We start from the raw sequence: 72,089 nt of genomic DNA on the forward strand, positions 1-72,089 counted from the left end.
AGAATTGTGGAAATGTTCTTTTGGCAAATATGGCAGGGGAGAGGCACTGGTGCAGGGTGTCAGTGGTAGGCAGATGTGTGGGAAAGGGTGCATGTGGGGCATGCTTCTATGGAATATGAATGTGTTCATCTTGTGATAGAGTATTATATCAGTGGGTGGAGACCCACACAGTAACCAACAAAATATTAAATTCCCATCCTGGGGAGTTCTTCTAGGTTCTCAAATAGAGTGGCATGAATTTCTCAAGTACATAGGCAGTGCCTAATAAAAGAAAACAAGCCAGTAGGTCGAGCCGTCAATATTAATGCATGTAACTATGAAACTTATTCTTGTAAAACTGAAACATAATGGTTATCATAGTTCTGAGGGGAGGGGAGGGAAGAATAGGCGAAACATAGGACATTTTTAGGACATTGGAATTGTTCTGCATGATCTTGCAATGATGCTTTATACATTTTATGAAAACCTATAAAATTGTACGGTGCAAAGTATAAACCATAAAGTAAACTATTGACCATGGTTAGTAGCAATGCTTCAATATTTGTTCATCAATTGTAATGAAAGTACCATACTCATGTTAGATGTTGTTAATAGAGGAAAATGTGAGAGAGGGAGGGGTGGAGTAAATGGGAGTCCCTCATATTTTTGATATAACTTTTCTATAACCTAAAACTTCTTTGAAAGTAAAGTTCAAAAGAGAGAGGAGGGGAGTGAATGTAGGGCAAATGGTTGAACACCTGTTTCCCATGTATGAGGTCTCAGGTTCTATCTCCAGTACCTCCTAAAAACAAACAAACCAAAATCCCAGACAAACAGGAATAAAATCAACTCAGGGGAGACAGTATAGCTCAGTGGTTGGGTGCCAGCTTGCCATGTATGAGGTCCTGGGTTCATTCCCTGGCCCAGGTGCCTAAAAAAAATTAAAAAGCACTGGGGGAAACATATAGAAATTGCGGGGGGGAGGTTGGGAGGTTTTAGATTACAAAAAAATTACAACTGGAAACGGACTTTGGCCCAGTGGTTAGGGCGTCCGTCTACCACATGGGAGGCCCGCGGTTCAAGCCCCGGGCCTCCTTGACCCATGTGGAGCTGGCCATGCGCAGTGCTGATGCGCGCAAGGAGTGCCGCGCCACGCAGGGTGTCCCCCGCGTAGGGGAGCCCCACGCGCAAGGAGTGCACCCTTGAGGAGAGCCGCCCAGCGCGAAGGAGGGAGCAGCCTGCCCAGGAATGGCGCCGCCCACACTTCCCGTGCCGCTGACGACAACAGAAGCGGACAAAGAAACAAGAAACAAGATGCAGCAAAAAGACACAGAAAACAGACAACCGGGGGAGGGGAGGGGAATTAAAGAAATAAAAAAATAAATCTTTAAAAAAAAAAAAAATTACAACTATGGCAGGGGGTATCAATGATGCAGGGTATCAATGGTGGGAGGATATGTGGGGAAGGGTGAGCCTGGAGCATGCCTCTATGGAATATGAATGTGTTCATGTGGTCATGGGGTGTTATTTCAGTGGGTGGAGACCTACACAATGACGAACAAAATATTAAATGCCCTTGCAGGGGAATACTTCTACATTTGCTAATAGAGTGACAAGAATCTCTAGAGTACATTGGCAGTGCCTAATAAAAGAAGACAGACCAATATGCTAAGCCCTTAATATCAGTGCTTATACCTGTGAACATTATTCTGGTAAAATTGAAACTTAGCCTAATAATAGATATTGCCTAAGAGTTACCTCCTGAAAGCCTCCTTGTTACTCAAATGTGGCCTCTCTCAAAGCCAATCTCAGCAAATAAACTCACTACCTTCCACCCTGGCATGGGATATGACTCCCGGGGATGAGCCTCCCTGGCACTGAGGGATTATAACCAAACACCAACCAGCGATGTGTTTGGAAAAAGACCTTGACCAAAAGGAGGGAAATTAAATATATGTTAACCTATTTCCCCAATGTAACAGAGTTAGACTTATTTATAATTTCCCTATCAATGACTCTTCTACCCTTTTTATTTGAACCTATAATTAGCACTATACTTGTTATATGTTGTGGGAAACTGGCTTACCTATTTGTTGCTTCCTGTTATTGTAGATGATGTTGCAATTACTTCCTGTTATTGTAAATATTCTTATTGTAGATGTTGCAGTTGCTTCCTGTTATTGTAAATGTTGCAGTTGCTTCCTGCTACTGTAAAAGATGTTGCCAGTTGCTTCCTGCTATTGTAGAAAATGTTACAAGTTGCTTCCTGCTATTGTAGAAGATGTTGCAAGTTGCTTCCTATAGCAAACAGCTGCTCTTTAGCTTTCAAATAAATACAATGTGGAAAGTAGGGTTGAGGCTCTCAGTTTCAGAAGCTGTGAAGTCCCCTGGTCCCATCTTTGTTTCTTCTCTTGTGTCTTTCTGTCCTTTTATTTCTTCAGTTTTGTGTCACCTTCCCTTCCTGTAGACCTATTGCTGAGCTGGTCTCAGCAAATGGCACCTGAACAAGGACTTGAAGGGAAGAAGAGCTTCAAGCTAAATTAAAAGTGTTGTCACAGTGCAGAGCCCCAAGTGGTTTAGAAGGCCTTCCAAGTCCTCAGTGAGTAAGGACACTCTCAGGTATTCAGGCAGGGTTGTGATGGGAAACGGAGACAGTTCAACAAAATATCGTCCTTGTGTCTGTCTCCTCAAACAACTCCTCAAGGCAGGAGGAGCCGAGGCCAGTGAGTCTCATATTTTAGAACTTTTATGGATTATATAAAAATATTGCTCATGGTTCCCAGCAGTAGGAAGTTTAGAATTAGAAGACTGGGAAAGAGTAGGAAGAGAGAAGAATTACATGTACAAGATGTCCTACTCCCTGTTACTATTTGGTCCTCTTGGACGATTATTAGACCTGTTTGGAACCTTTCCAAACAGAAGATGAGGAAGAGGAAACAGAAAATAGAGAAGGTGAGGAAGTTCCTCCCTCTGAATTTTTTGATACTAAATCGAAAGTTATTTTGCTTTCAACTCCTTCATTAACTGACTTTAGAAAGTCAATTCCCCCCTCACCCCACCCCCGAGCCCACCTGCCGACATCTCCTTCCCCTCCTATACCTGGAGATGCTCAGCCAAAGTTGTCAGCTTTACAACAGGGCATCTTGCAGACTAGACAGGAAGGAAATCATGTTAAGCCACTTGCGCAAGGAAAGGTTAACTCACAAATATAATGTCCAGTATGGGTAAAAGTGCTAAATAAGGCCCTTGTTAGTGAAATCATGCTTGTAAGAAAACTCTGACTAAGATAAGGAAAATATTCTGGCAGCAACTGTGCAAACCCCTGGCTACCTAAATGATAATGTAGCTGTGGGCTAGTGGGGGCTAACAGAATTAAACCTCTGGAAGAAGAGGAAAACATGGCAACATTGGTGTTCTGTTTTGTTTCCATGCTGATTCTGATTGGGCCTATTTAACAAAATTAATAAAATTAGTACAAAATTTTTATCAAGGTGTTAAAAGAAATTTTCAGTGGTGAATCAATAGCCTACTCCTGAACTTCAAGTCTCAGTGTAGTCTTAAAAAGCAGTAATCCAAAAAATGTGTATTGTCTGTCTAAACTGCAAGATAAGAGCTTACCTGCATTTATGCTGCTCAACTTATCCTAACTGGTTGCTCATTACTAAGAAGTGTTTCCAAGAACAAGCTTGCACGTTACAGGCAACATAGGTTCTAGAAGAGATCTTAAAAGCAGTAAAATCCAAGTTGTGAAATAATGAAGGTCTTGAATACAGCTATACCAAAAGAGTTAGAATTATGGGCCAAATTAGTAAGCTTTATGTTTCTGTTGATGTGTTGTAATTGTTTTTTGTTTATCTGTTTGTTCAATGTCAGTGCGTGTGTGGTAATTGTCTCAGTATGTGTTGTAATGGTTTTTGTGATTGTTCATTGTCAGTATATATTTTGATACCTCCAGGTGGTGATATAAATTAATAAATAAAAATTGCTAAAAGAGCTCTATTCAAATGGCAAAAAATTAAATAAGCATTTATATTAATACATAATTTTAAATGTTAATAAGATCTCTACAGTAACAGGAAGCAATTGCAACATCATCTACAATAACAGGAAGCAACAAATAGGTAAGCCAGTTTCCCACAACAGTTAGAGATATGTCCCAGACATATAAATCTTTAGTCTGTTCATATGCTGGTTGAGCCATGAATCTCAGCAGAGTTGCAACAAACACCTGCTCTCCAGTTAATCAGACTCACCCAGGATAACTAACAAAAAGATGATGATGACCAATGCTTATTCCAAGAAAACAGAGAGTATCTACATCTGCAACAAGATAGTTTCTTCCATCTGCCACATAAGATCTAAGATCCTTCTCATTCTGAAGCAGAATGGGCATCACAATCCCAAAGTCATCAAATTTGAGGAATGAACAAATAAAAGGGAGGAATGCATCCATGAACCAAAGTAGACTTATTTTCGTAGTAACAGAAGAACTTGTAACATTGATATAAAGATAGTTGTTACCAGAGATCTCTGGTAAGAATAAGTATAGCATGGGGCACTTTTTGGGCATTGGAATTATTGTACATGACATTGCAATGATGGATACAGACCATTATACATTTTGTCAAAACCTATAAAATTGTACAGTACAAAGTATAAACCATAATGTAAACTATACACCATGGTTAGTATCAATGCTTCAATATTTGTTCATCAATTGTAACAAATGAACAACACTAACATGTTAATAATAGGGAAAATATGAGTGGGGAGGCGTGGGGTGTGTGAGTCCCCTATATTTTTGATGTAAATTTTCTGTAGTCTAAAACTTCTTTAAAGTTAAAAAAAAATCCACGGAACTGCACTATACAAACAGTAAACCATAAGTTAAACCATGGACTACATAGTTAATAGTATAATTATAAAAATATGCTTTCATCAGTTGTAACGAATTTATCACCAATGCAAGGTGTTACTAATTGGGCAGTAAATAGGTATCCTGTATTTTAAGCATGATTGTTCTGTAAGCCCACAATTTCTCCACTACAAGTTTAAAAACAAAGATAAAAATCCTTTGTGTCTTGAGGGTTAGTCTAACTTTAGGAATTCTCTATTACACTACAAACATATGGGAGAGAACAGACATCATCAGCCTTCTTAGTGTTTACCAGTCCACGCCTTAGGACACTGCAGGAAAAGGCACAACATAAGAAGTTCCTGAGGTTAACTCTGCTGAATTCCTCCCCTAACATGGCAGAACACTGGGTCCTTGCCTCCCTGGAGCATGAGGATATCAGTCACTCCTCTGCTGGAACTTTCAATACCCTACAGGTACACTGAGGTCTGTTCCCAGTCTACTCCTCCAAGCTCATTGTCCTCTCCTTCTGCACACAAACCCTTGGCTTCATCCAAAACTGCCTCCCACATTCCACTTCCTGAGCCTTCCTTAGTTCATGACCTCCCATTCACCTGACTTGCTCACCTGGCCCCTTCAAATTAAGGGTCCAGCTCTGCTCAGCCAACTGGCTCATTTGATTTAGGCCTAGCCAGTTAAATTGTCTAAGCTTCAGTTTCTTCAGTGTCAAAATGGGGATATTAATACTGGACCCGATAACCTCACAAAATCGTTGAGAAGTCAGTAAGATCCTGATTGTGAAAATACTTAAAATTTCAAAGTGCTATGCAAATGTAAGGGATTACCATAATACTGATGTTAAAGGACAAGCAAACACAGGCACATAATGTAAAGCTGGATTTTTTAAAGTCTGTCACTGTTATATTTTAGAAGGAATTTGATTCATGGGATTGCTAACTCTGTATAAAAGTGTTGTCTTGTTTACATAACTTTCTTATTTTGTAGGTGTGTTAAATGTGGAAAGGGAAGGAATCTTTTTTTCCTCTTCCATTTTTTTCATGAAAGTCCAATAATTGTGTCTCTGGATTTTGGCAGATAAATCCACAGTGGGTTTTTTTTTTTTTTCCTTCCAGTCTGAGGCTTTGAAGTAAAAGACATTGGATTCTGAGGTTCTAGAGAGATGACATGAATAACTGATGGCTTTTCTCTGCCACTTTTTATTCACATCTTCAGTTGATATGCATGGAGAACAACAGGGGTTCAAAAAAGCAGTAGCAAAAGCCATTGCCTGCCTGGGCCCTCCGCCTCTAACTTTGGAATCCAACTCCTTACAAATTTCCTTCATAATCTAGGAGGATGTCTGACTCCAAAGCCCTTTATTAGAATCCTTTTAAGAGATAAGAAAACTGAGCTTAGATGCAAGGAAGTTGCATGACATGCCAATTCACCAGCAGTCAATAGAAGGTGAGACCAAGGTTTGATCTTCCCTCCAACGACCCATGATAAATGTTTAATACAAATAACACACCAGATAAAACAAAGACTGTTCTACAAATTGTATTCATAACTTACAAATGTAGGTCAAAAATTCAAAAATTTCAAAAAGATAACCTTTCAATCTCTATTCCCCAACCATCCAGTTCTCCCAAGAGGCAGGATCAGTTTCTTGTATATTCTCCCAGATATTTTATTTATATATAAGCAAATATATTTCTTCTGCGTTATTTTTTTTTTTATATAACACAATTGGTGCCCTTTCCTCAGCTGAAGCTAAGGTGCTTGGTTCTTCCGAGGAAGCCAAGGTGGCGTTGGGGTGAGGCCTTCACTTCATCTGGCAACTAGCACCACGCCCTGCACTCGCCCGCACGATGGCCTCCGTCTCTGAGCTTGCCTGCATCTACTCGGTCCTCATACGCCACGACGATGAAGTCACTGTCACGGAGGATAAGATCAATGCCCTCATTAAAGCAGCTGCTGTAAATGTTGAACCCTTCTGGCCTGGCTTGTTTGCAAAGGCCCTGGCCAACATCAGGATTGGGAGCCTCATCTGCAATGTAGGGGCTGGTGGACCTGCCCCAGCAGCAGGTGCTGCCCCAGCGGGAGGTCCTGCCCCCCACCCCCCACTGCTGCTGCCCCAGCTGAGAAGAAAGTGGAAGCAAAGAAAGAAGAATCTGAGGAATAGGATGATCACATGGGCTTTGGTCTTTTTGACTCTTGTAAAATGTTCAATAAAGAGCTGAACTCTTCTGCTGTTGGTCTTGCCAGTAGTTTGGGGATTTGGACTGCAAAAGTGGTATCACCTCTACAAAAAAATAAAAAATAAACACAATTGGTGTACTCCCTGGCTTCTTTCACTTAACGATATATTTGAATGGGTTTTTTTTTTCATGAGAGCATAAAAAGCTTTCCCTTTCTTTTTATGGTTGTGTAGTATTCAGTATATCGATGGAGATCTAGGTGATTTCCAGTCATTTGCTATTTACACAATGCTGTATATGTGTATGAGTGTATCCACCAGCATACCTTCTTAGGGATAGATTGCTGGGCCACAGTTGTGTTTTTGAAATTGTGTGCATATTGTCAAGTTGTCCTTCAAAGAGGTTTTACCAATTGACTCCCTGCCCACCCCAGGAATGCCTAGAGTGCCTCTCCTCACCAGCCCAGTTGTTTTCAAACTTTTTGGTATTTGCAGATCTCTGTGTATCTTTAGACCTGCTCTCTGGCCTGGCTAGGCTCACTTGCCATTTTGTATCTTTTATGGCCTCCCAGCTAGTTTAAAAACAGGTGTCCCTAGGGGCAAGAGCTCCTTGCCCACCAGGGCTCCAGAGGGAGGGAAACATACTGGCCCTCAGGCATTTTGTGTCTTGGCCTGAGGCTGGAGGGGGACCTGGTCTCTGCCCACTGCTCTCCCTTCCACAGAGGACAGGCTTCATGAAACTGGGGTGCCCTAGGAGCCAGAATCACACCCTGCTGAGTTCCTGAAGCCCCTCCTCCGAGGGTGATCAGAGAGGTTACGTGCCAGCAGAAGGGGGAACAGCATGAGCAAAGGCAGGAGGGGAGTCTGGGTTTTTAAAAAGCTGTCCAAGTGGTTTTGCTCATTAAACAGATTCTTGAGTCTCTCTGTGTGCTAGACAAGCCATACCGGGGCCATGGTGTTAAGCCAAGTTCTGGCTGTCCCATCTTTTGAGATGCTTGCAGCAGGGATGGGGATACAGCAGAAGCAGACGTGTAGGCTGGGGCCTAAAGGACTTGTGTCCTTCCAGATCCAAGACTGGCCAAGGACGGTGTTCTGCAGCCTCCCTCACTCTTCCAGGGCTCAGTGCCAGCTTGCTTGGGCCAGAGGAGGAAAGGTCAAGAGGGGCAAGCAACCAGCTAGGGCTCGAACTGCCCAAATGTGCCAGGGTTTGAAGCGGGACCAGAGCCCAGGCTGGGCAGCCAGCGGCCTCTGGGTACCTAGGAGCCGAAGAGATCACACCAACTGTGAGTGGCAGAGGTGGGCAGCCCCCATCCCATGCCCGGGCCCTGACTCTGACACTCGGATGGAGGCGCAGGTGCCAGGCTGGGGAGCTGGGAGGACCCCGTTTTGTGGTTGTGACAAAGCCAGACCCAGGCTCTTCCTCAGCATCTGGGTGGAAGGCTCTTCACCCTGCAGGGCTGGAGGGGCCTACAAGGTTGGAGGAAGGGGCTCTGGCCATAGCCCCCACTGGGGCCTTAAGGACAGGTGGGGGTCCCGCCCCAGGCTGGCTGGGACTCTGCAGTCAGAGCCACTGGACCAAATTGAGGCATCACAGGATCCAGGGAAGGAGCTTCTGGTGGCTGTCAGCATTCCTTGGATGGTGGTCACCCCTTCAGTCGGCCTCCATGTGCACAAGGCCGCTTCTATGTGTGGCAGATCACGCTCTGCCTCTCATGAGGACACTAGTGATGGGATTTAGGGCCCACCTGCTTAATCCAGGACTATCTCCCCATGTCAAGACGCAACATTGATAGCGTCTAGAGATGAGGACCTGACATCTTGGGGTGGCTATTACACTGCTTTTTCCAATAAATTGATCATTAAAAAAAAAATTTTTTTTTAAACAGATATCAGGTGTAGCTCAGTGGTTGAGTACCTACTTTCCATGTATTCTGGGTTCAATGCCCAGTAGCTCCTTAAAAAACAAAAAACCACACACACACAACAGAAACAAAAACAAAAAAATCAGATGCCACTTTTCCAGCAACTAATGAAAGAGATTTCAGGAAAAAACAAAAACAAATCCCTCCTCTAAGGTACATTGTAATTCTATTCGAATGGCTGTTTATTTTAGGAAACGATTCATTCCTTATTTAACCAAATCCCTTTTTGCCCAACATGGCTCTGTGTAGAACATGGTGCCCTTGCTATCTCACCTGTTCACATGGCTTGAGCCGCAGCTCACGAGTCTTGGCAGACCTTCTGATCTTCCCAGAACATGAAAGCATGGGAGGCCTCTAAGGAACCGCTCTTGCCTTCCACCCCCGGGAGACTGTCACGGGACAGTTTCTCATCACCCTCTGGTTCCAATGATATGTGGGGCTTTCTGCTCTGTCCTCTTCAGAACTGAGCTGCAGAACGTAAAACCACTTAGCTTCAATCTAGATGCAATTCTTCAGCTGCGGGAGTGGGGTGGGAGTGGGTGTATCACGTAACCCACACTGCAGGCCGCCAGCTCCTTTTGATTGGGTGTCATCCTTGTGTGGGGGACAAGGACCACAGGGAGCAGGCAATCTTTTGGCTTAGTTTTTTTGCTATTTAATAAACTGTCTAAATAAAAAACTGGCTCATTGTATCTTTTTTTTTTTTAAAGACTTTCTCTCCCCTTCCCCCCATTGTCTGCGCTCTGTGTCCATTTGCTGTGTGTTCTTCTGTGTCCGCTTGCATTCTCGTCAGGTGGCACCCAGAATCTGTCTCTTTTTGTTGCGTTACCTCACTGCGTCAGTTCGTCATGTGTGCGGTGCCACTCCTGGGCTGGATGCGCTTTTTTCGCATGGGGCGGCTCTCCTTGTGGGGCACACTCCCTGTGCTTGGGGCTCCCTTACACAAGGGACACCTCTGCGTGGCACGGCACTCCTTGCACGCGGCAGCACTGCACATGGGCCAGCTCGCCACATGGGCCAGAGGCCCTGGGTACCGAACCCTGGACCTCCCATACGGTAGGCTGATGCTCTATCAGTTGAGCCACGTCTGCTTCCCCTCATTTTATCTTTATCACACAAATCTTTCAGTCCTTGGCCTTGCTTTGTATTGTGAGTTTGACACTCTGAAGTAATTTTATATTTTATTTTCTCATTTATGGACATATTTACACCATACTTATGGACCAAGCATTGCTCCATTTTTTTAAAGATTTTTAATAAAAGATTTAATCTTTTAATAAAAGATTTTTTATTTATATATATATTTCTCCCTCTCCTCTCCTGTTTGCACTTGCTATCTGCTGTTTATTTTTTAGGAAGCACTGGAAACCAAACCTGGGATCTCCCATGTGGAAGGCACCAATCACTTGAGCCACCTCTGCTCCCTGCTTGTTGTGCCTCTCATTGTTTCACTGCTGTGCTCATCTTGCTGCATCATCTTGTGTCAGTTCGCCACGCCAGCCTGTTGCACCACAGGCTGTCTTGCTCTTCCTCTCTAGGGGACACTGGGACCTCCTATGTGGTAGGCAGGCACCCAGCTGCTTGAGACACAACCACTTTCCACTCCAAGCATTCTATAAGCTATTTTTGCATTTAATACTTTCAACAACCCTATGAAATAGGTGCTATTATCCCCATTTTAAAAATGAGGAAAAGTGGTCTTCATCTCTTTGTGACCACCCAGCCCACTCTTCTCCCTCATTCCCCTGGCCACTCTGGCTCCTCTGGGGTCACAATGGTGTGGAGACAGGCAAGGTCTTACTTGACTGGAACTGAAGGAAGCTGGGCATTGGTCTCCTTTGACCATGATAGAGATCTAGGCCACCTTTCTCAGTCACATTCATCAATTCTTCAGAGACCTGTCTTCTCTCTTGAAAGCCACCTTTGCCAGCTCCTGCTTATGACTCCTCAGACTCTGGTTTCTGTTGCTCCATTTCGTACAGACTCTCAGTAGGGATCCCATCTAGGCAGCCCTTTAAAGCCCAGTTCCTTCTAAAACAGATAAATGCTGCCTCGATCCTGGCCTATCAGAAACATGCCCACATTCTTTGCCCCCACAAACCCTAAGAGAATAGATCATTACTAATGCAATTATTTGTCCCCACTATGCCATCAGCATAGGCCAGCCAGTCACCATCTCTTTTCCACCAGTTTAGCATCACCTTCTGTGCCAGATTCCAGAATAGTTTGGGAAGAAGTCTCATTGGAGCACCCCCTCCTCATCCCCATTGAGAGCAGGTGGTGGTGGGATGCCTAGCATGCCAAAGCTTTCTCCAAAGAAATTCTCACTTCCAATTTTTGGGGTTCTTAAATTTGACCCTTTCATAACCTTCCAGGAAGGACTAAGTTATCTAAGAAAAGACTTTCTGGATACTTTTTTTGCAAATCTTGGGCAAAAATAAAAGGACCAAGGAATATATTTATATTTGATCTAGACTAAGATTCATAAATAGACCGTACTTTTAACTCTCAAATCAATTGTTTACCTACAGAAACCAATTGTTTCCTTCCCAGCTCAGTCCTTCCCCTGAACAAATTTCCAGTTCTTGTTCCCTGTTCCTCCCGAGTTAGAGGACAACATGAAAATAATGCTAGGATAATTTTAAAGTTTAATTAACAGGGTGGCAATTTTCCTGTCTCTAAAGACAGCTTTGTGTGTTCAAATTTGATTTAAAGTTTGGTGCCTGTTTCCCATTTTCTTTGCCGATCTTATTTTCCCATTCAAGCAGGGCTTCAACTTATGAATTTTTTGGCCATTTTACCTTGTTTCCATTTCCTTTCTTTCTTCCTTTTGTGACCTCTGCCATGAATGGGATTAATCCTAATCCTTGTTTCATTCCTATTCATTGCATGGAACTCTCTGAGTATTTGTGAACCCACCACGCCATCCCCAAGCTGGAACTTTACTAACAATTTACATCTACCTATGTCCTCCTGATCAGCTTAGACCCCGACTCCTCTTCACGGGTAACCTCTATTCTGAATTTTGTACTGATTTCATTCCCTTGGTAGTTTTGCTCACTGTGTATGAGATCTTGTGCTCCATCAAGCTCTGGTATGGTCACTTTCAAGTTAGTACTAATCAAACCGGCATAAAACAGCGGTATCTCATTGTGGACTTTGTTTGCATTTCCCTGGTAAAGCATCTCTTCAGGTATTTATCTGGCATATATTCCCTCTTTGGTGTAAATGCCCGCTTAACATCATGGCCTACTGGTGGGCGCAAGGCGGGGGGGGGGGGGGGGGGGCGTCCCTTTTCTTATTGACAGGTAGATTCCTCATGATACTAATCTCTTTGTCTACCATACAAGCTATAAATGCCTCAGTTGATTTTTTTCAGGTGTCCTAATTTTTATGTAGTCAAATTTATATTTTCATCTATTAAGATTCTGACCTGTGCACTGCATAAAGAAAAATGCAAACAGACTTCAATTTTACAAGGACAATAAATAGGTTCTGTATATAAAATTATTTTATGGCATGTTTTTTCTCCCTCAACACAGCTGAAGTTCTAAATGATATGTGCTCCTAAACTAAACCAGCATCATTAATGAGACCTGTTTTTGATACGCTTTAAAAATTGTTTGGGAAACACTGCTATGTAGTGATGTGCTGAGCATTCACAAAATTTGCTTTGCAGTTGCTTTAGAAACAGCCTTTCTTTTGGTGCCAAAAATGGTCTTAATAACCCTTATTTCCCAAATTATCATCTTTGTTCCCCAGCTCCCCATTCCAGATTTTTCATACATTCACTGTACTCAAGGCACATTTTTCTGAACCTAATCTATCTACGTTCTGCAATTCAGACAACCTGCATCACTACCACCCATGGCAGTTTTGCTAAAAATACAGGTACCAGAGCTCAGGCCTAGACCCAAGAACCTAGAATCCTAGAAGCTGGGTCCTCAAAATGGGCATTTTAATCAAGTTCCCTCAGGTGATTTTAAGAATTAAAGATGAAAACTGCAGGCCTACATTATTTTCTACACTATACCTCACAAACCTTCCCACTTGAGTGAATCAAAGTTACATAAGTTCCTTGAATCTTGATGTTTTTAGCTGGATCCCATTCAGTCTGCCAGTCTTGTCTCAACCTCTGAGAAGTCCTTCTTGAAAACCCCAACAGTGGCCAGTCCAAATCAAGCATCAAATAATGCTAGAAAACACAAGCACCTTAATATTCTTAACTGAATATTAAGATTTTAAGCTTTGGAATTGGGAATTACTTCAATTCTGACAAGCTTTCCTTTAATTACAATTACAACATTCAGAAACTTCATGGAATGAATTCTACATCATCAACTATTTAGGTCTCTGATATTACCTAGCTTTGGTAACAGCTGTGCTTAAAATGTACTTGTTCTCTTAACCCTGCTTGTCTAGCAGGATGGCTGAACAAAAAATTCCTCTTACAGAACTGGGTAATTAGAGTAAATAGTAATACAGGGCAAGTGCAGATTTGTCTTCAAAATAGCTGGACTATTACCAGAAACTTGGCTATTCCAAATTATTTGGGAGTTGACAGGTATTTTGGGTATTATAAGGTGGCGTTCAAAGGATCCAGAGAAGTATAACTAAGATTTGATGTACATGGTTGATCTATTTTTATTTACAGCAGATCTACTACTATGATGGGTTCTTAAACTCCATTTTGTCATCCTAAAGAACATTAGTTTCCTCAATAACCTGCTGTGAAGTTTCTTAAAAAAAAAAAAAAACACAAAAAACAAAACACCTACCTAAACCTAGCAGTGGTCTTATTTTTAGGTCTCTTGCTACCACCTCAAAACTGTAGATATTTCAGTTCCAACATTGTAACTTGTAAACGACAAAATACAATAAAGCAATTTATGATTTTTTGACCTTTTCCTACAGGAATGTCTATCTCTGAGCATAAAGCATCAAAGTTCTGCAGTGACTATGAAGCACTTTAATCCAAATAAGGTGCTGTTCTTCCCAAGGAAGTCTCCAAAAATTCTTTGGCCCTACATCGAGTAAAAGATTTCTAAACACCTCACTGTTATCAGAGTCCCCAAAGTAATACACTCAAGATTTTACTATCAAGTTGAGGTTTGGTCACAGATAACCTTCCAAATAGGCCTTTATTCATTTTAAAACATGCTTTGGGCCACAAAAGCATTAACTACCATTTTGTAAGAGACAGGAAAGAGAAAAAAAAAACTGAACCCCTAAAGTCTTTTTGACATTTAATCCTCTTATCCCTCACTCCCCATTTCTCTCTAACACAAAGAGCTATTAACTAGAAAAGCCAGCACCATAGGCCAGAGCTGCAAGAAAGTCTGTTCTTTTTACTGATCACAACGTTGGCTCCACTCTCCATTGGATAACTCCAAAATAGCCATAAAAAAAAAATTCCAATACTTTGTGCACATGATACATTTTCCTTCATCTTGGGGCACTACTATATAGAAAACATGTTAAATTAACAACTGATATTAATGAAGTACTATCAATTTATTTCAGATTCAAACTAGTAAAGCAGGTGACTGATAAACAGAAATAGCTAATAGGCAAATGTCACAAGTTTCAAATTTTATTTATAACTTAATTAAGACCCATCTTCTCAGTCGAGCTTAATCTTCCCTAGCTATAAAATGATTATTTCACCTCCTTGGCCTGGGGGTCAGAGTAAAGTAACAGAAAAAGTAGGAGACAGAGATGTAAGTGAAGATGCATTATTATGTTGTCCCAAATACATACATGAATAATCTTTTCTCTTTGAAAAAAAGACCCCAAGGCCTTCATTGCACTTTTATTTGAATGTAATACTTGGGACAAATTTCCAAAAGGGCCAATATTTCCCAATTTATCTGAGGTCATAATAGAACATCAACAAAACAGTTTTTGGGATTTCAGTTGCTCACTCTTATCATTAAGACTCACTGCCTCCCATCATCAATATTTATTGAGCATTTACAGTGTACTAGGCACAATAGAACATACAGAAAACATTGTCCCTGCTCTTGAGGAGCTTACATTCTAAAAAAAAAAATACACCTCTTTTAAAATGGTATTTCTGTTTGGTGTTTTCTGCAAGATACTGAGGAAATAGTCTGTAGGGTGAACTTTGGGTATAACTTAGTCCCATCTTTATTTAGAGAATAGAGGAAGAGAAAGGATTTAAAGGCAGACAATGACAGACCATTCAAGATATTAGTAGGGTTTAAAGGGAGATAGGTAAACACAATCTCATCAACTAAGGAGAGGACTGCTGCAGTAAAGAGGATGAGGGAAATAGTTTGTGGGATGCAAGCAAAGGAAGTAGGGTAGTTTCTTAGACATTGAGTGGAGCCAGAAAGTTCATGCGGCCTTTTTCCAAGTACATGGCCACCGAGAAGGAATGGTTAGTGACAAGACAGAAGGTTAAAAAAAGGAAGGTAATCCTTTGCACCTGACAAATAGAATAAAGGATCAAAATCGAAGGCAGGCTATAAGAGTATCAAGAAATTCTTAAAAACCAAAAGTGGAAGCACAAAACTTACAGTTAATGCTACCCAACATTCATGATGGGCCAAGAACATTGTGGCTTGTGGCTTCCTAAGTTAGAAAATGCCATATACCAAAAATTTAAATGGAATGCATTACTTTTATCCAATTGAGAGCCCCCCCCCCCCCGCCCAACAGAAATGGATCTGGGGCGGGGGGGGGTGGGTGGAGAAGGAGGGTGGGAAAGGAGAATGGGACATGGTTGGGAACAATAGTTAGATGAGTAGTATTTTTGTCGCTATGATAAACTTTGTATTTAAACTTGGTAAAAGCCCATTAGCTGCCAAAAGGGAATAAGGAATAAATTTCCAAAAATGTACAATTTCTTTTAGAGAAGTTTCAAAACCAAAAGACTAATTCACATGAAAAGCTGTAGAGAAAGTAGTTGAAAAGTCCATTCATAAAACTTTTATTCCACTTACATCAACTTAATACACGTATTCTTAACAATTATGCTTGGATTGTTCATGAAAATTTCATAAGACATTAAACAAAGCTAGCCATCATCAAGTTATTTCCCTGTTAACTATTTTTACAGCACATGCATGTTAGGCAAGTATCAAAAAAAAAAAATCACAAAAGCAAAAAACCTAAAAAATGTTTAAATACATGGGTTTTTTTGTTTTACTGCTGTGCTTGATACACATGAAGTAATGGATATCAAGCAACTCATTTTTTACTGCATCGTTACTTGTACATTTGTTCTTAGGTTGCCTAAAACATTTAAATACAAATAAAATGAGTGTAGCAAAAATAATGAAAGCAACAGCAGGTAACTTTACAAATAATGGAATGTGAACCGTTTCTGCCCTTCTCCAGAGTAAATTGGGTTGCAACTTTGTCTAAAAGGAACACTTCTGCAGCTGTAGTCAAAGGTGTGCACACTGAGATTGTGTATTCCATAGATACACATGGTTTGACATGTAATATCCATGGGATATCTATTTCTACCACAGCCCTGAAAGTGCTACAAACCTTAAAAGTACCCACAATAACTACACTGTGACTGGAACCAATTATCCCTTTTACCCCCCACCAGGACAAACCAATATGTAGGCAGTTTTCTTTGCTTAGACATGGAAGCAGTTTTAACACTGGCCTTTGTGAAGCCACAATGTACCCAAAGTACTAAGCCAAACATTGATAACTTGTATAAAAATTCCACATCCCCATATTGGCCACCTCAAGATGAAAACAGATAATTCCCTAAATGTTAACTGGCTCTACTCCCCTAATATTAAACATAAAAACCACATGGGAAATACAGAAATTCCAATAGAAGTAACATAAACCTGTCATAAATCGTAAACAAAAAACTATTTGTGGGACAGCATGGATGACAAATGGTCTACTGTGTAAATTTTAGAATGAGGCAGACAAAGTTGGAAGGTCGGTTAATTTTCCCCTCCTTCTCCTGCTTCAGCTTCATCTCCTTGGGTATCTGATGTCCACAACTGGTAAAAGAAGGAAAGATTTTTCAGTTTGAAAGAAATGGAAAAGAAAAAAAAAGTTCATAAATATGCCACAGTACCAGACTGCTCTATTAAAAAGATACCAGACAAAAGTTAAATAAAGATGTATATCATGTGACCCTACAATACTGTTAGTAGTTACAGACCCAGAAAAACTGAGAGCAGTGACACAAACAGAAAACTGCACACCAGTGTTCACGGTGACATTATGCACAATTGCGAAAAGATGGAAACAACCCAGGTGCCCGTCAACTGATGAATGGATAAACAAACTGTGGTATGTATTATACACACAAAGGAGCCTTTTTCTGCCTGGACCAGCCTGCAAGTATACCTGGGAACCTGTAACCTATTATTTTCTCCTCTTTTCTAATTTTCTTAATTAAATGGTCTAACTGAAAAAAAAAAAACAAAAAAAAAAAAAAAAAACCAGAACTGACGATAGCCTCAAGGTACACCTCTAAGTAATACATTTATTTCTGCCTAATCATTTTTTAAGCATGGATGCAGCAGTCACCCTCAAAAAACAGATACAGATTCTTGGGTACTGAGAGAAGGTAAAGAATTAAGTAGAAGAAATCATAAAAAAGGGTGCAGGTGTTATGATTACAGAAGACTTTTTTCTTTTTTTTTTTTTCAAGTTAAAGATGAATTTTATTATATCTTTAAAATTTCACAAGTAGGTCTGGCATCTTGCTCTTCCCATTGCTGCACAACTCTTAGATTTTATTCATCACTCTGCTGAACTGTTCCTTTTTCAGACATAAATATCATCCAAAAATTTTCTTAAACCCTTGTTTTCAAATGTTTTGGCTTGCTGAATCAAAGCAGCTAAATTTGATACAAATTCAGTATCATTTCCTTCAAGAATTAACTCATCCTTCTGGGCTTGAGATAACAAATAAGCAGCATCTGTCCTCATCCGAACCCTGCGAATGTAATTTTCACCCAATATATTTTGTATTTCAACCAAAGACCCATTCTCCTGAATAACAGCATTGATGGAGGAAATGAGCATACACAAACCTCATCTTGTAAAGGAAGCCCAATTTAACACCCCTGATGTGTTCTGTACATGACCCTGATGTGTTCTGTACATGACTACAGATAGTGCGAACCGTAGCCAGTTCTTTTCTATTTCTCCACCATTTGTCAACCCGAAGCCTCTTCTTTTTCTTTCCAAGTAGACTGAGTTCTACACTGATGTGATTAAGTCCCTCCACAAGGTTCCTGTGGAGCCCTTCACAATAACTATGTGTCCCCCCGGTTCAGTATGCTGTCGACATTTTCTGGAATGTCAACAGTCTGGTTGCTGAGAATGGTCTTCCTTCTCGCAGTAGATGCAGCAAAGAGCAAAAGACTAAGTTTTAACAGCTATCAGACTATCAATGACCTGAAGAGTACCAATATAAGAAATGTGACATAATAGCTGAATGCAACTAAACCAGAGTCGTTTAATTCAGCCTATACTCAGGAAGCTAAAACTGCCTGCCTTTCCAAAAGAGAATCCTACATTCAATTAAATTCAAAAGCCAGCACCAACTGAGCTAAACCAGCTTTTTGACATTTTAGCTTAGAAAACCATACCACTGTGAATTTGTAGGATTCAAACATATGGCTAATCACAATAGTATGGTTAGCATTAAATCTTCTAAGAGGTAAAAATGAAAATTTTTCTTATAGTAAAAGAATTACAGATTCTATTTTTATTTTTTCATTAATGCTATAGTTTTTCAACAGGTAAAATATAATTTCAAAGTTGCTATTTCAACTGCTTCAATATCAAAAAGCTTTTTTAAAAAGTTATACCACTATACAGGGCTTTTTAAAGGTAATTTACAAAAAGATTGGATCAAGACAATCTTAAATTTTATATTGCTAATAATATTTAATTTGAAAGGTATGAACAGGAAAACCTAAGGAACCAAGGAGACCAATTGCAACACATATACCTTATCCAGATCTGATGCAAATATAAGTATTAAAGTGAGAGAGAGAGAATTGGAATTTGAACACTATGTAGATATTTAAAATTATAAAGGCACTGTGGCTTTTTTTCAATTTCGGGTAAACACCATGAGGACAATTATGACAAATATAGCAAAATATATTTCTATTCAGATTCTGTAGAATATCTGAAATTTCTTAGCAAGGTATTAATGCCACACCATATCTACATAAAGAGGGAGGCAATTTACAGACAAGAAAACAATATATGTATATACCTTTTTATATGGAATTTAAACACAAAGAGAGCTTCAGTAAACTTGACACTAAAACTAAAGTGTTTTATGACTGAAATGGAAAAAAAATGGCACTACTCAGATTGAGGTGAAAAATAAATGGATGAAGTTTTTAACAACAGACATATAACTCTGGAAGTTAGTTCCTGGTCTAATATTTCAGTTTCTGTAAAGTTAGATTTCCTTCACAAAGCTTAACAGCAAATAGGATATAATCTAATAAAAAAGCCCAGAAATATCCCTTTTAGTAATCCATATAAAACAACATCATCTCTTCAACTTCATTAACCAAATGTTATACAAAGTTATATGTGATCTTCATTAATACTGTATCAAATTCAGAGCCTAGTTTTAAACAGTGGTCCAAAGTTCAATATACTCTAAGTTTATACAATAATATTTAGAAGATTAAAATTAAAATGTGGGCTTTAAATTGCTTTGCATGAAATTTTCTGCTGTTTCAGCTAAAACAAATGAATCAGATTAAATATATTAGATAGAAAAACAAACAACAACCACTCATTTTCAGTAACATCTTACATGAACTTTCTTCACTTATCCTTAAATTCTTTGATTAATAAAACCATTTAATGATACCATTATGTACTTACTGTCAAGTTGTCTCTCAGTAATTGCATTATTAGCGTGCTGTCTTTGTATGACTCTTCACTTAATGTATCAAGTTCAGCAATGGCTTCATCAAAAGCCTACGGTAAAAACGTATATTTTAATGCTCAAATAATAGGGTTTACTAAATTTTCACACAACAGATAAAATACATACTGTCTTTGCAAGAGAGCAAGCTTTCTCCGGGGAGTTCAGAATCTCGTAATAGAACACAGAAAAGTTAAGGGCCAGACCCAATCTGATAGGATGCGTTGGTTGCATTTCCTTTTTGCTGATTTCAAATGCTTCTTGGTATGCTTGTTGTGACTGATCCACAATCCCTGGATAATAAAAACACCAAAAGGTATTGATGAATAGGTATGCGCTTCATCTTTACCTTTCAAATCAAACCTTTAACATCCAACAGTGTTCTTTGAAAAATTATGCTGGTATCATTTTTAAATGAATGAGACCCTTTAACTAAAAATAGGGATTTCTTTTCAAATATCACACTAGTCACTGGTCAATGTCCAGACAAAAACAACTTCAAAATCATATGAGCATTGTTACATTTTTAATAGTTATCATAGTTATGCTCTGACCACTACATCTTAAAATTGTGCTGAGAACATCCCAGTTCATACAAGTGGCTTTTCAGAAAACATATATTTTAGAATACACTATTAGTTAGGCATCTATTCTCAGGATATATTCTTGGGATTCCCGCCCCAACAAAAATAAAAGAGCATTATAGCTCCTTATTAACTGTTACCAACAAACCAAAAAAGTTTATGCTTCATAAAAAAAACTTGTGTACTCTGTTGTACACAAGTTCAAAAAAACAGGTTTAAAAAACAGCACACCTTTCTTGTCATCACCAGCAGCAACCTCAGCCAAGTAACGATAGTAGTCTCCTTTCATTTTCAAATAGAAGACTTTGCTCTCTGCTTGTGAGGCATTGGGGATCAAGAACTTTTCCAAGAGAGACTTGAGAAGAAAAGAAACAAAGTTGTGTTAAGAATAAAACATTTAGAAAACTCAAAGGAAAACAAAAAAGATCTTCATTTCTTAAGATGGTACTAGAGCCTAAGTTAGAGAAATTGAATATCCAGGCATTGCCAGTAACACAATAGTAGGCTCGTGAATTTATGACTTCAAAAGCAAAATGCTTTTTGAAGTCAGTATCCAGTTATTAATTAAGGATGACTGATACACTTGAATATGGGTCCCTGGCAATATTATCTCTTTTTACGTGCTGCTAAAGCCTACATGTTCCAGTGAATGAGAAGTATAATAACTTATATACAGTAAGCTTTTTTAAAAAGCTGGGAAGCTTTATATTTATCTACTTACTGTCAAGTTGCCTTGACATTAGAATGGAAAGACAGAAAAACATAAAACATCAACCTTTTGATACTTTCTGGAGGAATACTACTGAGGAAGAAAACCAGTAATGTAACAGACACTATCAGAGTCCATGCCAGAGGAAGTGGAACAAAATTAACCTCATTTAGAAGAGCTCAATTCAAACACCTCCAGGATAACTAAAAATTGGGAAGTGGATTTGGCTCAACGGATAGAGCATCTGCCTACCACATGGGAGGTCCAGGGTTCAAACCCAGGGCCTTCTGACCTGTGTGATGAGCTGGCCCACGCACAGTGCTGATGCGCGCAAAGGAGTGTCCTGCCATGCTGGGGTGTCCCCTGTGTAGGGGAGCCCCATGCACAAGGGGTGCGCCCCATAAGGAGAGCCACCCCGCGCAAAAAAAGTCCAGCCTGCCCAGGAGTGGCGCCACACACACAGAGACCTGATGCAGCCAGATGACGCAACAAAGAGAGACACAGATTCCTGATGCTGCTGACAAAAATATAAGCAGACACAGAAGAACACACAGTGAATGGACACAAAAAGCAGACAACTAGGGGGGAGGGGGATTTAAATAAGTAAGTCTTAAAAAAAAAAAAAAGGTAAAAATTGTTCAAAGCTAAAGTTCTTTTATCCTAACCAAATTAACATAGTGGTAGGATGAGAGTAGTAGGACTTTAATTTCATTAAAGTGATTTTTAGCTAATAAGACACACATTTACAGATCACCATAGACAGAAATAATTATAATTCATCCTTTTAAATTCCACCATGCCAATAATTAAACTCTATTAATTCATTCAAAGTAGAAAACAAAATCACTATCTACTAATATATTATCCTCATTTTGGGGGGGGGAGAAGACAAAACAAACTAATTCTACTACTGGAATTCTTTAAGGGGAGAAAAATTAAAATTCCGGTGGTAGAATTAGGCAAAGGTTAAAGGAACAAAACCTATTCTCACCACCACCTCCCTTCCTCCTGCTAGGTAAAAAAGATACTCTGTGAACCAAGATGACATAAACTTTTAACCAAGCTGAACCTCACATCAAATAAATCAATTCTTCAAGGGAAAAATGAATCTAATTATTAGTTTCTATTTTAGAAGGCTTTCACTGAGTACTGAGAGTCTATATAAGCCTTACTTACACGCAAAATATAGTTTGAAAAAAAGCTTTTAAGTAATAGCTTTAACTCTGTTTACCCCATTATTATGCCCCAGTGGTAGAAAGGTGAATAACCTTTAATCCAACTTCTCACCCTCTCAAACCTCCCCTTTTATCTTTACAACTACTCAAACAGCAAAAGACATTTCCATTTAAAATAGGAAGCAGGTTTTTTTGTGTGTCCGCCCCACCCGCCCCTCTTCCCCACTTAGGAATAATGGCCTTAAGAAACAAATTCTGCCTTTACACAATTTATAAGATGCAATATTCATTCAACCATGGGAGACAGTATAGTGGTTTGGGGGTCAGTCTGGGTTTAAACTGTAGCACTACACACTGCACAGTGTGACTTACTTACTCCCAGTGATACAGTTGTTTTCTCACTTGCAAGTAAGGACTGTAACACCTACTTCCAAGACTTGCTGAGAGAAAATACAGGTAAGCACTTAAAGTAATACATTTAAGAGTTTACATTATTATCCATACACAGCAGGCACCATTGCTAGAAGATGGAAACACAATAAACTATGTTACTAACTTCAAAATCTAGCTGTAAATTTAAGTTAAAATGTGATTCTCTCTATTGTAATACATAATATAATTACTATAAACACAACACTATGGGTGAGACATCCTTAAGAAATCTCTATGCAATTACTTTTGGTGGGAAGGGGAAGATTTGGTTCCAGATTGGCTGGGTAAAAGGTTAAGACTGAATCAGCTATAAAGCCTAGCTGAAAAAAAGTTTAATGTGATTAATGTGATAACTTCATATTAAATAGCAGGAGAAAACAAACATTTAAAGATGGCCACATAAAACAAGTCAATTGAGAACTTCTCTGGCTCATTTACTTAATCTAAGACTATGAATACTTACAAATAAAGTGTTGACAATAACTATATCCATGAAAGCAATTCTTCACCTAGGCATTCCTATTTCATACTATACTGCTTCAACACAATTTTTACATTTACTTATTCTCTAAATAATTAAGTTCCATTGTGCTAGGCACTGTAAGAATATAACAGTGAACAAGATAAATCCCTAAATTTATGGATGAGTCAACTTTAAAGCTATTAACCAGAATAGCAAGGCTAGATATCAGTAGTCAGGCCCCAATCTGGTGTAACAATAAACCTCAGTGTCAAACGTCAACAGTGTCAAAGGTTTCTGGCAATTGCTGACTATTAAGCTGAGAAAGGTATAAATGGCATACTTTTGTCTGTCAAATCTTCAGATGACATAAAGCTAAGAAGCACGAAGTTTTTTTTTTAAAATGAAGACTGGATTTAAGATTAAGATACACTTTGGGTCAAAAAGCAAACTATTTAAAAATAAGAGATTTGTGGCAGATTATCCCCAAGGATGGTCTTTGCCAAATCTTATCCCTGTTCATGTATGCTACTCTACCATCCATATCAAGAGGTGGAATTTATTTTCTTTCTCCTTGAGTCTGGGCTAGCCTTATAACCTGCTTTGAGCAAGAGAATGAAGTAGAAGTAACTGCTGCCCTAGTTCTAAGCCTAAGGCTTTAAAGACCTAGCAGTTCCCCTTTTGCTGTCTTAGAGCCCTAAGTCATAATGAAAGAAGTCAAAACTACCTACTAGAGAGAAAAGACAACCTAACTTTCAGCTGTTGGACATGTAAGTGAAGACATCTTGGCAGCCTCAGCTGAATGCAGCAATCAGTGGTCCCAGTCAGTACCATGCAAAAAATTATCCAAAATAGTTCAGCCAAGTCACAGAATCACAAGAATAAACCACTGCTTTAATCACCAAGTCTGGGGTGGTTTGTTGTACACAACAGATAACTGAGACAAGGATGCCTGCAGTTCCGTCCATCAACACTAACATTATTTCAATAAACCCATTTTTAGACATTCAGATCAAGCACTTTAAGTGGATTATTAATTTGATCCTTCCATAACTTCTATGAGAAAGAGCAACTATCCTCATTTTCTAAAGGATATTGAAGGTGAGAAATGTAATGTAACTTGCTTAAAACCACAGCTAACTTGTGTGGGTACAATTCCAACTAAGTGATTAGACCTGTGATTTTATATCCTAACATTATGCTACATTTTCTCTACCTCAATAGTGTGAAATCTATTAAAAAGAATGCAATTCCAAGGTACACTGATACAATCTGGAATCAAAATATTAAAAAAAAAAAAAAGATTCAGTTTACACTGTGCTGAGACAAAATCTAGATATATTATTTAAATATGTATCAAGACAGACATCGACAAATTGGGGAACATCCAGAAAAGCAAGCAAGAACGATAAGGAAAAAAGAACTGTCGTGAGGACTGATGAATGGCTTCAGAAGGCAAAACTAATAGTAATGGGTAAGATTTAGCAAAATGTGGATTCCATTCAATTTAAGGAATAACTTTGGAGTGGTCCAAAATAGGAAAAGGCCATCTAGCCAGAGTGGGTCCCATTTTTCTTATAGAGGCTTAAGGAGAAATTAAAAGATCACTTGCTTATTTTGTATAGGGGATTCATAAGTCAGATGTGAAATGAAAGAGAGTTCTTCAAATTAACTAACAGAAAAGAGGCAATTAAGTGAGTTAATCTGCCAAAATGACCAAAGAGTAATAAACTAACTTTTCCAGATTTGGAAGCCAGAAGAAATAGGCAAGCATAGGGAGAAGAGAAAGATGGAAACAAAAACAAAGAGAAGAAAAAGATGTAGCACATGCAGCCATTAGAATAAGAAGAAAAAAACGATGATGATGTAAGCAAGCTAAGAAGAAAATGGAAGGGTTATGTTTTTTTTTTTTTTTTCAAAAAAAGGAGATCCCTGACTATTTTATAGGTAACACAATTCAACTTCTTTAGTTAACTATAATAGTACAATAAAAGCAATGGTAACTCTGGCAGATTGTTAAGAATCTGAATTAAAAAGGTGGTGGAGGGCACATTATCTTAAGTAGAGAGTATGAGTTATGATTTCAGCTGTAAAACACAGACAAAGCTGATTACTGATATATCAGAAACTTGTAAAATTCTTCCTATAACAAAAACATCAACTTTCTTACCCAAATGTAAATTTACAACAGAAAGGATTTACAGGTCAAACACAAAACTTAATTAAGAACATCATATACCTGAGCACAAAGCTGAAACTACAATGCTAATCTATATCAATCTTGCTAAAATGTGACATTTCCTAAACAATTATTTCAAAATGTTTTTTTTCCAGTTAATGCTGTTTTTGATAATCACCACTGTCTTTTAAAGATATCACAGCCAACATTTTCAAAAATACCTAGGATGAATTTGCTGAATTACAGTTTATGCATATTGTGACTTTATACATAATCGACCATAACATTAAGTGGGATAGAAGTCATTTACTTAGTGGCAAGATATCACAGGAACAAATTAGAATCTATTCTAATAGATGAGAAGCACAAACCCAAGCCTTCTTAAATAGTTTATGGGAGTGGGTGTAGCTCAGTGGTTGAGCAAATGCTTCCCATGTACAAGGTCACAGGTTCAATCCCCAGCATCTCATTAAAAACTAGCTTAGTAAATGGTTTATAATCCAGATGTAATACAGAGCTAAATACATAATGAAGATGAGAAGGTATTAAACAATAATCAACAGATAAATTGGGTGTAATTTAAAATACTAGAGATAATTTTTCCTCCCTTTCTACTGCAATTAACCTCTTTACTCTGTACTTATATATATTAAAATTAAGGAACCACAAAAAAATGATAGGTCATCTAGTTCTGACTGCCCTTCCTGGAGTAGGCTTACCCCATACTACACTAACATTCAAATCTAATTGTGGTCAAATATTTCAAATGAAAGGTTTACTAACTGAAAATTCATCTTTCTTCTAGTGATAGATCTCTCACTGGTCCATTAGTATGATTATAGACAAAAGCTGAAGAGTAAAGAGTTTATCATTTTAGATAACTGATTAATAATCACCAAAACTGCAGCCTAATCTGGGCATCCAAGCACTTGGAGTGACACCTTAAGTGTTCTGGAAATAGCATAAACTCTAAAACCAGACAAGACTTTTGAATCCAACCCTCACCATTAAGATTTCAGTCAAATTAATCCCTGAAAGCCTTCATTTTTTCACTTATAAAGTCATATTAAAATAAAAATCTAGTTCGAAAGGCTGCTATGAGGTCTAAATGAGCGTATAAATTGTTAGTGTACATTACATGACAGCGTAGTTTAGTTCCTAACTTCCTCACTGTTGCTCAGTAAAATCCAAATATAAGATAATGTGGATCTTAACATTCAAAATATGCTTTAGTGCTACTGTAATTTCAATTTTAGTACTTTGGGTTCAGTAATCTAAAATTTGTCAAACTAGGAAAAGAGTGTAATATGTAAAAACTTTAAAAATACAAGGTCACATCAAAAGACAAGATAAAGGAGAAACATCGTTCTTTAGAATTTTTTTAATAGTATACTGGTTATAATCACAAACTATGGAGACAGACTTCCTATTACCAGAGTTCAAAAATCCCAATCCACTGCTTACTAGCTCTGTCACCTTGGACAAAGTTCCAAAATCTCCCTGGGCCTTAGGTTCCTTATCTGTTACAGGGGGACATTAGAGGTAGACATCACACCTAGGGTTGTTAGGAGGATTAAATACATATGGAAAGTATTTTGAACAGAGTCTGGCACATAGTAAACAACAAAGAAATGTTATCATTTTGGAAGATACAGCTGTCAATTTGAACCACTTTCTGTAACCAACTTTTTTTTTTTTTGGTAACATCTAACCTAGTCACCTAAGAAAATGTTTGCATTACAACTCTAACTTGAAAATGACACCTCAACTCATGAGAGTGGTTAAATGGGAAACTGTGTTACCAATTTTAAAAAGTTTTAAAAGACACAAAGAACAAGAAATCCCTGAACCAACCAACTCAGAAACACCCATCTTAACTCTGGACTTTGTTTTATGTGCGCTAATTTCTTTATGTTTAAAAAAATATCATCTATTCATCCCAAGTGTGGTACTTATGATCCCTCTAAGCAGGTATACTTTCTAGGAAAAAACTAAACAGTTTAGTGTCAGTGAATGCTTTATAATTATGATTCCAAAGTGTTTGGTTTCAGGGGAGCAGATGTAGCTCAAGCAGTTGAGTGCCTGCTTCTCACATTGGAGGTCCTAGGTTGAGGTCCTGCCTAAAAACAGAAAAGAAACAAAGAAAAAAACCCAGGCTTTCCACACAAGGTGGTTCTTCTGGGTTCAGTCCCCAGCCCTGGTACCTAAAAAAAAAGTTTTTGGTCTCAATACTTTTATACTCTTAAAAACTGAGGACACACAATCTTTCACCTTATCATCAAGGGAAATGCAAATCAACCACAATGACAACACTTCACACTCAGATGGCTATTTTAAAAATGTAGAAAATAACAAGTGTTGGTGAGGATGCAGAGAAATAGAATTCTCACTGTTGGTGGGAATGTAAAATAGCGTAGCCGCTGCGGCAGTTCCTCAGAAAGTTAAACAGAATTACCAAATGATCTGCCAATTCCACCAAGTATATATCCACAATAACTGAAAACAGGGACTCAAATAGATAGTGTACGTCAATGTTCAATGAATGGAATAAGGATTCCATTTATGCAGAATTATTTAGAATATTCAAATTCATAGACAGGAAACAGATTGCAGGTTAACAGGACTTGAGGGTAGTGAGTGGTTATTGCTTAATGGGTATACAGTTTACTGTCTTGGGTGATGAAAAAAATGTTTTGGTAATGAATGGCAGTGATGATAGCACATTATTGTGAATGTAACTAATGTCACTGAATTGTACATTCAATGTACATTTACATGTACAGTGTACATTCAATTGTATTATGGAAATTTTATATTATATATGTCACCAAAATAAAATTTTGTTAATAGTACAATAAAAAATGTTCTTTCATGAATTGTAACAAATATACCACACTATTGCAAAGTGTTAATAATGGGGGGCCAGGGGGAAAATATGGGAATACTGTCTTTTTACATCATTTTCCTGTAAATCCACAACTTTAAGTTAAAAAAATAATTTAAAAATACATCAAAGTGGGGAAGAGGGAAATACAACTTACGGAACAGTACATATAAAAATCCTAGTAGTGTGTATTCTTCAAAGATTTAATTATTTTCACAGGCATAGTAAATTCTTAGGAAGATACAAACAAAGAACTAATAGAGATTACCTCTGAGGAGCGGGGATGGCTTTAGATCTTATATAATATCTAAATCATTATCCAAAACAAGAGTAATTTAAAATAAAATTTAGTCATGATTTTGGACCTTTAACTTTTCACATACACTTATATTCTTAACCTTCTTACAGTCTCCTTAAAGACACATGCTTTGCACACATTAGGCACTAAAATATTAAATCCCTTCATTGACATACAATATATGCAAAATTTGAATGGCTTCATTTAAATAGAAGTTTAGAGCAATTTCTGATACTTAAGAGGAAAGTTTATTAGCTCAGCATTCTGAAGACTAACGAGTTCATCTTATCAAACTTCTAAACAGTTAAGACAAAACATTACAGAAATTAGAGGTTGATAATATGTGATAATAAATATTTTGCTCAAAAAGGAAAAACAAAGTTCTGCTTCACTGAAGAACTAAGAATCCATTCTCATTTAAAAAACAGACAACTGTTTGGGTGTTGTACTAAGTACATATATTCAGAAACAGAAACCAAGGAGCAGGGCCAGAACTTTCTTTTTTTTTTTCTTCCAATCGATCAGTTGACTATATTGACAAGATACTGATTGGTTACATGTTGAAGAAAACATACAATACAAAACACAGAAAAAGTTGGTTCCATCCCCTCCCACTCCCCCCCCCCCACTCACCCACCCCCAAATACTCATCAACATGATTTGGTCAGAAGATCAATAACTTTCTAATATGCTTCCAGCACCCCTGGGTAAGTGCCAGGTTTCTATGTAATGATGATGGAGAAGGTAGGGGAAAATACAGAATAACTTGTTTGGAAGTTTTGTTTGGTATTAACTCCACCATCAATAGGTATGATGGTAGTTTCAAATCCAAACATCTCACTCTTGTCTTGTACAGCATTAATTTCAAAGCCTCCCTCCAATTTTATCTCAGGAAATCTCTAAGGCACCGTAAAAATCTTCCCCCAACCACCAGATGTTTAGATTTTCTTTAAATTCAAGGTCACTTCTTTCCCATCTTTTTTAAAAGGGAAAAACAAACTTAGGTCATGCTTCACATCTGTGACTTGAGTTTTTAAAGGTCCCTTCCATTCATAACTACTTAGAATCAGAAAATTTGTAGACTATGGGTCCTAAGACTAAACTCTAAAAATTAAGTACCCAATTATGAAATGTTTACTTATATATAAAGACATTTAGTTCATAACCTGTGACCAATTAACTATACTTACAGGGAGGCTACCATTAAAAACAAAAACAAAAACTGATTGGGTACTTTTGCAATATAGGGTTTTTAAATAAGTCCTCCATGCTGTTTAAGTTTTAAAACATAATGCGCTCTAATAAAATCACTTCCAAAGATTCTTACCCAAAATGCACAAACTGAATTGGATCATAAGGAATCACTAGACACATCCAAATTGAGGGACATTCTACAAAATAAATGGTCAGTCCTCTTCAGTCCCAAAATCATGAAAGACAAAAGTACTGATCCATATTAAAGAAAGCCAAGGCAAAATGATAAAATGCAAAGTGCAATCCTGGACAGAATTCTAAACCAGAAATATGAGATTATAGAGGCACAACTAGTGAACTTTGAACATAATAGTTTATTGTATCAATATTAATTTCCTGTTATTGATATTATGCTGTGGTTCATGTTACCATATGAGGAAGCTAGGTAAAGGATATACGGGAATTGTTTGTACTATTTTTCCAACTTTTCCCTAAATCTGAAGTTATTTCAAAATGAAGAGTTTTAAGTCCTAATGTAAGTCACTAAACTTCAGTTTCTTGATCTGTTAAAATGAAAGGCAAGGCTGAATATGATTTCCAATGTTTCTTAAGCTTCAAAAAAGTCCAACTCCAACTTTTAGTATCTAATTTTTAAAACACACAAAGTCAATAATTCTTGTGACGTCATTAGAAACAATTTAATTCCAACTCTACAGCCCAATGTATGAGTTCACATTTCTAGTCTTATACAATCCCTCCTGCAAGAGCCATAGTTTAAACATTTAATTTTCCAAGAAATTTTATTCTGTAAAGCCACTGAGGTTTTTATCACTAGATCTCTTAAAATTCTAAAAAGGAAACAGACAAAAGCACAATTAATTTGTCTCTTACTCCCCCTTGTGGCCGGAGTGGCTTCCTTTTCTTTAAATGAATCGCAATTTCCTCAATTGCTTCCAACTATACAATTATAAAAGTGCTTCACCAACAAGATGGCTAATAGCATCAAGAACTAATTTTAGTAGGTATTTGCAGACATTTTCACTTTAAACTCTTATTCTTCTGCACAATGTTGGCCTAACAGTGTAAAATTTCAAGTTGAAAGGCATTATATGAATAAGTGGTCATATATACAAAATGTTTAGAAGAGTTTAACTTCATTGATAGAAAATTGAGGATGAATGATAAAATAATTTTGTCCAGGGAAGAAGATGAGGCTCGAGTAACTGGGCGCCTACCACATGGGAGGTCCCAGGTTCAGTTCCCAGTGTCTCCTGGAGAAGGCAAGCTGGGATGGTAGGCAAGCTGACACAACAAAAGAGACACGAAGAGTAAAGACAATGAGACACAACAAACCAGGGATCTGAGGTGGCCTGGGTGATTGAGTGAGCACCTCTATTCCACATGAGGTACCGGGTTTGGTTTCCAGTGCCTCCTAAAGGAAAAACACAGACAGCACAGAGCAAATGGACAGAGAGCAGAGTAACTGCAATAAGAGGGAGGGTGGTAAGTAAAATAAATCTTTAAAAATAATAATTTTAACCAAATCACTTAACTGAATTTTCCACTACTAACAGATGGCAAATCTTTTCGACTTTTTAAGCAACAAGGAATAAAGCAAAGGTATACTTTCCCTGGTATTTTAAGAAATACCAAAGCTATTCTAAAGTAGTTTCTCTCTAATTTTTATCCAAAATGAAATAAAAACTATCTGCACAAAGCTTAATGCCTGGAATGTTCTAAAATGTTTTGTTTTTGAAAAATCGATTGGGAGAAATGGAAACATGAACCACTCTTCCATATTCAACCAACAGGAAGTAGTTTCTCATTATATTCCCTTAAATTGTATATATATTTCTCTAAGTTGACAAGATTTTTTAAAGAGCAGAAGCAATTTCTGCTCTTAAAGATTTCCTTGCCCCCAGGCAGGGCGTATAAAATAGCAGATAGTCATTAAACATTAGTTTAGCAATTTATTAAAATTCTCTCAATTTTAATCTCAAAATTAATAAACAAGATGCAGCGAAGTGGCAATGTCTTAGAGGTACAAAAGGTAATAAGCATTATTTGCTATTTGATTCTATCACAGGAGTGTGTTAATTCAAAAACTCCTCAAAATATCTTAATGAGGAAGATTCTATTATTCCCATTTTGAATATGTGGAAACAGAGAGATATAACTTACCCAGTCACAGTGGACCCCAAATTCAAACCCAAAAAGTCTGTATAGACTACTTTTTCCTGTATATAATAAGTCAGTACACATAAGTTTCCTTTGTTACATCAAGTCTTATCCCCGTGAACCACAGTAGAGCCTGATGATAATCCCTTCTACCAGATGGGAACAATCTAAGGGTATATTCCACAGTAGTAAAATACTCATCAAATTGTTGAAATAAGAAACTGCTTGTTCTATGTATACTATAGCCTGTCTACATCAATTGGCCTCAGTTGTCATTCCAGGGAATCACAATAAGTAATGAGTTTCGGGTAGGATTTCATCAAGTATTCCTTGGCTGAATGTGGTTCAAATAGATTCTATGTAAATCTAAACTCCCCTTTCATTATGTTTTAGGAAGAAAAGATTATTTATAGGCTATGAACTAGGAATTCATGAATCCTAGGTTAGCAAGAGGAGGTTTTCTCAGAAAAGCACCTGTATTTTATCGCTTTAGATGAGAAACATTCAACTCAAAACTGGATTCCTTGGTAATGTCAGTAATTAACTCTTAAATCTCAAAACTTGTTTGTAAGCTTTTTTACCACTACTAAAAAAATCCAAAAAAGTAAAATTCCAACACAACAAAACTGGGTACTACTCACAAATTAAATGCCATCTTTCCTACATGTTTTAAAATCAAGATAAACATGTATATGGGCCAACCCATTAGGAAAGCTCTTATTGGTCTACTTTTATAGAGTTAACATTAAGCTATCCTTTATTTTAAGTTCTATACTGCATACAGTTCTCATCCTCATATTATACCTGTGGCTACGAATTTTAGTTGGGGCATATTTGCACAGATTTTTTATTTGGACTAGAATGGAAGACTCACAACAAATCCTGTCAAATGAAGTCCACAAAAGCTTATACATGGAAACATTTAAATAATTTATTCTAATGTATGCAAACAAGGTACATGCACCATACAACAGGATCTTACTAATGATAACTCACTCATCCAGGTGGCTTTTGTTGCCCAAAGATCCACACTGTAGGAAAAGACAGCTAATAGAAAAAAAATTAGTCAAAATTTACCTACATTACTAATGCCACATATACCTTACCATAAAATGCAAAACTAAGTCAATGACAAATGACAGCTACTATTGCACAGCAAATTTTACAAAGATACACATTCTTCATCACTATAGGGAATTACTGCCTAGAGAAAAAGTAGAGTATGACCTGTTGCAGAGATGCAGATTGTACAATGGGAACTGCTGAGATATGGTGGTTAAATATGCCATTTCTCTCAAGTCAAGATATGCCTCCTAAAAATATTAAACATATCACAGTCCTTCAATGTACTTCACAAATATGGATGGCTGTTTTTAAGGAGAATGACAGGATGGAGCCAAATGGCTGAAGTTGAAAGTAACTTTGATATTAAGATTAAAATAAATTCTAAATCAGAGTAATGAAGGAGAAACCCTCAGAACATAAAGATGGGAATTAGTAAAGACTGTACCAGAGACAGTGGGGTGACAAACTAAAGCCAAAGTCTCTGTGTAAGGAATTTTGCCAAGGACTGAACAGACAGACAAAATGAAAGCAGTGTTTCAGATTAAGATGCAGTATAGAATTTACAATAAAGGTAGCAAGTCCTAGTGAAAAGATCACCAGTGGCAACAAAAGGTTTTTAATTGCACTTTTGTCCATTCAAATTATATCAAGTTTATCCTAAAAATATTACTTGCCAATATACTTCTCTGAGTGGGAGAGTAAGGGTAGAACCACTACTAGCATAATGGGAAATGCAGATAATTCTGGGATTATCCAGGGGATAAAATCATGCAAATGAATGTCAGCATGAATATAAAAGGTTGAGAACCACTGACCCAGGCAACACAGCAATAACACCTTGCAATCAGGAATATGAAGATAAAACTGACCCTAATATGTCATTTAAATTATTAAGCCTAGTAAATGTGCTAAAATGAGGTAGTTAGGAAAGACAGTTTCAAAAGAAAGACAAACTCTAGTTACGGGCAGACTGAAAATGACAGCGGTCCTAAATCCCCTAAAATCTCAAGCAGTGTTTATTCTCAAAGCAAAAGCATCACAATCAAGTTAAGAGCTAGGGAACCACAATGAAATCACATTAAGGATTACAGAAATTGTGGAAAAGAATTTTAAGGTTTATTAGAATCCCAACAAACTAAATTATTTAAGAATCACAAAGCACAGGGAAAAGTGTGAACAATAACACAATCTCTTTAGGAACCATGATATAAACTGGAATGACAAGCTTCATGGGAAAAAACAAAAAAAAGGAAAAATTGCTCAATATTCATTCAGGTAAAACTCATTTCCAATAGCTGGACACCTGCAGTTATCTACGACCGAAGATTCCCAGCCTGACAGGATCAGAATCAATACTTGAAAAAAATGAGTTACTGGAAAAAGCCAGTTGAAGCTGAGAATTTTAAGAAAATTTTATTTATGTTCCTTAAATACTGTTTTAGCCTAAAACAAAAAAAGCATATTCATTTTCTAATTTGTTGTTATAGTGGCAAGGCTTCTTCCTAGAACGAGTCTGCTGATGGAGATGTGTATAATCTTTACCATATAACTTTCTTTAAACTTTATTTTTAAGGAAGTTTTAGATTACAGAAAAGTTTCCTTGAAAATACAAGGGAGTCCTATATACTCTACCCCCTCCCCCTCTCACATTTCTCCCTATTAATAACATCTTTCATTAGTGTCGTACATTTTGTTACAATTGATGAACAAATAACCCTAACTTTTTTTTTTTTTTTTTGAGGTACCAGGCCAGGGATTTGACCTGGGACTTTGTATGTGGGAAGCAGGCATGCAATCACTGAGCCACATAGCTCCCCTGAGCTGGTGTTTCCATTTGTTTACTTGTTTGTTTTATTGTTTTTAGGAAGCACCAGAGACCAAATCTCCCATATGGGAAGCAGGTGCTCAACTGCTTGAGCCACATCTACTCCCAACCATGTAACTTTTTAATCTATTTTAGCTGATACCAGACCACCCATAATTTTGATTTTTTAAAACTTCTTTCTCATTTACAAACACATTCTTTGATAATAATACGTTACCCAAGAATCACCTATTTTGGAATCAGAAATTTATGGTGAAATTAATCTAAATAGCCTAATGACATTAAATGACTATAATGTATTTATATGTATAATATTTATAACATACATACACATATTTGTAATATATAATATTATAAAAGCAGAACTGTGTCCTATGCTGGGGGGTCTCATATGCTAGAACCACTTAACAGATGTGAAAAAAGGTATTTTGTTCATGGGAAAAAACCATAAGCCTTTTATAGGCTTTTTGTTTTGTTTTTTTTTCCCACCATTTTATTTTTTAAAGGTACATAGATCACACAAAACTTTTATAGGTTGTTAAAGCTGCCCTAGAAGCCAAATGCGGTACTGAAAAATATAACAAGATTAATGTATGATGTATTTGGGTCCCGCTTGAGAATCTAGTCTAATGATAAGACAATTAATCCAAAGGACAGAACTAGATTTCACAGACTAAATGTTCAAAATAACTGTCAAATCATAAAAGCTGATTTTCTTTATAAACACAACTATTTTTATGTCTACCAACCACCGCGATCTTCGAAAAGGCAAAGCTTGTTATCATTTCCTTTCAAATGTTTTCCATGGCCTTTAAGTCTTTAGCATTTAAGATACATAAAATAAAACTTAATAGCTTTATAATAAGCCCTTAGTGATCTAACCCGTCTCTCCTTGTAGTCTCATCTTTGCAAAAAGGCTTAAATGCAGCAAGATCCAGACACAAAAAGCTTGTTCTGAAAGAATGACCTAGAATGTACTAACTCATACAGAACTCTTATAGAGGAAGCAGCCGTGGCTCAATCGATTGGGCTCCCATCTACCATATGGGAGGCTCTGGGTTTGTGTTCCAGGGCCTCCTTGTGAAGGCAAGCTGGTCCGTGCCTGCAGATAGCTGGCACAGCAAGAAGATGCAACAAAGGGAGAAAAGCAGACACAGAAGAACTCGTAGCAAATGGACACAGAGAAGACAACAAGCAAGCAGCAAGGGGGGGGGGGGCGGGATGAATAAATAAATAAATAAGCTTACAGAATCTTCACTTAATTTGCCAGATTAACCAAATTTCATGTAAGTGATAGGTTGGTTTATGGTAGATTCTTCATTCCTACGTAAAAAATGAGGCTAAATATGGTCAATAGGTCTTTGGCTACCCTGCAGAACTCCATTCTATGTCCATCAGCAGTTACATGCTTACTATATTTTTTTCCCCTAAAACTAGGCCATTACACCAACTGTAATTATTTAAATGTTACTTTTTTAATACAAGAGTGAAAAGATGTATTCATCTGAAAACGAAATGGAATGCTTTAGAAAAGGGGTTCTTAAGGGGTCTGTGAGCTTAGATTTAAATTAAAAACAAAAACAAACCACATTGTTCTTGTAGGAACATGTTGGTACAGTTGTGATATATTTATTAAATACAGAGCATAGTTTGGACTTAGTAAGAGGTCAGTGGTTTATCACCTGACTGGCAAAGGGGTCCATGTATGAATAAAAAAGGTTAAAAGAACCCCTGTTAAATACAAAGACTAGTTTTTAAAGAGTCACCAAAAAAAAAAAATCACTTGGGGTAGAGGAACTTTTTAAAGTGTAGGAAAAATGATATATAACTAGAAGGATTATTAACTGACTTTATCAATCATTTAAGTTCTCACTCTACTACAGAAACCCAAACTGCATTTTTGCAGAGGATGTGGTTTATGCAAAAAAGATAGTAAATTATTTTCAAGCTGTGGATCTATAGATACATATAAAACACTTGACAACTGAATGTGCACATCAATGTTTTAATTTTTTTTTTTAATTTAAAAGCATGATTTTCAACTAAACAATGAACTAGGAAGCTTCCCTATTGAGGAGGCAACCCCTAGGATTTCTTCGCTAAAGAAATGGCTGTTCTTAAAAGATAAAAAGAAAAGCGAAATTATTTACTATAAGCTATTAAAACTCTCGGGTCCTGTGTTTCCCCCCTTTTCTCACTCAAATAACTGAGGGCTGCATACAATTTTCTTTTCTTTTCTGGATTAAAAGAGTTGGATCATTATTTCATGTGTATAGTTCTTATACTTCAAGACTTTTCTCAAAATTTTCACTGATTCCAATTTTGAATCCTTTAATATTTTCCTCTTGGTTCACTTTTAACTATTTTCACAGCTCACTTCATCACTCAACACCTTTAGGTCTTCTATATCTCTTATTAGAACAGGCAGGACAACCAGGGATAGTTAATCTGCTGCTCCTATTTAAACTGTTGGTCATTTTCCCCCTTCCCACCAAGCAGCAAGAACACCCACCTTTCCCATTCCCCTCCCTACATTTTCCTTATTTCCACTTCATATAACTTTAGATCTCCAACCGTACACAATACCTCACCAGGTGTAAAACTTAGTGCTTTATCTTGAAGTTCTCTCCTTAAAAAGACTACTCAATGTGCTAAAACAACTAATTTATTCTTTCCTGGAAAAGTCTGTAGACATCTACAAAGTCACGTAAGTTATCCAAACTTAACTTTGAAACATACTGAAAGCCACATTTGGAAAAGATATGTAATTATATATCTATAAAGTAGTCAAGATGGGCATAACACTGCAGAATTTTTGAGAAGCCCTTATTCTAATGAATGATCTGCACTGTGATTTTCAGCTTAGAAACTAACTCAATATAGCAGTTTTTAAAGCCCAAGTCGTATTTTAATATATTCAGACTAGGAGAACCCAAAAGCTGCGTGGTTTCCTTGCATGTTCTCTGCTTAATGGGAGTTCAATGGGTTGGAGATAAAAATTACAGCCCAGCAACCACACCTTAAACTGCCCTGTGCAAATAAAAATGTAGAGTAGCCTAATAAAATGGAACTCAGTTAACTGAATCACTATTATTATGATTACTCAACTACTGTTGCCAACTGTTACAAATGTTAGACACACTATTTAGTGCTTCCTCTCATACCTCTGTTAAGAAAAGGAAAGGAAGTGGCTGTGTGGATCAATCAGTTGGGCTCTGGGTTCTACCATATGGGAGGCTCTGGGTTCACATCCCAGTTTCTCCTTGTGAGCGCAAGCTGGCCAGCACCCGTGGAGAGCTCACGGCCTGCACCCGCAGAGAGCTGGCATAGCAAGATGACACAACAAAAGGGAGACAAGCAGATACAGAAAAAACGAGCAGCAAATGGACACAGAGAAGAGACAGCAAAAAGAAAAGGAACAAGCCTCAACGAGGGAATAAATCAATCTTAAAAAAAAAAAAAAAAAGACATTCTTTGCCTTACTCCAGTGGTTTTTAATCTTTTAGATGAAACTTTTCCAAGAAACACAATTTTAAAGGCTTCTTGGACCTTTTAAATCTTATTCATAGATTCTGAGTTAAGAGATCCTGTCCTATTTACAAGACAGACTTAATACCGTTATCACTGCTTTTAAAGAGAACCCCAAAGCTAATGTAAGTCAAAGTGTTATTATCTGGAGCTCTTTTTACAGGAGATAGTTGAGTCTGAATTAGGTTTTCTAGAATGTATTTACCTGCTTTTTCATTTCATCATGTGCAAGTCAAAAACTACCCTATTTTTGACTGCGTAAGTTAGAAGAGGTGTTAAGGATCACTCATGTTAAGACCCTCTCCTACCTCCTCCCGTCCTTCTTCTATCAATAGAGCTTTTGGTCTAAGGATTTGGCAGGAAAGACATATCACCTGAGTACACATGTATCAATTTCAATTAACACCACAAGGAAGAGAAGAACCCCAAGTCTTTGCACAATGACAAGTTTACATTTTAAAGAATATACTAGTGACCATTTTCTCTGTTAATGGTCTACAACTCTCTTACTTGTTTTCTTCAAATTTAAAAATCAAACTTTACAAAAAAACTAGAGTAATAAAAAAATATGATTGTTTTCATCATATAACTAAGACCTTAATATGTAAGTAAATTAAAGCACATTAAAACTCTACTAATCCTTAAGCACAAGCCTTGAAATTTTTTTTCTCCTCCTCAGGGAGAAATCAGTCCTGCTAGGTTTTATTCTTTTGTTTTAGTAGAAAGAGGAAAAGGAATTTCACCCAAGATGTTTCCAGAGTCAACATGCACTTTGTCTCCCCTCCCCCCAAATCATTCTTGCTCATTCAGTTAACAAAACTTAAGCATCTACTATATACACATTAGGAGGTATGACTCATACAAAGACCACCAACAGAACCTTACTCTTTAATCTTTAACCAAGGCTGGAAACAAAAGCTTGTTTAGAATTCTCTAAACTTTGTGCACTGTAAAGAATTAAACTTCCTTTTTAAAAAAAAAAACACATGGGTATCACCAATATCAATTCCCTTAAAAATCTTATCAACAGAGAGAAGCTATTCAGAGATCAATCTAGTTATAACCATCCACTGGTTCTACACAATGTAATTTTTTTCCCTTGGTAAGGAAACCAAAAGGAAGCACAGGTGAAATTGCTGTAGTCTTTTTCCTAAAAAAACCATCACCCTGATAGGACCTTTTATACTTTGTGCATGGAAAACATGCAGATACCTACCTGGAATTGCAAAACAGCTTGTTAGCAGAGTAAATGTTACCACATCCCTTTTAATCCCTGAAGGTGATTGTCTTAAGAGAAATGAGCAATAAATCCTTTGAAACCAAAATGAAAATTAACTGGCCTATCAGGTACAATTGGGAAAAACACCAGAATGAACAAAATTCATACCCAGACAGACAATAGAGTTAAAAGAGCAGGAAAGTAAGCCATGTATTTTTATTACAGAAAAAATAGCTTATTTTCAATTTTTAAGTATTATTACTTTAGTAAACCACAAGACAAGCATTTGTCATTTAATTTCGCTAAAGCATGGAATGTTTTCTATTGTCTTAGAAATTAAAAAACAAAAAGACTCCAACTTCCAAGACAAATGCCACATGGAACTTTACCATTGTGAACTCACATTAATTAGGAAAAAATATTGTTCTTGAAAAACAAAAAATACCATTTGAGAAAAATGTACAATTTAGGAACTGATTCAACTTCATTAGTAATTAAAAACTAGTATAAAGGAATCAAAATCATCACAACTTTAACTAAAAAACCCAGATCCACAACCACATCAGAAATAATTCTGATAATAAAAATAACGGTTTATTATTAACAAGGCTCAAATATTGAGGCTAAGCATTCAGTAAAACCATTAAAGTTACTTCAAAAACTCCTGCTTTGTTAAGGGGAAACAATATACACAGGATGGTATATGCTAATTAGCTGAATCTGCTACCAGTTTACCCTCAAATCTAAAACTTGGACAGCCATCATTTGTAAGAAATCAGATTAAAATCAACTAACACTTAATGTTTAATTCTTTTAGGTTTTTAAGAGAAGCACAGTACTTCAACAGAGGAGGTACTGAATGCTTAAATACTTCTTGACTGAACCTGGAAAATCAAGCTTGAGCTAGTCATAACCTTTTTAATCACGGCTGTCTGTCCGAAGTTGACTTCCAACACGTAAATGCAGGATGAGGCAAAAACATGGTGAAGTCAGTTCTTTTGCATGGTTGACTCACCACATTAACACTATAGTGCCTGATGCAGGGAGGAGCACTATGTCCCTAAGGGAATCTCCCATAAAATAAAATTAAGTAAAATCCTTCTGTCCATATATATATATACATCTAAGAAAATTAGCTGAAGAACTACTACAAATACTCTAGCCATAACTGAAACCGTAATATTGTCAGTATATCTTCTCAATTTGTACAAAACAGACTACCAGCCTATTTTTAACAAAACTGAACTGATAAACATTGTTATACATTTATTTTATACAATCTTATCTCTAATTGTTTTAACATCTTTTAGGAATGACACCTTGAAGACTTCTAAATTTATTACTCAACTTTTAAAAGGAAAAGAAAAATCAGAGAAATAAAAATTTCAAAGAAATGTAACTGATACCCATTATATCAACCCTATATTACAGTGAAGCTGGATTGAATGTTTGATTCTCACCAGTACATCATTGCAGATATCTCTTAGCTCGGTCTCAATTTTCTCTCTGTATTCTCGAGCCATCTGCTGTTTTTTCTCAGCACCTTCCGTCTTTTGCTCAATACTTGAGACGACCCTCCAAGATGACCTACGAGCTCCTACAACATTTTTATAAGCAACGGAGAGAAGATTCCTCTCCTCATTGGATAATTCAGCTCCTTGCTCAGTTACAGACTTCATGCAGGCTGCCATGTCATCATATCGCTCAGCCTGCTCGGCCAGTTTGGCCTTCTGTACCAGCTCATTTTTATCCATGACTGGATGTTCTGCAGGGGGAAAAAGTAGCATTTAGATATTTTTCCATCAAAATAAACAGACTCAAAATCATACCTGTTGTATATAGCTAGATTAACACCTCAAACCTACCTGCCTACGGAAATAAAAATGCAGTCTTACAAAAGAATCAGAATAAGGAAAAAACCCAAGCAAACCATACTCGGCATGCAGAGGTAAAGTTAACAGTTTAGCAAAACTAAAATTGCATTACCTTATCTTTGTTCAGAAGATCCTAATTCCACACAAGATCAAAGCACACTCGGTCAAGAGACTACCTGAAAAACCACCCCTTATCTTGGCCAGAATCCCAACTCCACAGTTTCCAACATCACTAGTGATCCAAAATTAAGCAACTTTTCATTCTTTATTGAAAAGAACATCTACGAAGAACATTACAATTTTACCATACTCCCAGAATCGTAATTCATTTTAATTTAATGCATATTCATATCTTCTTAGACTCATGTACCTACTTCTTGTCGAAGTGTTTAAATTTTAATTGGTATTACCAATCACCCCAAATTTACTGGAACTTTACAAATATGTCAGCTGAGAATTTCCTTTGAGAAAAGACCAAACTTCTATGAATGTCAAACATAACCACAAAGGATCAATATCTCACTATGAGGTCTTATCTACCTTGTGCCTTTTTATATACACATAGACATATAAAAAATTATTCACCAGTCCTGGATTTTCTTACTCATCTGTGAATATTAAAATGTTAAATACTGAAGCACATAGTATCTACAAGTGTTTGCAATGTCACTGTTCTAGTTTAATTGTAGAATACTGCCTGTAGTTTCTAGCAGTTACATTTTAACAGAACGTTTATCATTCAAGCTGCCCTTTACAAAATTTCCCATTTCTTTGCTTCATTTTAAAGCTGCCTAGGACTTCCAGTATACCTCTCCTACACTTTTTAAGATATCCTTTTTAAAGATACTAAACAATAAAGAAATACACTAAACTACAGGATAAATTAAACAATTTTAAAAATGTACAGCCTGAAGTGCATTATTAAATTAAAAGGTGAACAGAGTCATTGTCACCCAATATGTACGAACTGACTCTCCAATATTACATCCTTTATCTTCCCAAGGAAATCCACAATACTACTTTTCTCCTCCCAAATCAGAACAAGACCTGGTAGTTAAACCAGCTAGCTGACATACGGGTTATATTGTTTTAAGGGGTAAACTTTAAAATTCGAAATCGCTTATTTTCCTCCGACTCTCGAAATTAATTTTAATCTCTGGACCTCAGAAACACTGGTTAATGCTGCTTCGAGCAAAAAAATATTTAATATCAGTACAAAGGTTTTTCTCCCTAACCCCTCCAGTACAAGGGGAAGTGGATTAGGTTTCTCACAGAAACTGTGTCCTCCCAGGCCTCGCCTCTATACTGCGGAGAACTCGCCGCACCCATTTAACCCTTAACCGACTTAAGACATCGAGATGGGTGAAACGAAAAGGGGCAGACCTAGTCTTTAAAGGGGAAATCCTTCCTTCCGCGCTAATCGCCACCCTCCCCCCTTCCTTGACTCCGCCCAATCCTGTACCTCCTCACAAGTCCCCGACGCTCCCTCTTTGTCATGGCGGATCTGTGTCAAGGAGCCCAACCTACAGCTCGGCGTTTGCTCACACACCCCCCCCCCCCAGCAAAAGGGAGGGGGGCCCGCGCCCCCGCCCTAGGGGGGGGACTCCCTCCCACCCCCTACCCAAGACCGGGACGCCTGCGCTGCCCGCAGAAGCGGAACCACTCCAGCCCCGGCGCGGGCACATCCCACTCTTCCACCCGGTGTCTTCTCAGCCACCGCACCCCGCGGGTGCCCATTTAGTCTAGAAGGGTCCGACAGCTGCAGCAGGTGGGGGAGGGGAGAAGAGGGAACCACACCCAGCCGAGCTGGGCCACCACCGGCTGTTAAGCTCGGGCCCCGCAAAGCAGGATATTCGTCTAAAAACGAGAGTAAGGCCCCTCCAGTTCTAACCCATCCGGAAGAAGAGCGAGCAACGGCTACGCGCCGTCTTCCCCAGCCTCGTCCCCATCCCCGCCTGGTTTCGGGGTCCGCATCAGAACCTCCCCCATCCATTCAAAAGGCCCCACCCCCACCGGGAAAATTCAAGTTCTTTCTCCCACCGGTGAACCCAGAAAACTCAGCCCTAGGTCGCAGGCGGGCCCCACCCCAGGCCCTCGCGCCCGTGGTCGGCTCGCCCTCGGCCCCAGAAGCGCGGTCTCGCCCCACGTCTACCTGGCTGGCACCGTCCGGCAGGGCCTGGGCTCGGAACCTCGGCTCCGGCCTTCCTCCTCCCGCCGAGCTGCTCTGCGGCCCCGGCCCCTCCCCGCCGCCGCCTCCCGGGGTGGGGGAGGGCCCTGTCCCGCCGCCGCAGCGCGGAGAGCGGAGGCTGCGCCGAGAAGGGAGGGAGGGAGGGAGGAAGAAAGGGAGGAGGAAGAGCGGCGAGCCGGGGAGCGGGAGAGGGGAGGGGGCGGCCTCACCTGCGCCACTGCGACGCCCGCAGCCGCCCAGTCATTACCTCGGGCGGAAGCCGGGCCATGGAGGACGATGGGTTTGGGGGTCACAGGGACAAGGGATGGGAACGGATCGGGGTCAGTGGAGCCTCGGCGATGACTCGCCCACCCTGGGGACCTGGCGACCGGGCGGATCCCTGGCGACGGCGCGTGTGGGCGCGTTTTCCACCCCCGGGGAGTGGGATAGGGGAGCGCGAGCCTATCCGGGCCGGGTCGTCGATCCGGAAGCAAGTAGCCGGAGGCAGTCGCAAGCCGCCCGCCCGAGTCCAGCGGAAGAGAAGCCGCCGCCCGTCTCCGCCTGCCGAGACTCCGCCTCAGCCCAGCGCGGCTACCGCCGGGCGAGCCAGGGTGAGGGGCTGTGGAGCGGGGAGGATTCCCACGCTTTCGGAAGGCTGGTCTGGGCCAGGCAGGGGTGGGGCGAGGCGGCGGCATTCGGGTCCCTTACCTGTGTCCGGAGTAGGTGGCCACGGACAGACGGGGCTCAGCAGTCTCTGGGCGGCGGCGGCGGCGAGGCTGAGACTCTGTCGGCGGATCTCGCAGCTCACAGGCTACAGCCGCTCCGCAGACACGGGGTTTCCTCCAATCACCAGCCCCGGCAGCAGGGGCACCACACGCACGATGACGTCAAACGCTGCTATGGCAACCGTTGATTGGTGCCCACAGCCCTGGGGGCCCAGCGCAACCGCCGCTCCCTGAGCGCGCGCACCCTCCCCACCCGCGCTAGAGGGCGAGCGCGGAGAAGCGTGCGCCCTCTCCCGCTACCTACACTCCACCCTTCTGCGTTCACCTTCCACCCCTGTGCTTAGTCCACCTTTTTCTTCCCTGCCTACCGCTAACCTTCGTACCTGCCTTTCTCCTTTGCTCTGAAGTACGCTCTTTCTCTGTCCCCCCGCAACCTCCTCCGGCTTACTCTTCTAAACCAGCGAGAGGGAATTTCCTCCCCACCCCCACCTTAGCGTTTCTTTCGTTCCTCTGCGCCTGCGCCAGTCACTCCCTCTAGAAAGAGCCCCGGTTCAGCAACATCCGGGACCTTTCATGTCACCCCCACCCCCTCCCCGCTGCCCAGCCCGCCCCGCCCTTGGCCCTGGAAGGTGCTAACTGCCTACTGGGCTGCCCCGGGCCTGGATTACGAGTGGCTCCGCGGCTCCAGCATTGTGATCGGGATGGTGCGGGGGTGGGGTGGGGGACAGGGTGCGGTCACCCGGCGAGAGCGGGGAGGTGATGTGTGCTACCTCTCGGCTGCTCCGGTCGCCAGGCGGGGCCGACCTGGGCGCGCAGCCCCTCCCTTCCGCCGCTGCGGGTTTACCTGATGACTGGGAGAAAGCGGCGTTAAACCTTTTAAGGCTCGGAAAGGAGAGTGTCCATCCCCTGAGTGTGGGCTGAGTGACGGGCTTGTTTTCCAATCGGGAGCTCAGGATCTGCTCGCAGTGACAGCCGCGAGGGGACAATTGGGGGGGGGGGGGGCGGGGCGCTGGGCCCTGTGGAGCTTGCGGGAGGTGAGGCCTGCAAAGAGAAGCTGTGGCTTTCAGAAGACTAACAGCTCTCTAGGGACGGGTTCTTAACAAGGGGTCCTGTGGCCTTGAATTGAAATTCGAAAAACATTCTTGTGGGGAAAAGTTGGTGTGGGTGTGATGTATTTAGTAAGTAATGCACAGGATAGGATGGACTTAGTAAAGGGTGGTGGTTTTCACCAGACTGGCAAAGGGGTTTGTGGAACAGAAAAGGTTAAGAACCCTGCGGAAGGGGGAAAGACAGGCTTCTTAAATGGGGAGGGGGAGGGGACTTGAGGCAATCTAGGAAGCCTTAAAATGGAGGGAAAGAGAGTTGTACGCACTGATTCCATCTCTTAGGCTTGATTTTTTTCTATCCAAATAAAGCTTGCTCTTGAGGACCTCAAAGCATAAAGCTCATTACCTTTTTTTCTTCCTGAAGCAAGTTGTGAGGGATGTTGTAGTTTTGAGGCCTCTGTTTGGCTCAGTGGATAGTGGGAGTGGACCCGTGGGACTGGGCCCCAGGCAGTATGAGGAGCGCTGGGACTAGAGGCCAAGGAAGAGGGGGAAGGAGCAGGGCGGATGAAATTGCGCGGGCTTCACAACATGCCAACCTAAAATGGTAATGCCTCCACCTAATCAACTTGAGGAAGTTCCAAGAGATCAATTCGTAGCGTAAAATGTCTCTGCCATTTCCTCCTTTAAGTTTGTTAGACCCAAGGAAAAAAAAAGACTAGACCTAGAATGACCTGCGAAAAGCACTTGCTAAAGTTGTGAGGGTAGTGGATATAGCTCAAATGATTGAGCGCTTGCTTCCCACGTAGGAGGTCCCTGGTTTGTTCCCCGGTACCTACTAAAAACAAAACAAATGAAAAAACACTCTCACTGGGGTGCAGATATAGCTCATTGGCAGAGTGCCTGCTTCCTGTATACAAGGTCTTGGGTTCAATCCTGGGTACCTCCTTTAAAAAAAAAAAAAAGTCTTTGAGAGTTTATAGTTAGCAGCGAGAGAACTGGGAACTCAGGAATTCCTATTACCTTTGTGTAAACTCCATCTTGGCCTCACTGATTTTTTTTTTCCCCCAGTATATAGTACATCTTTATTGAAGCCCTACCTGGGGCCTTTTCGAGGCACAGCTGACCAAAGAGCGTCATGTAACTAGTCCAGCCTCGAGTTCTGTAAAGGATTGAATTTTTCAGTAGCAAACACACAAAATGATTCCTAACCCTTTCAGCACCTTGTCTTTTCTGTATATGATGGATATAAATGTCCAGACCACAAGAGTGTCCTGCAAATTACCTTTGGCCTGAAGTTACAGCTGGCACTTTGATAGCTAAAAAGGAACACTGGAAATGAGAGTTTCCAGTGACAAGTTCAATTTCAGTGTTTTTATTTTTTCCGTGTTTTCACAGATTCATAGTAGGCTGAATGGATGAACAAATAAATCAGGGTTTCATTTCTGAGATTTTACACTCACCTTTCTTTGGCTTCCAAGTAAATACTTTTAGGGAGTGACTCACTTAAAATGACTAATATTTCAAAAGTTTTTTTTTTAAAGAGTTGCTTCCAGTTTTGTGCTAGGCACTAGAAATTTGACAGAGGATATTAAGTAAATTAAATCTTTTTAAAAATAGAAATTGAAGTTTCATATCAAATATAAGCCTGAATAGAATATATGCCTTTTTTTCCAGAGGAATTTAGGAGATTTCTGTATGTACATAAATTATGGATTTACTTTAGGAAAGAGCCAAGTTAGGTTTTGCCTCATGCTTTAAGTAGCAAGCATTTTTTAGAGAAACAACAGGAGCTGTTAGGTTTTACATTTTCAAATCACCATATTCATAGACTGGAGGTATAATAAGGCTGCAGAGAAGCAATAGTAGAGAAGGTCATGAAAGCATCAAGTGAAAAGAATTTTAGGAAATAAGAAAATGTGGCAATGATAATGGCAAAGCAGAATAGAATAAACAGAACTGTGAACTTGAGCTCTGAGAAAATTACTGGAGACTTTTGCCTGACCTGTTTTACTTTCTTCACTGCTCCACTGTTATCTCAGTCAGGTTGCTTAACCTCTCTGTACCGTGATTTCCACATCGAAAAATACTGGTAATAAAAGTGCTTACCTCATTAGGTGATGTTAGAGATTAAATGAAATCATATGTATGTATGCACCAAGTCAGAACTGGGTACAAATCCTGGTTTTGTCGTTCAAAGTTATGTAATCTAATGCAACTAAATTGGATATACTAGTCCACTCAATCAGATAAGTACATGGAGTGAGTGAGAAGGTAAGGAGAGAGCCTCACCTAGTATTCTAGACTAGGATAATCTATTATTGGAATAAACTGGTGCTTGCTGAAGAGGCTATTTACCTAACCCATTTTTCTCACAGCTGGACTCCATTACCCAGTCTCCCTTACAATTAGGTGTGGCTAAGTGACTGAGTGCTAACTACTGGGTTATCATGGGATAGGACCAAAGTTGTGTTCTACACCTGTGGGCCTGGCCCATGAACACTTACCCTTTTAAAACTTCTGCAGGGTCTGTGATCTGCCAGTTATATAGAGAGTACTCTATGGCCTAGAGGAGAATGGAGTGGAAAATGAAAGCACCTGGGTGCCTGAAAGTCTATGAAATCCTATGACAGCATGCCCCTAACGTTTTGGACTCTGTTGAGGGATAGCTTTCTGGGTTTTTTGTTTGTTTGTGTTTTTAATACGAGAGTTAGGATTTATTTGATGTAACAGCTAGTGTTATATAGTAATGCCTGTGGATGTCATCGGTGAACCCAAAGCACAGTAAAGAATAAAAAAAAAAAAAGGAACCTAATCTCATGATAAAAGGCAGTTAAATATAAGAAAAATATTCTGGAATAACCTTAGAAAAATAACACTTTCCTCAGTTAATTCTAAATAGGTCTAATAGTCTCACCATGGCTTACTTTTTTTTTTACTTGCTACCATCTTCATTACTTTGTCTATGTTAGCCTTTTTCAGACCATACCTTTTAACTCTATCTCAGCATTTCAACATCTAATCTGTGTTCTATGACACTTTTGTCAAAGACCAGGTTTTTTGCATGCTGATTTAAAAATAAATAAATAAACAAGAAAGTCAGATGACTTGAGTTTTCATTTCGTATATTCATCAAACTCTTAATAATAAGAGTCCACTGGCCAGAAATTACACTAGTTGTTGGAGATAAGGATGAGTTAATCATAGTCCCTGCTGGAAGGAGCTCACAGTCCAGGGACAGGGACAGGTACTAACTGTAATTACAGTGCAGCACAGTGAGGTAAATGCTAATAAAGGTGAGCAAGTTGTCTTTGGGCACTCTGAGCTGTGGACATTAACTGTCCATGGAAGGTGAGGAAGGCTGCCTGAAAAAACTCATATTTATATAATTCATTGATTTATCAGCAGAGTCAATTTTGCTTTCCTTCCTCCAGTGAGGTTTTTAATTCTGTTAAATTTTTAGTTTTCTTACATCCTTACCTTATGCATCACTGTTTGATAGACACCATATCTCCTTGCATTCTATTAGGGATACAAAACAGATGTTTTCAAAATTTTTCTTTTCTTATAGTAACTCGTTTTCAGTTATATGCTTTTCCTTAGAGTCTTTGGATAGTTTTCTGTTTCTTTGTACTACAGAATTTTGTTAGATCTGATGTTGTGGTGGTTATTTTCCTATTATATTTCATTGAGAGAACTTTCAGTCTCAGTGTTCGCTGACAGATGAAATTTCCTCTGCCTCTCTTTATCATCTTGAAAACTGATAGACTTTCCTGCACAGATCTAAAGTTGTAGGATGCGAGTACACACTTCCTTCCTCAAAGTCTCGAATCCAGAAGATTTACATTTATCACCTGCTGGGTGACAGCCATGACAAAATCTTCCTCTGACTCAATTGTCCAGTTGTCTTTAATGAGGAGAATTTATCTTGTCAAGAGTCAGAGGCTATCTGTGGTTCTTATTTAATCAGCTGTGATAAAGGGGGAAACTACAAACTTGAACACTGCTGTCAGAGTGCCTTATCTGTAGCTCTTTATTCCAGGGGTTTTTTATACATGGCATTTTGTAAACAGTCACAACTCCCCCACCCCCCACCCCTCACCCCCAGCCATCTACCTCATGTCTTGCCTTCTGGGATTTGTAGATTCTGACTGAATAGCAGTTTGAAGGCTTTTTACCAATTTTGCTCTTCTTTTTCAGAGGATAAAGTATGCATGGTAAAATATCCTGATTTAGCCGCCTATCACTATAGTCTGGAAATTCTAGACTCTTGCAAAAGGTTGACTTACTCTTCAAAACTTTTTCATGACATTTTAGTGGGAAAATGGAGAGGTTATTGCAAGAATCTTAGCTTGACACCATTTAAACATCTTAACTCTTAAGCCTTTGGTCAATTATATTTTCCTTTTTTTTTTTTTTTTACATTTTGTAAACAGAGATGAAGACTAATGTGATGTTCAACATTAGGAATACTTTTGCAAGTTGAGATTGATGGTGCAGAAATGAAATTGCTAGGAATTTGGTCTGAATTCAGGAATAGTTTCTATGGAGAAGTATTCCTATGTAGGAAGGAAAATGAGAAAGGATACTGGTCCAACTATGTCTCTTCAACCAGTTGCTTGTCACCAAGTGGCAATGCCTTGAATCAGATAAAGGCAGCTGGTAGCACACTGTTTTAGAAGTGTGCATATTTACAATTCAGAAGTGATCAGCAACCAAGTTGTGGAAAGTCAGAAGAAGACTTTGTCTCTGTCTGACCTGTGTTTCAGTCCTGAGTACCCAAGAATAAGCAAAGTGAACATTTGGAATTCATTAAGGGTTTGGAATACAATAAGAATACATATACATATATCAGAAGAAAATTTTTTATTCCCTCCACTCTAGCATAACAGGCATCTGGAAAACGAATCAAGCACAATGTGGACTTCTGGCAATTTTCCTGGGAACTGATATAACATTTTTCCTAAGAGCAAAGTTTCTGTATTTTAGCTTTCCTGGTCCTTCCTCTGGGGCAATTGCTGTCAACTTGAAACTATTTTTAGAAGGTGTTTCCACACTTTCCTAACCATGAAATCCTCAGAAATTCCTGGAATATTTTAATATTTCAGTGACTTAATAGGAATTGTCATCCAAACCCAACCTATAGTACCTTCTGGGTAAGTCAGATGTATGTTACTTTTTTTTTTTTTTTAAGATTTATTTATTTTATTATTTCTCTCCCCCCCCACCCCCAGTAGGTGGATGTTTATTGACATGATTTGCTTTCTCACAGTTAATGCCTCACCTATTTAAGTACTGATCTCTTAGGCTAATACTGTCAGTAGACATCAGGCTTGAACAATTAAAAAATGAATAAGTAAGTGCATTTAACTGATAAGTGGCCAGTAGAAGAAAAGGACACATTTGTTGACCTGTTTCTCTAAACTAACAATTCCCAAAAGATCTATCTAAGCAATTGATAAGATGAAGTCATCTTTTGTGACTTTCCTATCCTGCAGTCACAATTGGCAATGGTTTATGCATGCAAGTGGCATAAATAAACTATATCAGTTAAGAAAGATCTGTAGACATAAGAGGATAAGGTACAAAGGTCAAACTTTAGAAAGAACAATTAATCCTAAACTGCTGGCAAAGAAGGGTTGATTGTTTTATTAGAGTAAGTTGAGAGTCATAGGTCAGGGAGAAGAAGAGGGTGTTGCAGTTGATTTGAGTCTAAAAGGAGTATTAAACCCTAGGAAAGCACCTAATACCAGTTGCCCAGAGAAAGGGAATGGAGAGAACATTCCATCATGAGGCCTTGCTTGTGACATGCTATTATTCTCCTTTGCTGAAACATCTCATGAGCCTTCCTGGAAGGGCAGGTAAATATTATCAGGACTCGGGGATTCTGAAATGCCAGTAAAATATACAATGCCACCACAGACTGTTGTCATTGTCTTTAGAAAACCTAAATGCCATCAACGGATCTGGGTTCTGGGAAAGACCTCATTCATTCTTTTATTCATTCTTTCAACAAATGTTTATTGGATACTTATTTAAATGCCAGATGTAACAGGTGCTGAGACTGGAAAGAAAGGAAAAAACAAGACACTTCTGGACCACAATAAAGTCATATTTTAATCAGGAGAACAAACATAATAGCTACTACCTCTTTTTAGGTGCTTGGTAGAGATTGGTTGAATGGAAAAATAATGAAGAAATAACATGGATAAATGAAATTCACTGATAAACACATTTCTAAGTATTTATTTAAACCCAGAAATACTAGGAAGTCTTCCTTTACTCTATATGAAAGACTGAGTAAATCTTCTTTATGTTCACTTATCTGCAAGAACACTGGTTTAAATTTGGTTAGGGATGAAACAAAGTAGGGAGTGAAAAAGAAAAAGAAAAACAAGGTTTGGATACTCCAATTACGTAAAAATGCTGAAAATAAATGGGACACTGTCAGTTTGAAATATTTACTTGTTTCAGAGGATAGACTCAAGACATAAATTTAAAGGGCTACTAACATTCAAATATCACCTTCAATTCTACTTCTGAAGAATATCCAAATAAAGAATTTTATAAAACAACAAAACTTAATATTTTAAAAACCAAAATTTTATCCTTTACTATGTAGAACATTTTTATAGACATTAAAAAAACCAAGTATATTTTAAAAATTGTAAATCAATAATAAGGATTTTTTAATTGCTATTAATTATAAACGATTTTTGTCCTCCAGGGTGTCTTTATCTTAATAATTTAGCAACTAGCTCAGTTTCTTGCAAAAAGAGAGTATTTACATTTATTGGATGTATGACAGATCAATTAATGAATGTCAGATATTTTGTGTTTTGGTAGAAAAGCTGTATTTCTTGATCACAGCTTTCAAGAAGATAGAGGCTTGAGAACCTTTGTAAAAGAGAATATAAATATGACCTGCGGAAGAGTCTGTAGGTTTTCTCCAGTGTGCTTTCTTCCTTCCTTCTTAGTAATATTAATAGAATTTCTGATATTCAATTGCACACGTGGCTACGTTATATAGCCTCCCTTCCAGCTAGGTGTGCCATGTTAACAAGTGACGGTCAAAGAGATGTAAGGAGCTGTTTCATATGTGACTCTGGGAAGTGTCCTTAAAGGGCAGGGATGCCACCTGCCATGTCCCTGCCCCTTCTTGCTGGCTGTGGACATAGTGAGAACGTGGACAGTCAGTTTCTGAACCAGGGCAGCACACCACGGAAAGTGGAGCAGCAAAATAGAAGGAGTCTGGGTCTCTCACAGCTCCTGGGCACTGCCATGCTAGCCCAAAACTGCTGACCTCTGTTTTAGTTGTTTCCATATGTGAATAAAACCTCACGTTAGTAAGCCCCTGTTAACTGGTGTTTTCTGTCATTTGCAGTCAGTCACACCTAATCCTAACCTAGAGTGACCCAAGTAGCCCTAATATTGTTACCCAATTTACATACATGTCATGGACCCTACTATGTAGAGTATTTTCCATATCTCTTTTTCCTTATTTGCTAAACTAGGAATATTTCTGAGTGTTCCTTTGTACATTGGAAAAATTTATAAATTATTTAATGAATGGTACATAACAATAAAGGAACTTACTCATTGCTTAATGTGGCAGATGCATTAAAAATTTCTTTTCTAACCAGACTTGTGGAGATATAATTTATATACAGTAAAATTTTCCAATTCTAAGTGTACAGATTAGTGAGTTTTCATAAAAAGCCCTTATTTTACACGGTCAAGTAACCACCACCAGAATCTAAATGTGAACCATTTCCTTTACTCCAAAATTTCCCTCCTGCCCCTTTGCACTCAATTGACTCTCCCTACCCCGAGGCCCTGGCAAACATTGATTTTAGTTTTGCTTTTTCTGTACAAATAGAATTTCATACAGATGAAACCATGCAGTATATAGTATATTATATTTGGCTTTTTTCACTTAGCTTAACAAAGATCTCATGTACACTTTACCCAGGTTTCCCAATAGTAGTATCTTGCAAACCTATGGCGCAATATCAGAACCAGGATATTGATATTGATACAGTCAAGATACAGAATATTTCCATCACTACAAGGATCCCTTATATTGTCCTTTTATAACCACACCTTTGCCCTCCCACCACTTCCCTCTCCACAATGCCTGGCAACCACTAATGTGTTCTCCTTTTCTTTTATTTAGAGGCGGTACTGGGGATCAAACCCAGGACCTCATACATGGAAAGCAGATGCTCAACCACTGAGCTACACCCACTTCCCTGTTCTCCATTTCTATGATTTTGTCATTTCAAGAATGTTATGTGCAGCGGACTTGGCCCAGTGGTTAGGGCATCCGTCTACCACATGGGAGGTCCATGGTTCAAACCCCGGGCCTCCTTGACCCGTGTGGAGCTGGCCCATGTGCAGTGCTGATGCGTGCAATGAGTGCCGTGCCATGCAGGGGTGAACCCCGCATAGGGGAGCCCCATGTGCAAGGAGTGTGCCCCCTAAGGATAGTTGCCCAGCGTGAAGGAAAGTGCAGCCTGCCCAGGAATGGTACCGCACACATGGAGAGCTGACACAACAAGATGACGCAACAAAAAGAAACGCAGATTCCTGTGCCGCTGACAACAACAGAAGAAGCGGACAAAGACGACGCAGCAAATGGACATGAGAACAGACAACCGGGGTGGGGTGGGGGGAAAGGGGAGAGAAATAAATAAATACATAAATCTTTAAAAAAAAAAAAAAAGAATGTTATGTAGGAACGCAGATATGGCTCAAGTGATTTAGCTCCCGCCTACCACATGGGAGGTCCCTGGTTCTGTTCATCCATATTCCTGTACATATCAATGATTTCTTTCCTTTTTATTGCTGAATAGTATTTCATGTTTTGGATGTATCTCGGTTTACTTAAGCATTGATTCATTAAAGGACATCTGGGTTGGGGCTATTACAAATAAAGCTGCTATGAACATTTGTGAGTGGGACTTCGTGTAAACTTAACTTTCATTTCTCTGTGGTAAATGCCTAGGAGTGCAATTGCTGGGTTGTATGGCAATTGTATGTTTAGTTTTTAAAGAAACTGTTAACCTGTTTTCCAGAGTAGCTGTACCATTTTACATTACCACCTGCAATATATGACTGATGTAGTTTCTGTGGTATCCACACCAACATTGGATGTTGTCTTATTTGCCATCTGTATATCCTCTTTAGTGAAATGGTTGTTCATGTCTCCTGCCCATTTTCTAGTGTGATTTGTTTTTTTCACTATTGAATTTTGATAATTCTTTGCATATTCTAGATAGTACTTCTGTGTTGGATGTGTGGTTTGCAAATATTTTCTTCTAGTCTGTAGCTTCTCTTTTCATCCTCTTAGCAGGACATTTTGCAGAGCAAAATTTTAAATTTTTGTAAGGTTCAAATTTTCCTTTTATGGATCATGCTTTTGCTACCAAGTCTAAGAATTCTTTGCCTAGCTGTTGATTTTCTCCTATTTTTTTAAGTTTTGTAATTTTCCATTTTATATTTAAACCCATGTTATGCTTCTTTTGGGGGGCGGGGGAGTAGGGGGACCTGTGGATGTCCAATTGCTCCAGCACCATTTGTTGAAAAGGCCATCCATCCTTCCTCTTTCAAATTGCTTTTGCACCTCTGTCAAAAATTAGTTGGGCGTATTTGTTTGGGTCAATTTAGTTCATTTCTTTTTTATTACTTTATTATTTATTTATTTATTATTCCTTTTTATTACTGAGTACTGGTATAATATATACCAAAATGTTTTCATCCATTCACAAGTTTTTGAACATTTGGTTGTTTCAAACTTTTTGCTATTATGAATAAAGCCACTGTGAACATTTGCATACCAGTTTTTATGTAGATACATGCTTTCCTTTCTCTTAAATAAATCCCTAGTGAAATTGCTGCATCATATAACTGTGTTTACTTTGTAAGCATATAGTTACAAAGGGCCACACACTGAAACTAGGTAATATGTCCTTTCAAACTCTTGGAAAGTTGGATATCTGCTTTATATTAAGAAATTATGCGTTTGTAGGTATAACAATCCCACTAGCAGTGTATGAAAATTCCAGATGCTCTACCTCCTCATAAACACTTGTTATCAGTCTATAATCATTCTGGTGTGATTGCAGTAGTATTGTAATGTGGTTTTAAAATGCATTTCCCTAAGGACTGATGATGTTGAACTTTTTTTTCAGATGCTTATTTCCGCTTGTATATTTTAAAAATCTGTTTCCTATTTTTAGTTGGGTCGTTTGTCTTTTATTAACTGTGTGCTTTAAAAACACCAATTGAGTAGTTTAAGGCAGACTACCTTCAAAGGAAACCTTGAAGTGGTTCATCCCAGATTCAAAGGAAAGTAAGTTTTTAAGAAAATAAAAGTAGCTACTATTTTAAAAAGTGAGAATAATTTTCCTAATTTATTTGATGTATGTATTTGGATTTCTACATGTAGTACTAAGATTATTTTAAGGAAGTATATACAACAGTATAACAAAAAACTCCATCGTGGTTACTATTCACTCTTTGGTGATCTAAACGGTACATGATATTTTCATGGTTCACATTGCTCACCCAATGTGAAAGACTTAATTTCTTCAAGCCAACATGTTATTGTTTTAGTGAACAACTCTTCCTAATAATTTTTTCTGGCCTCTCCTAAAGGTAACCATTCTTTTCACTAACTTTGAAAAGCCTCTCTCTATTATAAAGATGTGTCATATAAATCCATCTTCTAGGAATTGCAGTAAATCCCACAAATCCAAAAGGGTGCTGGCATTAGAGAGGGGTGGTGGGTAGTAGAACTTTCCATCTTGCTTTTCATTCAGGACAGTAGATGCATCAAGTCAGGGGTCCCAAAGGCACCCATATGCCAACAAAGGAGAAAAGTTAATCACATTGTGAACGGTGTTAAAACACTTTCTGAAACAGAGGGTAATTCCTCTTCATCCGTTGCTTTAAGTCAACCATTAGAGCCCTTTTCATGAAAATAAAGGAGAATTCTGTAGCCATCAAGCTAGTCGGTGATGAAATATGCTGTTCAAAGAGAATAAGCTCCCCATCATTGGAAGTATTCAAACAAAAGTTGTTTGACCTCTTTCAGGGGCCAAACCTGGGACCGTCCATGTAGGAGGGAGGCACACAATGGCTTGAGCCACCTCTGCTCCCATTTGTTGTGTGTGTTTCTCATTGTGTTTCCTTGTTGTGTCTCTTCATTGCATCATCTTGTTGCAGCAGCTCACTGTGCCAGCTCACTGTCTTGCTTGTCCTGTTTGGGAGGCACCAGGAACTGAACCCAGGACCTCCCTTGTGGTAGGCAGATGCCCAACTGCTTGAGCCACATGTACTTCACAACTATAATTCTTATATTTCAGTCTTCCCAGTCCACAAGTTAAGTTAGTCACTTAAAAAATTATAAGTGACAACTGTAATAAGACTTTTTTTTAATACTTTTATTTTATCATATATCATTTTCATTTATTGGACACTTACTATGTGCCAAGCGCTTTGTGTATGAATTCTCAAAAACCAACATTAGGTAGGTTTCCTTACCCTTATTTTATAGGAAACAGGGACTCAGAAAAGTGAAGTAACTTCCTCAAAATTCTTCAGTTATTTGCTGCAGAGCTATAAATTCAAACCTAATTCAGACTCGGACACTGGTGTTTTAACCACAATGGTCTCCTGCCTCCCATTTTCACATTTATTTGCATTCTAAGCTTAACCTAATCTAAAATTCACCTTGCTGTTAAACTATCCCTCAGCTATCTTTGCAGATGTTATCACAGGCATTATTCATTGAAATTATTGGAATTGTAACATATATAACTTGAACAATATATAATGTGTTTAGTGTATATAGGTTTCCTCCCCTAGATCTTAGAGTCTAAGATCTAGAAGCTAACTTCTTCCAATTGGTTATTTCATTAAATTAAAAATATTAAATAATTCCTGAGGATGACCTATGCATTAGTGTAGAGAATGAGTATTGGTATTTGTTCATATATTCTATTTTCAATTATCATATTGAAAAGAAATGAATAAGTTTGAGTATTATCCTTATAATTTTCTTTTGTGTCTTCTTTTTTGACTTTGAGCACTTTAAAATTTTAATTTCAAACTACAATTTTGATTACATTTCAAAAGTGAAAATTCCCTGTAACACAACCTCTTAATGGTTCCCCTTTTCCATATTAATCTAGCTTCTACCTGGGCAAAGACTCAAGGGAATAGATGTTTCTTATCCCATGACCTGAAGGTCAAAGAGGTCTAATTGTTCTAAATCTGTAATAGAAAGAAGGAATTACAGGAACGAGAGTCTTCCTGCTTCCTAAGCTGTGTGTGTATGTGTGTGTGTGGTTCGCTCACTTCTTGCTTTTAAGTCTGCTTTAAAGTCTTCAAATATTGGAAGAGTATACAGAGATTTGGGTTTTGTTTTTTTGAGGTACCAGGGCTGGGGACTGAACCCGGTACTTCCTATATGAGAAGCTGGTGCTCAACCAATGAGCCACATCAGCTACCAGGAACCAAACCCAGGACCTCCCATGTGGAAAGCAGGCGCTCAACTGTCTGAGCCATATCCACTCCGGAGATTTTTTTTTTAAAGATTTATTTATTTCTCTCTCTCCCCTTCCCCCCCTCCCCCAGTTGTCTGCTCTCTGTGTCCATTCGCTGTGTGTTCTTCTGTGACCACTTCTATCCTTATCAGTGGCACTGGGAATCTGTGTTTCTTTTTGTTGGGTCATGTTGTTGTGTCAGCTCTCCATGTGTGCAGCGCCATTCCTGGGCAGGCTGCACTTTCTTTCACGCTGGGCGGCTCTCCTTACTGGGCGCACTCCTTGCGCATGGAGCTCCCCTACGCAGGGGACACCCCTGCGTGGCACGGCACTCCTTGTGTGCATCAGCACTGCGCATGGACCAGCTCCACATGGGTCAAGGAGGCCCGGGGTTTGAACCGCGGACCTCCCATGTGGTAGGTGGATGCCCTATCCATTGGGCCAAGTCCGCTTCCCTGGAGATTTGGTTTTGATGGTGGATAGTATTGTAAACATTTTTAATTATACAGTATGACGTTTAAAAAGTTCTGCTTGAGACAAGGTCTTGCTGTATACAGTGTAAACTATTATAGTCAAAGATAGTTTCCTTCTTTGTATCACCTGCAGCAAGTAAATAATGAAGTCACAACAGAATCATAGAACCTGGACTTCAGAATTCATGCAGTCAAACAGTTCATTCAATTAATGCAGCTTCTGGAATAGTGCAGTGACAGCATCTCCCTAACTACTGAACCAAAATATATTTTCTGGTGATTTGCACCCAGTTTTCATTTTTTTCTCAGGACTGTATTCAGGTCTTGTAAACATCATTTGTGTTTCTTTACACAAATAAACACAAATGTGTTACATTACAAAATGTGAATAACAGGACTTTCCAGTGTCACCAGGGGAGATATCAGAATCACTGGATGGGTGCAAGGCCTTGGGAGACTTTCTCAAACACCCCTCACATAACAGAATCTGACATACCCTCAAGTTAGGGGAAGTGAGCCACAGTTACTAGAGCCTGGGGTGTGTTGGAATGGAGAGCAGCTGAGAACTCCTGAAACATGTGGAGGCCTCAATTGGAAACAAGAGTGCTGGGAAATTTGGCTGTGAGAACAGAAGTGTTACAGGTTGGGTTCTCCAGGAGTCAGATGCTGAGAGGGAGTTAGGAGTACAAAAGTTTTGGGGACAGTAAAACCTATAAAGGAGAAGGGGAGGAAGCAGAATTGGGCAGGGAGAGCAGACCTGACAAAGTCTGCTGGCCCCATGAGGAGCTCTTTAGCAAAGATTGCCTGTTAGAAAAGTCTTCGGGTTGGGGGGAAATGGCTAGGCCTTTGCTTCACCGTCATTGGCAGGGGAGCTCCCCAAGAAGCGTGGGACCTTGGTTCGAGAGCTGAGATGGATTCTGAAGGAGATGACAGCTGAAGGCTCCTGGGCAACCACACTCCCTGCAGCTGGACAGCAGGTCCTTTCCTGGAGAGCAATCTGAGTGACACATGCCTATGTCTGTCCCAAGAGGGGAAGCAAGGGAAGAATCTGAAACATATTTTAGAAAAGTCTTGACAAGACGTGGTGACGGATCAACTCTACAGAATGAAGGTCAAAGATAACCCATATATTTAGAGGAGCACTGTCCTTGATAGGGATAATTTGGTTGGGATATAACCCCTTCCCACCATGCCCTCTGAAGCCTCTTAATGAAAGTAGACTGACCATTTCCTTCCTGTGTTCTCTAGCTGCAACCGATGGGGCTGGTTAGGGGTTTGATCCATGGGCAAAGGCAGTCATTCAAGGCCTGGCAATGTGTGATGTGAAACACTCCCACTTGGAATGGGGATAAGCCAACCCAGTGCTCTCTTTTTGGAAGACCCAGAAGCTAAGTGAACATGGAGACGCTGAAGCGCGCACCAAGGGTGGATCCTAAAAGACTGAGCTTTCTATTCTTCTCCGCTGTGCGCTGAGCTGTCCAGAGAGCAGCGGCCCTCGAAGCCCTGCCGTGGCCTGAAAAGGCAGCAGCACAGCCTCTGCTACCCAATATATGTTCGCGGTAAATCCCCATCAACACAGGTGGCAGGGCCTTTTGCTTGCTCAAAGAAGGTGCCCTTTGCGCGTACAAACTGCAGTGAGCCCCAACCCCCGCTCGCGGGTGCGCGGGGCGGAGCACGGAGGGCGAAGCCTCTGGGGTCCTGGGGTGCTGCCCACGGCGCCCTCAGCCTCCGGCAGCGCGGCACCGACTTGGACACGACTAGCAGAACACACGCCGTGCTATCAGCTTTTTATCCTTTGCAGTTCTTTGTGTGAAATAAATGAGCAGACACTGAAGAAAATATTATAAAGTGTCAAAAAGAATGTTGGTTAGTTCAAATTCCGACGTCATTCAGATCAGCTCGAGAGACTCCTTCGCAAACACTGGCTTTTCTGCTACTGGCGGGGAGTGTGAGGGAAAGCTGTTCCACCCATGGGCTGGCACATGCCGTCAGAGACCTCGTGATGGACTGTCCACAGGGCACCCTTAGCGGTGGCCAATCTGGGCACGACTGATCCCCTGGGTTAGGTTCCTGTATGTCCAGTGATTTGGGCCGAGCTGTAAAGACACAGCTCTGAATTTTTTTTAAAAAAAGAAGTTGGATATTTAAAGAAGGTAAATAAAAGAAAGGAAATGTATGCTTCAGTAAAAGAGGAATTAAAGCGGCTCTGGTGGTAAAAGAAAAAAGCCGTCTGAGACCCGGGCTGTCTGAAGAGGAGCAGGCCCTGCCCGGGGGCAAAGCCACACACCAAAAAGACCAAGACGCAACCAGACAAAAAAGAAAAAGAGTCGATGCAAAATGTGGAACACACTGAGAGGACAGGAGATAAACTACTAGGAGATGTAAAAAGATTAAAATAGGAAATTTCAAAAAAGAAAACCAGCACAGATTCAAGCAGCAGCAGGAGAAAAGAATGTCTCAGAAAACGCAGAGAAGAATGTTTTTCTTTGTCAAGCTTTATCTATCCGTATTTCCAGATTGTGAACTTCTTCATTCAAGTGTTACTGCTTTGAGAAATAAGCATATTTCTAAAAGTTGCTGTAACACCAACCACCTTCTCAATGTGGTGGACAAACTAACTTTAATGGTAGAATATGCTGACATTCTTGAAACTAATCAAGCAAGTAAGTACACAGTAAATAATTAAGCATAAAGCTTTGGACATGGATGATGGATGGAAAGTCAAGAAATCTTGGCTGTTGGGGATATAAAAAAGACCATCTGAAACAGATACTGACAGTAGTAACCGAAAGAAAGCATCCAACAATGCACAGCCCAGAAACAGAGGAAGAGATTGTGAAAATGAGGGATTCTGCTAGCTAGCCACAGTCTCCTACATTTTGATCCCTTTAGACCAAAAGGAGATTTTTGATTGGCTGAAGGGTAAAGTCAAAACATTTCTATTGTTTTTACTAGGTTCAACTGTTTGTAGTAATACATAGATAAAATCCAAGGTTTTTAAAAGTACTTTTATATACTGATATTTTATATACCAGAGACTTTTATTTTAAAATGAAAACCTTTTATTGCCCCTTTTTATTGAGAAAAAGGTTTAAATAGATGCATTTAAAAACATTTTTTTAAAATGATAATGCTGATGGTTATTTCTTCTTTATAAAATTAGGTGAAAAGATGAGGTTTGACCCTTAACCTCTACAACCTGTTCCTTGGTTCTTGGTTTGGGTAACTTTTTTAAATCTTGAGGGTATACAGTTTGCCTCCTCACCTCCCATGGTTATTTTCTTCCACAGAAGGAGCTGTCACATCTCTAATTTTTGAATGCCAAGCTAATTTGTCTGCTGCAGTTTTATGTCGTTCCAAAAAACTGTCAGACTACTGAAAGTAGCCTGAACAGATTATTTTTTGCATAGTATTTGTCTGCCTCATTCTGCTCCTCTGCACTGAATTCCAGATAGGCAGAGTGACTTGTGGAGTCAATGTCTACCTTTACTTTGCCATAAACCAATCATACTAGTTGTTCTCTTGTTCGTTCATTTGTTTGTTCTTTCCCCAGTACCCCTACTCCACTCAAACTATGGCCTGTGTCCTGCCCAGTGGAGTTCTAGTGCAGTGAGTGAGTGGTATATTTTAGGACTTTGGTGATTCTGTCCTGCCCTTTTCTGTTAATCAAAGCTTCACACATTTAATCATGTAACTCAGGAAACCAGATGAGATATTTGTATGTAGCTTGGATAGGATAAGGATAACACAAGATAGAATAAGGGATAATTACTTCCTTTCCAGAAGGATTCTTTTTCATTAAAAAAATAAAAGATATTTACCACAAGATCATCTGAGAATGTTTCCATGATGCAGTTAAACTTTTTGATTTACAAAAATTGAATTTACCTACCACTTTTCCCAGAAAGTAGCTACCAAGTTAAGTAGATATACCCTGAAATAATTGTCCTTCATAATTATAGATAACATGTAATAACTTTACTATTTTTATGCTTGTATATTGGTGAAAATACCTGAAAAAAAAACTGAAGAAACATTAATGCATAATATAAAAGGGGTTAAGAGGCTCTCAAAATAAAGAATGAGTACCCAAAATAGTCTTTGTTGTTTCATGTTGCACGAACAATAGTAACAACAAAAGACAGTTTTATGCTAAGAATCAAATGAAACATGGTAAAAAACAAACACAACACCTTCTAATTATGATATTTAGGTAAAGTAATGCTGAGATGGTAAAGCAGGCATTTGTCACAGTATTTGGTGGTGGTGGTGGTGGTGTGTGTTTTAGTTTCTTAGGCTGCTCAAAGCATATGTAGGGAAAAGGGTTGGCTTTAAGCAATGGGACTTTATTAGCTTACAGTTTGAGGCCATGAGAATACCCATATGAAGGCATCATCAGGTGATGTTTTCTTCCTTAAGACTGGCTGCCAGCGATCCTTAGCTCTTTTGCAACATGGCGAGTTCTCTTCCCTCCCTTCCAGGTTTCCTTCTTCAGTTTCTTGCTTTTATGGCTTTCTCTCCCTCGGTTTTCATTCCGCTTATAAAGGACTCCAGTAAGAGCTTAAGACCCATCCTGAATCAGGTGGGTCACACCTTAACTGAAGTAGTTTTGTCAAAAGGTCCTACTTACAATGCCACAGGAATTGGATTAAATTTAAGAAAATGCCTTTCTGGGGTACATACGTCTACAAATCACCACATGGGGACTTGGTAACTGCCTGTGCTTTACCTTTAATTTTGAATTGTTTTACTATCTGCTATTTTCACATGAGTCAACACTCAAAAGGTACAATACAATATGTAAAGGAAAGTCTACCTCCTACCCCTGACTCCCCAGGGAACATGTTGAGCCTCCTTGGCAATTAGCCTTCCCTGTACTACCTGCCACTTCCATTCATTTGTTCACTGAACAAATTTTTTGAGAACCTACCTAGTGCTAGGCACTGTTCCCAGGTGCAGGGATACAGGGAAACAAAATTCCTCTCCTTCTAGAACTGACATTTTGATAGGGGAGTCCTACTGATGGTGATAAGTGACATGGGTGGGGGTAGGGATTGCTAGTTGGGGAGGGGGCTATTTTTAAAGGTTGCTCTTGGGAGACTTATCTGATGAGGAGATATTTAAGCAGATCGCTAAAGAATTAAGAAAACAAGCCATATGGCTCTCTTGAGAGGGGTCTCATGCCAGAGGGAACAGGAAGTACACAGGCCTTGCTTGGCATATTCCAGGAAGACTTGCTTCCTGGACTGCTCTCTGGAAGCATAACTTCATTTCCTCCTCCAAAGACAGACTCATCGGACAAACCACCTTCTTATATTATATTTAAACCCAGAGGTTAATCTAGAGCTGGTTATAATGTGGTTTTTTTTTCACACCTAGCAACAATATTAATTGGGTCATTTTCTTATAAGAAAGGGTGATTTTATATACAGATATACTTAGCTTAATTATTTACTTTAAAAAAAAACTTATGTGTTGATTGAATTTTTAAAATCATGTATTTTAAAAACATAAAATTTTGCACCATCTCTGGACCCAAGTAGTATTGTGAGCATTTCTATTTCTAATATCTCTTCAATGATAATTCTTGAGCCGTGGTTCCCGAGAGGGGATGACTGTTGCACCTCAGGGGACATCTGGCAATGTCTGGAGATATCTTTGGTTGTCACAACTGCATTGCAAGGAGGGGTTGCTTCTGGCACCTAGTGGTTAGAGACCAGGGACACTGTTAAAGAGCCTACAACAAAGCATGGGACAGCAACCTACAATAACAAATTTTCTGGCCCCAAATGATCCTAGTGTTGAGGTTGAGAAGTCTTGGTCTAGAGTCATAAGTGTGAACTAAAAGTTACAGGATTAAGGAGAGGCCTGTGGCACAGGCATCCTGGTCAGGTTAAGCCAATGTTCCTTACATATCTGTGTGGAATATGGATGTACACACGTAAAAATCCCCTAACCAACTAACAAGGCACAGGGGCCAATCTTATTAAAAACAGCAAAAAATGTAGCCCTGCTTCATAGATGATAACTTCGAAGACTCAAATGAAAAAGACACAGAGAACCCTTAGGGGTTCAAAATTTCATCTAGTACCAAACTGGCCACACAGGGAAACTGAGGACCCGGAGGTCAAGTCTGGCGGTCATGGGGACCCATTTCTCTCAGAAGCCAATCCCCACACTCACAAATCCACCCCACTTCCAGAAACTTAATCCTCTGGAAATCCAGTGAGGTCCAGGGTACACCCAGACTTTGCTGCTCCTACCCATCTTCCTTCTCTTTGCTGTATTGTCTGCTCCCTACCCCCTGCCTTTTCATTCCCTTCCTTGCCCTAGATAAAGTGTTTTACTTCAATAGATTTAAAAATACGTTTGCATGCATTCACAAAAGGAAAATAAAATGTTTTAAGTAGATGGCTAGAGCAGCTTGTAAAAGTGAGGATTGAGTTTTTATGCAAAAAGCTTTTGCAGCAGAGGTACTGGGGGTGAGAAGGGAGTGTGGAGAGGAGGGAGAACAGGATAACAATTTAGTCACCCAGGTAACCATATTCTGAGTGGAAGAAAATCCTCACCAGCTCCTAAGCAGTACAAAGAAAAAGGAGAGGAGCATGAGCTTCTCTTCCTCTTCTCAGTTTTCTACCTGGCTTGGGAAAGGTTGGGAGGGAATATTAATGTTTGTTGGGACCTAATTTGTGCTACATTCGGTGCCACTTTATAGAGGAATAAAAATTGGGGGGAAACTGGTTTGGGCCTTCTTGAAACCACATATGTCATGTTAGCAGTGTGGTATTCCCAGCCCCCAGGAATATACTTCCTGGCACGGGGCGGAATCTCTGGTTTTTGGCTGGTGACCCTACCTTAAGGAGAATAGCTACCAGTTATTGCTGGTTTGACAGGCAGGCACTGTGTTAAATACTCTATATTCACTTTCTCACTTAATCCTCCGCAAGGTCTGTATCATTATCCTCTGAGGAAGTAGGGTTCAGACAGGTAAGGTAATATACTTGAGGTCACACTTCAAAGCCAGGAAATAAACCTGGAAAAGGTTTGGGGAATGGCTCCCCAAACCTGAGTTCTTAAGCCCCTCCTGCGTTGTCTCTGGCTGCAGTGACCTGTGTATTTCATTTTGTAGATGAGGCATTGAAAATGCTTCCAATTTCCTTTCCTACCAAAGGAAATACAAATATTTCCAAGGTAACTCACTGAAACAATAAGCGCTTTCAAGCACTTTCAAGCACTTTAATGAGGCCTTAAGGGTAGAAAGTGTCAGATTTCCCCTCCTCCCCAGCTCCCCACCCACTCCAGCATCAAATAACCAGCCTTTTCTAACTTCTTTTATATTTCATCTGTCTCCCTCCCAAAGCATCCAACTTCTGTTTGAATCTGATTTTTACACACATATGCACACACACAGACACATATTACCCCTAAGTTTTGAGTGGATTTTGTAATTGCGTAGCACTTTGTCCACAATTTTAAATTCAACTTTTTTTTTTAATTAGAGAAATAGTAGGTTTACAGAATGTCCACATTTCTGCTATTGCATTCATCACATTATATTCATTCATTCGAAACAAATGTACTGGACCTTCTTTGTGCTGACAATGTCCAGGTACCGTGATTCAGCGGTGATGGAGACTCATAAAAATCTCTCCCTCATGCAGCTTGCATTCTAGGAGAGGGGGACTGACCATAAACAAAATGGCAAAATATATGGCATGTCAGTCTGTGACAAGTGATATGCACCAAAAATGAAAACAGAGGGGGAAGAGGTGTCCGCTGTTGGGCCGTTTCACTATTTATTTACTCATCGTGTGACTTCTCAAGGACAGCGACCAAGCCAGTTGCACGCACCTTGAACTCATCACCTTTCATACTGCCTGGCCTAGCAAGGCCTAATAAATCTTTGTTGATTGCACCCAGGAGGCCAGTTTCCTCAAGCTTACTTTGTGTGGAAGTAGCTTGCCTTTCCCAGTTTTTCACTTATGAAATGCTAGCTGTACTAGTAATGGCCCTTCCAAGAAGGAAGTGACTGTTTATTTTTGGGGTGGGTTCTCCCCTTTCTATGGTTTTATCAGGGCCCAGTCTACACTGGCAGTTTTGAATAGAGAACAAAAAATAGACAGATTTGGTCAGCGATGATGAAACTTATTCCTTTTATGGAAGAGACGAGAAAGGAAAAATTAGAAGCCAAGAAATAATGCCAATGTCAGAAAAGGAGACAAGAAAAAGCAATGAAAGGAAACGAGTAAGGAGGAAACAACAAGAGAGAAATGTAAAGAGAATGAATAGAGAAAAAGCTGAAGCCACGACAGGAGAAAACCATGAACTCTAAACTCTAGGGAGGCTCAGAGGACTGGCAGGGGAACCATGGAAAGGGGAGAAGAGGAAGCACCCAGAAGCCCAAGGCAGGGAATCTCAACTTATTTCTCTTTCCAACGGGTTGTAAGAACTCTTAAGGTCTGGTAAGAGCTTATATAGGCTTCTATTAGCAGAACTGTTCTAATTCATCATGACATTCCTTAATGTCAGAAGAGAGGACTGCAGCAAGAAGCACTTCCTGGGCAAATCTTTTAAGTGAGAGATGCCCAGAAAGTACGCTGAGTGGGAGATTGGTAGAAGGGGCTTTAAATGAGGGGAAACAAGTCCCCTCCTGTGCAAGTTAGCAGTGGAAAAAATAAATAAGTAAATGTAAAATTTCACCAGGAAAATCTTCTCTAAGGAAAACTTTGTTCATTTCACATAAAAATACTCCTCAAAAATAAAGAGTCAAAAGTCAAAGGCGAGATCTCCTTCTAAAGACCAGTTTGTGGTAACTTGGGGGTTTATTTGGTGCTTCTCTTACAGGGTGGTGAGGGTTCCCGTCCACCTCCATAAGGACCTATCAACTGCACCTGCTTTTTGACCGCTTATTATCTGTGAGAGGGAGAGACGCAGAGGTGTCAAGTGATTGTAACCTCAGGAGGCTGCAAGCAAGTGGCAGTTGCCAACCAGGTCAAGGGACCTGAGGACGGCCGTGGGTGGGCGCTGCTATGTGCTCCATATAGGGCCTCAAGGCCCGAGGCTGGGAGTGCTCAGGTCCTTGAAAACATTTCACCAAGGCTGAGAGCCCTAAAGAAGCCCCTCACATGCCCAGGAACCATCGGTGAGGGTTGGGACTAGCACTTATTGTCTACTACGAATTTATTTCAGTAAAACCAGGTATTTTATTCCTTGTCATTCTCAAAACAGCTCTAGAAGTAAGCAAAGGCACAAAGTAATCAAGTAACTTAGTATCTCACAGCTAGTAACAGGTGGAGCAGAAGCTGAACCCGGCTGTGCCCTTTCGTTTGTACTCCCCTCACTCTACCTGGCTGCCGGGGGGTGTTCAAATGAGGGGAACCGCAGAGCCATGAGAGGGTGAAGACTTGGGGATAGAATGGAAAGACAATCGCCACCATTTCTTCTAAAGACCTTCTCCCCAAATTAAAACAAAAAGGAAAGGTTTTGTGCTGACATATTGTAAAATTAATAAATACAATTTAAAATAAGATATTCATAAAACTTTTAAGCTGATTCTCCAACAAGATAAAAATTTCAAATGTTATTATAAGGTCCTCATGGTGAATAATGTCCGACGTCCATCCATTTCCAAGTGTATTTGATCTAGAATTCCTGCTGCTGCTTCTTTGATTTAAAAAAAAAAAAATGAAGTTCCATTGGCAAAGAACATCTAATCATTAGCCTCAAGAAATAAAATATTTGAAGGTATCAAATAAAAACGCTCCAGGCTTCATCGCTGATACAGAATGTAGAGGAGAGGGGAATGACTAGAGCAATCTATATTTTCTGGAACACTTTCAGTCCACAGCTGAAAATGCATCCTGGCAGGAAGTGTTTTAATTATTAAGATCAGCATAGTGTTTGCCCTGCAGTCATGCTCAGAGAAAAGTCTGTCTTCCTGTCAGAGTATGACAGGGGAAGGGAATCTGCTCAAGTAGCAATCAGTTGAGCATTATCTGTCAAAATACTTTCAGATTAATAGGCAGAGGGGTCATGGCTACCATGATACCAATACCTCATCAAGTTTTTGGTTATTTTATTTCCCAGAGAAGTAGAAGAAAAGAGAAAGAGTGCAGATAACAGTTAACCAACGTGGGAGGCCCACAAAAGACAGGGAACGGTGACTCTTTGGTTTGCTGACAATGCTGGAAAAGAGGACAGAGTAGGGGAGAGAATAAAGGATAAATAGTTACAGATTACCCAGCGAGATGCTCATTTCCCAGCCCAAACTTGTTTCCTCGTGACATCATGAAGTTGGGTGCTCTCCAGAGCTGCAGGAGAGCCAAGGAAGGGATAAGAAATATAAAAAGCTATTCATACGGGAGCTGCTGTCTTCAAAAGAAAGGAATGCATAGGATAAAACAATGCCATTTAAAATCCTAGTAAACTGACAGAAAGGCAAGGTTCTAGCCTTGGGGTTTTCTAAAAAAAAAAAGAAAACTCGGATAAGTGACCAACTTTTTGTTCCTTAGTTTTAAGGACAACTACCTGATGAGGATACTGTCTGAGGGTAGCCCTGAAAATTTTAAGGCCAAAGTGGGGTAAGGGAAGCACTTGGCTGGGGCCTCAAGTTTATGTTTAACAGCTTTGACATCATTTTAAGATGCAACTAAACTATACAGATACAGAATTGCCTGATGGGATTAAAATAAAATAATCTTCATATAGCTTTGACTTTACAAAAATTGCACCAATAGTAGTGTATTAAGAATTAATATTTCAATAAATTCTGCAATTCTCTAGCCTTATTACATTGCATTGCAATTTGTGTGGGTGTGTGCTAGTTAAGAATTTTAACTTGTTAAAACTAAGCATTTAACAAATACCAACATTTTTTACCCTATTTTAGATTTTCTTCACTAAAAAAGAATTATGACTGGAGCCTCAAAGAATGGACGTGAGTCCAACCTCATTTAACCTTTCCCAGCCTTCTCTAAAACCAAGTGTGTCTTTGCCAGCTATTCTTCTCAGGCAATGACCTTGATAAAACAACATTTTTTTAAAAAATTCAAGTTCATTTCTGCTCGGAAGAGTGAGTGAAAGGGAGCAAATTGAAATGCTTACTAAGAAACAGGAAATAGTCAAAAGCATGAGCATAAATTGCGATGCTCCTGAATTTGTGGGAATTATTGGCAGCTGATATCGGGGATGTAGTTTTAAATTTTGCAGAAGGTGAAAGGATTTTCATGTGCTTTGCCCAGGCGTGTAGTCTGGGATTCTGCCAAGCACATCCCCTCCCTCCACAGGATGGCAAGTCCTTTGCACAGCACCGCTCCGGCTCTGACGCCTCTCACTTCCACCATACACAATGTGTGGAGTCTGCCTCTGTTTGTTGATAACTTAGGAGGAATGGCTAAACAATTTGGCCTTTAGAAAGGTAAAGATGTGTGTCCCAAGATAAATCCTCAGCATCTCAATGTCTCCTGAGACCCCTGAGCAAGGAGTTTCAGCTTCTACTGATCTTGTGAAAACCCTGAATCCTCATTCAGCAGGGACAGTCAAGTGCTCCCGGCTCGCCTTAGGTGGCCTCTGCAGAACACAGAGGGGGCTGCCTCTGTTGTGTCCTTCACCGCGGCCACGTTCTGGGTGAATGCCACGCAAGTGTCTTGTCCACCAAAGTGTCCAAACACGAGTCATTCTTGAGGTTCTCTGGAAGTGTGCTTGCTATTCATTTGGCACACACAATGAATTGGAGAGTTGATAAATTTCAGAACTGGAAGGAATTTTGGAGGTGACCGGGTTGAACCCCTTCATTTTATAAACAAGGAAATTGAGATCCAGAGAGAAGTTTGACCTGTCCAAGGTCAAACTTATTATCTGCAGAGCTGGAACTGAAGCTCCCAACCCAGTGCTCTTTCCACCTACCACAGCTGCATTATGTCTTACTAGACTTGATCCCTGCTCTCTAGAAATTTACAACTTAATTATACCAAAATTTGTAAATTAAGATATTTGCATAACCAAAATTAAGGAGATGGGATTGACTTTTGGATTTAGGGGAAAACTGTACATTAAAAGACAGAAATAAACAGAAAAATGAGTACCACTGAAGTATATATTCTTTTAAAATTATTATTAATTATTTTTATTTTTATTTGTTATTTTTAGGTACTGGGGCTGGGGATTGATCCCAGGACCTCATATGTGGGAAGCAGGAACTCAACTGCTTGAACTACATCCTCTCCCCAAGAATATATCCTTAAAGCTGATTTTTGTTTATAGTCCACTTTGTTCCAAAACAGATGTTAAGAAGCTTTGGAAAGGGGTACACAGTATAACAAGACAAAAAAGAAGTAAGAAAAAAAAGGAAAAATAAAGGTTAGTAAAGTAAGTCAGGAACTAGAGTGAGGTTAGTACAAAAATGCACACCCTAAAGCCCTAAAAACTTGCTAGAGGGAAGCCACACATCTGCCGCTCAATCCCCTAACGAGAAGGAAAGTGTGAACTATTACACAAGCCACAGTTCCCAGATTAAAAAAAACAAACCAGTCCTGGAAAAGCACAACTCTTTTAATAATGAGACCAGAGAGAAACATCTCCCATGTGTCCTCATAAGCCCCAAAGTATATTAGGATTAACTGGAATTGGAGTCACAGACTCTTTGTGGAATTGGGGACCATCCAGTTCAACTTCCCCACAGAGAAAAGGAATCGAAACAGAGACTTTCTCCAGGTCACTAGGACTGGGTCTACTGCTTGGCGAGGGGGCAGAGGTGCCTGGGGCCCGGGGAACTTGTGTAGCAGCCCTCACTTGAGGCCCAGGATGCATCCCGGTGTAAACGCAGATGCTCTTTCTCCCGCTGTGGATAATTTTTCTCCAGTGCCCCGTGGACTGTTAAGCAGACTCTTGAGGGCTTACCCCAGGCCCCAGAAGGGAGAGCCTCAGAGAGGGAGGGTAGAACCTGGGGCCAATTCTAAAAAAGGAGGTTTATCCTGACTGGCTGGCAGGGTTGGTTTTTTTTTTTTTCTTTTTTTAAAATTTGGCTATTAATTCACTAGATAAAAGGGTGGGGACAATTCAGTTTTAAATAACCAGTAAGTCCTGGAGGGGAGCTGAATTGCTGGGGGTGGGGTGGGGGGGTGGAGGCTATTGAGGGGACAGTGGAGCCTGATGGACCATTTCCCCTCAGGGGAAACACACAAGAAGCACCTAGGTTCCCCTGGCCCTCAGGAAGATGGAGAGTCGAGGTGTGGTTGGGGACTTAGCAGAAGTGGAGGGAAGTCTTCTGGTTATAAATAGTATTTTGCACTTCAGTTTTTATTGCTCTGTTCTATTTTCAGAAACTACTGTTAAGAACAATAAACTAGAATATGAGCAAGCTCAAAGATATTTAGGATGATACCTCATCCCTACAAGGGGGGAAAGGAATAGATATGCAGGTAAAAAAAAAAAAAATCAGTTTTTTTTATCAGTTTTAAACTCACTCGCCACCACCCCCAGTCTTGATTACCAAAGTTGTGCAAAAACGTTGTAGAAAAATGCAGAAAATAAACTTCCAAGGAACAGGGAGGAAAACACCTACAATCTAATTGATTTTAACATTTGGTAAAATTCCTTCCATTTTTTTTTCATTTAAAAATTATTGAAGTATATCATTCATACATAACATAATAAACAGT

General features: G+C 39.4%; 1 protein-coding gene across 9 annotated transcripts; it reads right to left on the minus strand.

The window, feature by feature from the left end:
- Window positions 1-14,530: 14,530 nt before the first annotated feature.
- YWHAZ (tyrosine 3-monooxygenase/tryptophan 5-monooxygenase activation protein zeta) lies at window positions 14,531-46,354 on the minus strand. 9 transcript variants are annotated; one of them, XM_071207947.1, is made up of 7 exons: window positions 45,135-46,354; window positions 44,348-44,536; window positions 41,059-41,363; window positions 20,684-20,807; window positions 19,998-20,161; window positions 19,826-19,921; window positions 14,531-16,953 (listed from the first exon to the last, which is right to left on the minus strand). In XM_071207947.1, exons 3-7 carry the CDS (start codon window positions 41,350-41,352, stop codon window positions 16,894-16,896), a joined length of 738 nt encoding a protein of 245 aa, XP_071064048.1. In that variant the 5' UTR covers window positions 41,353-41,363; window positions 44,348-44,536; window positions 45,135-46,354; the 3' UTR covers window positions 14,531-16,893. The 9 variants fall into 9 exon arrangements, with proteins under 9 accessions (XP_071064048.1, XP_071064051.1, XP_071064049.1 ...); XM_071207950.1 differs by having other exon boundaries at window positions 45,209-45,348; XM_071207948.1 differs by having other exon boundaries at window positions 44,348-44,533; window positions 45,209-45,328.
- Window positions 46,355-72,089: the final 25,735 nt, after the last annotated feature.

This window comes from Dasypus novemcinctus, chromosome 14, assembly GCF_030445035.2.
Source record: "Dasypus novemcinctus isolate mDasNov1 chromosome 14, mDasNov1.1.hap2, whole genome shotgun sequence".
Lineage (NCBI taxonomy): Eukaryota > Metazoa > Chordata > Mammalia > Cingulata > Dasypodidae > Dasypus > Dasypus novemcinctus.

Excerpts from the sequence above, each read along its gene's own strand:
- YWHAZ (XM_071207947.1), bottom strand. The coding sequence starts at position 41,352 with ATGGATAAAAATGAGCTGGTACAGAAGGCCAAACTGGCCGAGCAGGCT. Across the intron at positions 20,162-20,683 it reads TGCTGGTGATGACAAGAAAG|GGATTGTGGATCAGTCACAA; the intron begins GTGTGCTGTTTT and ends TTTATTATCCAG. Across the intron at positions 19,922-19,997 it reads CTTGCTCTCTTGCAAAGACA|GCTTTTGATGAAGCCATTGC; the intron begins GTATGTATTTTA and ends TTTTTACCGTAG.